Source organism: Orussus abietinus, unplaced genomic scaffold, assembly GCF_000612105.2.
Source record: "Orussus abietinus isolate OABI.00-Male unplaced genomic scaffold, Oabi_2.0 scaffold340, whole genome shotgun sequence".
In the NCBI taxonomy this organism is placed as follows: Eukaryota; Metazoa; Arthropoda; class Insecta; order Hymenoptera; family Orussidae; genus Orussus; species Orussus abietinus.
In genome coordinates this window covers 803-72,891 of record NW_019395966.1, presented here as the reverse complement: position 1 = coordinate 72,891, position 72,089 = coordinate 803, and the positions used below count along the sequence as shown (strand labels likewise).

The following is a 72,089-nucleotide window of genomic DNA, read 5'->3' as shown; positions in this document are numbered from 1 at the left end:
AGTACATATGCAACTAAAATTATTTTAAAGGGTATGAAATTGGTCCAGGCAATGCCGGGTTTAATAGCCAGTAACATATGCATGTCAGTAATTGAAACATCTCGCAGGCATAATATATTTGGACATTCTTTTCCTAGAATTGTCCGGATTTATACGAACAGGATTAAGACGTATTTGGATAACATAACAACAAAATAAATAGATGTGTACCTTTTCCGTGGACGTAGCTATGGTCGTCGCTTGCTCATCGAGAATGTGACACCGAACAGTTGTGGTGCCGACGTCGAGAGCAGCAATATACAACATCCTTCTGCGAAACGCCAAGGTGTCATATAGGCACGAGCTCAAATTACGCGCGGTTCTCAAGTTAGACCTGTGGAAGTGCATGAAATTGTTGTTAGGTGGTGGCGAACATGATGCAGCGATAGACTATGTATACCTAGGCCTCGCAATGGACTTTCCACTCCCAAATTCTCAATAGGCAGAATAAGTTAAACTGTCTGGGTTAGTAGCCGCCTGACATGGTATATTTGTTTCCCCCTTCCACTGCAAAGCGAGATCTAGATACATATGGTCTAACAAGAAACGTTCACGAAGTGTTCTTCTCCGATTTTGTTCAATTTTTGCAATTTTGTAGAAAAACATTCTAAGGGATATGTATTTTTTATACGCACGGTAAAACGATTTAAAGAGGTGAAACTATCCTCGACATTTGAGCATGCCAGGGGGTGGTTTCGCAGTTTCACCCAGAAGGCACTCTACCTATTTGTATGAAACAAATGGCAAAATGTTCGTAATAATGAAGGTAGAATAAGGCATTATAAGTTCTCTATGGCGGAACATTTTGAAGGGGCAAATCACGCCTTCAATGATCACTTCTCACCCCCCAGTGTAACAAATCGGAATAAAACTGTCGTCTTTTTGTGGCTACCTAAAAAGTAGAAAGGTGGTTCCGTTACGTTTTCTTCGAAAAAAAGAAACATCGTTGCGGATGGAAACAACCCCATTAATCAACGTCGCGAGTGTTTGTTTAACAACTGAATTTCTTAAGATTTCGGAATAGTAGAGACATCTACATACGAGCGGGAGGCTCAAAACAGGCCAGAAAAGGTTTTAAGACTATCCTAGAGGTAGACCACCCCTGAGATGCAACTGGAAATACATGCAATATAGAGCAAAAGTTCACAATTAGAGAAGACAAGTGAAACCTCATGAAAGTAAATAATCGAAGGTAACTGCACCTATTTACAGAATATTATCCAGAGGGTATCGGTAACGCGTATCGGGAACTTCTTCCACTGCGTAAATCTTTAAGATTGTAGTTGATCTCACAGACGGTGGGTGGTTTCGGGGGAAGGCAAATGACCAACCCGTCCCTTTGGACCATTAGGATGCATAAATTCTAGGAATAGCAAAGCTAACAAAGTTAACCTATACGGGGGTTACCGCCATACATCTTATGTTTCCACGACCGTAAGATGAAGTGAAAAACGTCGACAAACTTGATCAACGTCAGTAAAATAGGTTTTCCTAAATACCTACATTGACGACGTTCGTTTTTATATTGACAGCCGTGTCGAATTACATCGAATATTATACTAAATGGCATACTCCATCAGTCGTTTTCGCACAATAATTATAAAGAAATCGAAGTAAAACTCCAGAAATCCCCTAGATTCATTCATTTGATAAGCAATTCCGAATCGGCCCTTGGGTCTTGGATGGTGTTGATAAAAAAGGGGCTCTAATAGTTGCAGCGCCATCTGCATAGGCAGCGGGTACTGAGATATGCCGTCGGTAACGCCGCCACACTTATGTTACGTAGGCACCTTCCGTACCCTAACATAGGGAAAAACCCATTTCCCGATCGTCGGAGCTAGCCATGGAAATTCAAATACGGAAACGCGATTAAGAAACTCTTGCGAAAGGATCCAACGAGTTCATCGGCCAAACGGCTCCAAAAGTCATCGACCGACTCGGGGCGAACAACCTCATGACTCCGCAAGGCATCAGCACGACTCTGAAGCGCCACCCTCATCTGGGCCCTAGGAAACCCCCACCAATCGGAATATCCTGCTAATAAAACCAGCAGTCCGATCAAGATGTCATTAGTCTTTTGTCATAAGTCAGTGTCAGTTCTTACGCTACACGTTAGTCAAGTATCATCGAACCTTCGAGTGGAGCTCCTGATCCTCGGTACTCCGATCCTAGCGAGTCAGGGACCGAGACCGCCGGACTCCCTGCCAAGGACCACTATCCTGTGAGCTGCAGTAGCGCCATCCGGTACTCCAGCGATCCAACCACCGAGTCAGGACCAGACGGCGGCACTGCGACTTCCGTTGGACGGGAGGCTTCTAGGAGACCTCCAACCCTAGGGCACGTCACGGGACAAAGGTGTTCACGCACAGTCATCCGGCTGGGTCGATCAAAGGAGACTGTCACCGAATACGGCCGTTGAACAAGCCAGGTATAGGATCCTTCGCAAGCTGGACTCATCCTCATTTTCATTCTAGTCTATTTATTAACCCTTCATCTTCGATCAAACCCGAATTCTAATCATTATCGCGACTTCCATGCCTTGCTCCGGTTAACCGGATAGATTAAGAACCCCTTAACTTCCTCCAAACAGCTGAGCTCGAATCTCAACATCGCGAGACAGACCCACGTGTAGACCGCCATTAAAACAGTAAGGAATTCCCGCATCAGCACTCCGGCGTCCAGTAACCTACCGCTGCTAAAGCGTGCTATCGCGACACCCGAACCGCCGCAACGCGGAAGTATATTAACCTAGCGAAAATTAGGTCAAGGCACCCCGGGTGCCCTCCTAGCTGATTGTAGTTCACACCTCACGGACGAATAAATGCAAACTATCTTAAATACACTAGCCACATTGCCATTCGTTCGCACCCCTTTTTATTCCTCACTCCCCTAGATCCCACCAGAGGAATTGATCTAGCCGCTCGGATCAATCTCCTCACAAACTTAAAATAATCGTTACGCGCAAGATTTGGGTAATCTCAATCCGAATCACCCCGGCCTCGCATCCGCTCGGCCTCCCCGTAACATTATTGTAAAATATACGCGAATTGAACTTGGTCTAAGTGGAACGCCGAACGGACTTAGAAATATTAATTATTTCGAAAAGGGACTTAAAATCGCAAATAGTCGCGCGAGGAACGAACTTTAAACTGAACGTAGTGCGGTCGGTTCCCAGATCTTTTCAATCGGGAATGAAACCTACGAGGTATGAAAGAGAGGAACTTAAGAAAGTTAGTCAGAGGGACTATCGCACTTTAAATCGTGCGTGAGATAGGAAGGCAGGACGGTTCCGAGGGACTTAGAATTTTTCTGGGCCGTCCTGGTAAAGGGAAGACACATGAAGGAATACAGGAATTGTCAAAATTTCCGAAATGGTTTTAGAATAAACCTTAGACCTGAGGAATGGAACTTTTTGAGAGAAGTACTTCCTTAAGAAACGAGTAATGAAATCATTAACGAAAATTGCTCCGAAATCGGAAAGGAGGCAAACGTTAGTTTCCGAGGATGCGACAGAGGTAGAAAATCATTGAAAGAGGGGTCGACGGCTGAAAATCGTCGCGATTTTGCCGGACAAGGGAATAGCACTTGAAAATTCGAGGGACATACGACTTTCGCACCGCGGCATTCGCTCCGCGCTACGCGATGCGGAAACAGGCCGTTCGGCCCCGAGAGATGAGGAAAATGAAAGGCACGTGCGCACCGAGTGACACGGACGGCCCTCTGGCCGCCTCGTGGCTTCTTGGTCCGTGGCACCGCGAACTCGAGACTTTAACATTTTCTGTTAAATGGGAGGCTCCGGAAGGAGCTCGCAAGGAAGTGCTGATTCCGGATCACATGATCCGGGCCGCCGGAGGGAATCTATCTACTCACGGTTTTCTCTTTTTATTCTTTATTTAACCCTGAAATTTAAATACTCCCGGGGAGATCTCGCCGCACGGTCGGCCAAATCGGCCAAGTTTTCCGACAAAGGTCCCGTTCTCCCCGGACACCACACCCGCTCCTCGTCCTCCCCGAACGCGCGACCTCGGCGGTCGGCGCTAGGAGACCCTCGAACCGGCGGAACTCAGAAAAAAGAGGGAATGCGTTGGGAAAGAGTCCACCCCGCGTGGCCCTATTTTCCCAAAATTATGCGTGGGCGGTCGCCCCGCCCGACCGCGACCCGGCGCGGCCGTTAGTCGCCCCTCGCAACTAACTGGCCCTTGAAATGAGAACAAGAGGGAGAGGAATAATAAATAAAATCTATCGTGACGTCAACGGGGGGAGGAGGAGACTACCCGCGGTGGGAGCCCGGGCCCCGGTTACCTTAAAGCCCTTCGGCTTACCGGCCCCGGCTCGGCGTGGCGGTCCTCCGCTGGTCATTGGCGGTCTCGTCTGATCCGGACTTCCGGGGCGAAGGCTGCTGCGGCGGTGAGGGGCGAAGAGGCTCCGAGCGGCTTAAGGTGTTCGGTCCGATTTACGGGAACCAAGAAGAACGGGCTGCGTCCGGCGACCCGTTTTGTTCAGGTTCCCCCTCATTAGGGCCGCTGTCTTCCGCGACGTCCCATTGGCCTAATTTTCCAATGGTTGACCCAATTAGCGGCTGACGGGAATCCTCGGTCGGCGCGCTTCCGGGATGGGACGCCGCCGGGGGCCGGCGGGCTGCCGGCTCGCGAGGATCAGGGCCGGCACCTGTGAGGGCCTCTCCCCCTCGGGCCAATCGGTGGATTTTCCCGAAGCTATCCCTCGAGCTCTGGTGGCTGGTCCCGATTGACCTGGGGCTCGATCGGGGCCGTGGCCCCAGGTGTCCCCCTCTCGAGGAGGTCGCCCTGAATGGCCTCGGTGGTCCTCGAGGCGCCACTTGATCCCAAGCCTCGTGGACATTTTTGGCCTGTCCGCCGCACCAATACATGGCCGCGGATGGGCTTCTCGGGGACGCAGAGACGCCTCCTCGAGGGTGTCAGCGGTGGTCGGGGCCTCGTAGGTGGGCTCCTGCCCGCCGGTCCGGCGTCTGGCCGGGAAGTCGGCGCCCTCCCCGCGGGCGGGCATCCTCACGCCGCCAGGGCGACCTTATATCCTGCCCCCGCAGGTCCGGCATCCGGCGGCCTCCGCAGGCCCTTCGATGCGGTCATTTAGGTCGTCCTGGTGGGTGCCCCGCAGTCGCTTCCCTGGTTCGAGGTCCTGACGGCCCTGATGTCTTGTTTTGGGTCATTCCGCGGCGGTCGAGCGTCGCGCGTGCCGAGCCGGGCCGTCGCGCTTACAGATAGCGATATTGAGCGAGGCCTTGAAGCAGCTAATTATTCGCTCTAGGCCACGAAATGAAAATTTGACGGGTACATGGCCTAACATGGCTTAAGGCCAAAGAGATGACAAAACTAATGAAACGGTTTGATCTTAGGTTTCTTCAGGTACGCCACTGCAGAGAGGGATGAGTTAGTCGAATCCGACGTACCCGATTATATAATTGAAATGCCGCTTTGAGGCAAAGAGGAAGGAAAGGTACTTCGGGGACGACTAATTCCCCTTAACATTAACTAAACTAAACGATGTTATGTAAAGAAGGGGTTTTCGGCCCCTTCCACGCTTTCTCGAGTCCACGTGCCTTTGGTAAAATAAAATACATGAAGACAAAAGGTACAATGGACATCTAAGTATATTCGGGCCAACAGCCCTCATCATTCCCGCCCCCTCCAGTCACCGTCGCCCGGACCCATGGTTCCTTGCGGCCGGAGTAGGCGATGGAAAAAAAGAATGGTACCGTTTTGTGACGGCATTTCCCCCTCAGAAATGACACGTCACAATATATAGCTTGTATATGTATATCGTCTATGTATAAGGTATACATATCGAATATGTATAACGTCTATTTAATATCGTAAAAGATGTAGACATAGATACTCTGTAGATAATCGCAGATATCGGGGTTTGATACATGAATATTTATGGTTGACCTATATCCACACATCCTATTCATATACAAAAACTAGATATTCATATAACGTTTATTTAACGTCGAATAGATATATACATAATTGATGTTCCCTAGAAAGACGCAGTTATGGAGGTTTAACCCCCGAGTAGTCAAGAGAGGTCAGAAGGGAGAGAGTGAGAGAAAGATCCGTATATTCACTATCTACGATATATTTACTAGGTCATTACTACATTCAGAAAAAATCTGTAACGAGGACTGGAAAGAGTTGTACATGCCGAATTATACGGTTGTTTACTATACGTAAATAATACTAAATCATATAGGTATAGGAGACGTTATACGATATCTATTATACATTATATATTTACATATCTTACGTATAACATCATGCAAATCATATTCGCATTATATACGCGTATTGGCTATTTATAGATATCTTATAGATCCCTACAAATAGGCATATACCGAATCTAGATATCTGCGGTTATCTATTAAGTACATACTTTTTAGATGTTTAACAGACGTAATATAAACATATATCTTTTATATATGCACCGTATATGGGGATATAGATCAACCATAGATATTCGTGTATCAAACCCCGATGTCTGCGACTATCTAGAGAATATCTAATAAGAGCGTATACGTGATATAGATTTGTACACGTAAAATAGATATCTATCTTCAGTATAGCTAGTGCATATGAATGATATAGGTTTCCTACAGAGGTATGGATATTCCATATACTCTTCAGTGCGAGAAGATTCTGATTAGTTGCACGAGAATGTTGGGGGTAAGTCTCTTTTTGCTATAAACTTATCATTATTGTCATTAGCATCGTATTTTTTATCCACTACCTGCTTATTTTTAGTTTCAGTATTGTATTTTTCATCCTCTGAAACCATTGTCTATTGTTGTTCCTCTTGACGGTTGCCACTGGTAGTTTCGACAGAGTCCAGTAGATGGCGCATGGCGCTCGTGTGGCTTTCCCGCAAGTGGCACGTATAATAGTTCGTTTGAATATAAGACCCAATACCGTTCTTGATGTTTAAGTTTTAATACCATTCTGATTAACTGTTTCAGATGCCGATACTCCGGCTCTGCATCGGCGAAAGACTGTCCTCAACCCGGAGACGAGGGAAGGGGAGAAACGATAATCGAGCCAACACACACACCACCCACACCAAGCAATAAATAAAGATGTCCTCCCTTCAGAATAAAAATATATAAGAATACTGACAGTCCCACAGACACATAATGACATGCCCATAATTTGTCCAATATGTTACAACATTAACCTGAGTTTTGATATACGTAAAATAGATATTATATTTTATGTACATTAGATCTTATTACGCCGCATATAGATATTTCAATTACGTACAATATACGTATATTAGACGGTCATTTAGCCCTATTTTATACATCTTACAGATATCTTATGGATATCTGTAGATAGTCAATATACGTATATAATAGGTATATGTTCTGTGTGGGTAATAGTGGAAATAGCTGTAATAATAGAGAATGTAAAAAACTTTGGCAATAAATAATTTCTGAGAAAAGTGTATGTTTTTATTTCTGTACGAAAGAAATCTAGGAAATTCGATGCGTTCTTTATTACAAAAGATGGAAAATCAGTTCACATTTCGTTCTCAACAACGTATTGACTGTATAAATACATTTTAAAGTTGCTATAAATTCGAAGTTATCCTAGAATAGAAATACAACAAAACACTGTAGGGAGGTATATTTATGTACACATATAGATATATGTAACTTAGTAAGTAGAATGTAGATGACGTTATTATGGGTTATGTTTCTTTGAAACTCATAGATTATTATAAAAAAAAAATGTTAATTTATCCCATTATTATTCATATTTGTTCACATTACGAACCCGATATATCTGAAAATAATGATTTCAAATCATACTGAATTAACTTATAATTTATCATCAATAAGAAATGATTATAACTAAATTATACATTAAGAATTTTAAAGAAATTATTATAACTGGGAGATTTGCGGCTAATAACTAACCTAACCTTATTAACTGCAAAATTTACAGTAGTATTAGAACATTTTTTCTTAAATAACAGTTTTTTTAATTTTATTCAATTTAAATTTATGGCGGTAAATTTGCAAGTTCATACTTCCGGTATAGTAGATCCAAAGGTCGCTGCAAACATTAGTCTCGAAGAATAACATGCGGGTGTCAGTCCCCTGGGGGTCTATTACGTAAAGCAAATTGAGCGAAAATGTGACGAGCAGCTTACGGTATTACTAAACGTTTTTTGTGGTGAAAATGCGAGACCATTCATATGAACTGGTGCGACACAATTTTTTTAGAGAAATGGTGAAGCGTACAAGAAAAGATAGAAAAATAAGCACCGTGAACGCCATCTTCCAAGAAGATGAGAATTACGTGATGCTTCAGCCCCATTTTCGTTAGAAGAAAGAGAATTTACTAGTATGTATAAGTTAGTTTCTATTATTGCGAGGTTATATTACATTATTAAACATTGAAAACGGTTAAATAATTCATGCTTACATGATATGATAAGAAAATTATATTGTTGAACTCCTATACTAATTATAATACATTTAAATATGAATGTAATACGTATTTAAAAAATATAGCTACACTCGAATCCTTGTCTTTACTTTACTTTCAACGGCTATCCGTCTTCCCGCCTTTCCTGCCTATAACCCACTACCTCTCAACAATTTTCGATTTACAAGGTATATATCTTTATTTTTTAGCAATATTACTACACCGGAAGTGCTAGTGATCTCGTTGTTTCATACAGCGAATACGTAATTCGGCGAATAAACCCACATGAGACGAAAGTCCGAGAAGTGAGGGCTCCCATCAAAAATACGTAATAAACGCGCTGATGTTGTATATACACTGACGTTCGTCGACGGTTTCATCCTGTCCGTAATGCCCTCTCCGGCCGCGCGGCGTACTAGCGGCGGGAGCAGCGCGGGATTTCAATCGCTCGAGGGGCAGAATGGATTTCCAAAAGAAAATAATTATTTGTAAACAAAAATAATTAATGAAACTTATATACGTATTATTGTGGAGTGTCCCTGACCCACTTAACGTAGTTTTTGTCAAATGATTATTTAAAGAATATATTAAAACATGTTTTATTAAAAGTTAACAAGTTTCTTATCGATTCAATTGTTCCATCCACTGAACCGAAGTTAGAATATTATCTTACCTGAAAAACAAATTGTTTAATAATACGTATACAGTGAAATGCCGTAGGAAAATTTACTTCGCATCCACTTTCGGACATAGAAGCGGAATCGTGATTTCATGTCTCTCATATATTTACGTTCTACACCATTCTTCGTATTCCTCGAATAAATGGACACCTGTAAATCATTAAATGAGCATGTAAATGAGCACCCGTATACATAACTTTCCTCATCCGAGTTTATTATAAACGCAAATCTGAGTAACATTTATGAACTGAATTCATTCGAAATAGGTATCCAAAACGTGAAACACCATTTTCTATTTCGTATTTGAAATGAAAACAATAAACTGTTTTGAATTTCCAATTTTAAAAAGATTTTGAATCTTTTTCCATTTGAAATTAAATACTTCCAGAGAAATGAGAATATTAGAAAAGAATCGATCAGAATGATATTTGTTCTATCAATTGAATTAACTCTCGAAAGAGTTAAACAACACGCATAACTCGAAATAGCCACTTTCGCAAAAGCTGATAAAATTAAATTTTTGACTTGCATTTTAAATACAAATACGAGTCACAAAATTACGTGTCCGAAAAAAGCATGAACAACGAAGGGTTAACATTACGAGTAGATGGCACAGTTTATTCGAGACGACAGTTCTCGTGGAGGAATTGATCCTCCATTCTCTCTGTCAATTACATGATCGCGGTCGTTGCAAAATGACAATCCACCTTGCGAGCCGCGCAAGGAAGGGGCGATAAGGCCCGAGGGTGGACGATTGCAAGCGAGAACGCCATCGGGAGGCATAAGATCCGCGAGAGTGCAAGGAAGAACGCAGTCCGGGGTAAAGAGAGAGAGTCTTCCTCGCCGGCGTGTAAACATTGATGCTAATCCGATTATTGGGAGCCGATGTCGAGACCCTCACAACAGGAGGTGGAACGCCCGAGACCGGAGTTTTGAGAGTGATAATCGAAGCACGAGGTCGTTTCGACCTGTAGGAGCAAACGAAAACGCCACGCCCCTCGAGCCCCAGTCGGCGGCCAAGCCGAGCCGGCCACGCCAACGCGAAACCGATATCTGGTCAGGGTCTGAAACCCGAACGTATAAGTCTGTCCCATGTTATTCGAAGTATAGCGCATCAAGTAGGCTATCTCACTCTGACACACGGCCTCCAGGGCGGATATAGAAAGACACTAGTATGCAGTCCCCTTACCGCACCGACCCTCCGTCCTCGTGCTACCACCGAGGTTGAGTGTCGACAGACTCGAACGATTTTCGGATGACTCACCCCCCTCCTTCCCTTTTCCCTCCATGTGTTACGCTTGTCAGATAATTGATGTAACCAAATAGTTGCCATTCATATTTACTTTCGGCTGTTTTGGGACTGTTCGACCGTCGCGAAATATACTGCAACTTGCCGTATAATATCATTTTGCAAGAATGTGAATTCCTTCGGAAGTACAGAATTTTATTTCTTATCCCTCTGTTTACTGTGCTTATTTTAGTTTATGCTATTTGCAAAATTTCTCTTTATATCATTTTGCTTTAATGTCCATGCCTTCAAGTTGTTTTATTTTAAACCACGGAACTCCGTAAATTTATCATTTTTCAGCTTATACGTGGTTTATCAATTTGCCTGTCTTAATAAAGCAGGGACGACGAAAGGTTAAAGTTACGAGTAGATGACATAGTTTATTCGGGACGACAGTTTTCGCTTGGGAATCGATCCTCCTTTCCCTCTGTCAATTACTTGATTGCGGTCGTCGAAAAATGACAACCCACCTTGTGCGCTACGGAAGGAAGGAGCGATAAGGCTGGCGGGTGAACGAGTCCAACCGAGAACGCCGTTGGGAGGCATAAGACCCGCGAGAAAGGAAGGAAGAACGCCGCCCCGGAAGGGACGAGGCCGTAGCCCGGGGTAGAAAGAGTCTTCTACGGCGGCGTGAAAACATTCACAATAATCCGCTAATCGGGAAACCGACATCGAGACCCTCACAGAAGGGGGTGGAAGGCCCGAGACCGGAGTTTTGAGAGTGGTAGTGAAAGCTCGTGGCCTTTGCTACCCATAGGAGCAAAAGAGAACGTCGAACGAAAACGTGTGGTCCGAGATGACCCGATTGTAGGTCCCGGCGAGGGAAAGGACGAAAGCAGCGTTGATCGACCACACGAAAAACGTCTGGGAAAAGCTACGACAAAGTCCGGAGTTTTTAAAAATTCAATCGAAAATTTAATCGATTCGATTCTGTATCGATTAAATCAAGTGGTTGACAGGGACGGATTCTGGATGGACTATTATGGATGGACTATTATGGATTGACGATAAGGCCCTTTTCAGGGCCTCAAATAAATACTATGTAAAGCAACCTAGCATCATGCAAATAAAAATTAATAAAGAATCGACCTTCTTTTCCCAAACGCATATCCTTAAATAAAGAAAAATTCCTCCGTTTCCGACAAACCACATTACGAATGAAAAGAAAATGTTGTGTCTTCGAGTATTTTTAAAATCGAATATACAATGTGCTATTAGGAACACCATGTGCAACCCTCATCAAACATATGTTTTCTCGTATTTTTTACTAACTCATGCTGCAAAGAAAAAGGAGAGTAAATTCATCTAATTTTCTGAGAAATATGGCGAACTCAATAAACCAGTTGACTCAATTTAGATTTGGCGCTATAAATTCTGTTTCAGTCAAGTTTCGAGTTGATTCAACTACAAAATGCGATTTTGAACTAAATGTATGTTGCCAACTCGCTTATTGAGTTCGCCATATTTAACTTAGTAAATGAGTTGAATTTACTTTTTTTTTTCCCATGCAGAAGTAAAACAATATAAATCTAGAAATTCAGGAAACAAAACATAAATCCAAGTCTTTGTTAATGTCTTAAAATACATTTTATTCTCCTTAAAAATAAGCAGTCAATATGAAACTTTATAAATTTCTTTAGTATCTGTCAAAGTTATTTGGTCCCGTTTTGCTCGCTTGAGTGCAATCTGAAAGATTTCTTAGGTGTCATTTTTATACACTCGGTGACCAATCTTCTTAACGTAGTTTCTGACCATCTTTTCCCGCTTCGCCCCGACCAATACACTGAAAAGGAAATCAATTGCTCGAAAATAGATGGTTTAATTTTTCTCAACCTGACCTCAAATACATTACTGTGAAATGTAGTCAAAAGATTGAAATATGCACAAATTGAACGAATAACGCTGGAAAACCTTAATATAAAAATTAAGTTTATGAAGCAATGAGAAAACCACAGGATTTCTCGTTACTTCTCAAATTTGATTACATGAACACATTAAACTTACGTCAGTAAAATATTCAAACATAATTGGAGAGAAAATTTTACATTGCGGAACGAATTGACATTTTTGCAATATTATATTTGTCGCGCACAATATTATATTATAAATATACGCAAAAGAGTTGCAGTACATTTCACGACGATCGAACAGCCTAGTAACACCCCAATGTAAATTGAAATGGCAAATATTTTGTTATATCAATTGTCTGACAAACGTGACACGAGGAGGGAAAAGTGAAGGAGGGGGGTGAGTCATCCGAAAAGCGTTCGAGTCCGTCGACACTCAACCACGGCGGAAGCACGAGGACGGAGGGTCGGTGCGGTAAGGGGACTGCATACTAGTGTCTTTCTATATCCGCCCTGGAGGCCGTGTGTCAGAGTGAGATAGCCTACTTGATGCGCTATACTTCGAATAACATGGGACAGACTTATACGTTCGGGTTTCAGACCCTGACCAGATATCGGTTTCGCGTTGGCGTGGCCGGCTCGGCTTGGCCGCCGACTGGGGCTCGAGGGGCGTGGCGTTTTCGTTTGCTCCTACAGGTCGAAACGACCTCGTGCTTCGATTATCACTCTCAAAACTCCGGTCTCGGGCGTTCCACCTCCTGTTGTGAGGGTCTCGACATCGGCTCCCAATAATCGGATTAGCATCAATGTTTACACGCCGGCGAGGAAGACTCTCTCTCTTTACCCCGGACTGCGTTCTTCCTTGCACTCTCGCGGATCTTATGCCTCCCGATGGCGTTCTCGCTTGCAATCGTCCACCCTCGGGCCTTATCGCCCCTTCCTTGCGCGGCTCGCAAGGTGGATTGTCATTTTGCAACGACCGCGATCATGTAATTGACAGAGAGAATGGAGGATCAATTCCTCCACGAGAACTGTCGTCTCGAATAAACTGTGCCATCTACTCGTAATGTTAACCCTTCGTTGTTCATGCTTTTTTCGGACACGTAATTTTGTGACTCGTATTTGTATTTAAAATGCAAGTCAAAAATTTAATTTTATCAGCTTTTGCGAAAGTGGCTATTTCGAGTTATGCGTGTTGTTTAACTCTTTCGAGAGTTAATTCAATTGATAGAACAAATATCATTCTGATCGATTCTTTTCTAATATTCTCATTTCTCTGGAAGTATTTAATTTCAAATGGAAAAAGATTCAAAATCTTTTTAAAATTGGAAATTCAAAACAGTTTATTGTTTTCATTTCAAATACGAAATAGAAAATGGTGTTTCACGTTTTGGATACCTATTTCGAATGAATTCAGTTCATAAATGTTACTCAGATTTGCGTTTATAATAAACTCGGATGAGGAAAGTTATGTATACGGGTGCTCATTTACATGCTCATTTAATGATTTACAGGTGTCCATTTATTCGAGGAATACGAAGAATGGTGTAGAACGTAAATATATGAGAGACATGAAATCACGATTCCGCTTCTATGTCCGAAAGTGGATGCGAAGTAAATTTTCCTACGGCATTTCACTGTATACGTATTATTAAACAATTTGTTTTTCAGGTAAGATAATATTCTAACTTCGGTTCAGTGGATGGAACAATTGAATCGCTAAGAAACTTGTTAACTTTTAATAAAACATGTTTTAATATATTCTTTAACAAATTTTAGAAATAATCATTTAACAAAAATTACGTTAAGTGGGTCAGGGACACTCCACAATAATACTTCAATAATTTTCGTTAATTATCTTTGTTCATAAATATTTATTTTTTTAAGGAAATCCATTTTGCCCCTCGGACAATTCAAATTCCGCGCTGCTCCCGCCGATAGTATGCCGCGCGGCCGGAGAGGACAAGACGGACACGAGGAAAGCATCGACGAATACCAGTGTACGATATTCGTTGAAGCCAATCAAATGCTCCTGTATGACTGTTACTACATTGCACCATGCTCATTTGAAAAAGCGATAAATCTAATTATGTATAAAAATAAACGATTGTTAATATTTTCAGAATTGACAAATCTAGACGGTGCCAACGAATCTACCGACTGGTCGGAATTCCAAGATGGCGGAAAATGTTGCGAGAAAGTTTCATCGTCACAACTTTTTTTCTGCCACTTTTAACGCATGCACGTAAATAACAGGGAGCGGACTTAGTACGCAACTAGTATACTCTACTCTACTAGTATACTCTTTTTTTCTACCACTTTTAACGCATGACGTAAACAACAGGGAGCGGACTTAGTACGCAGCTAGTATACTCTAAATGCAACTTTTGACGAGTTTGAAGTCAGCCTACATTTTATTTCATTTTCGTCGATCTTTTTGAAATTATATAGTAATTTCCAGGGTATCATTTTTTAAATCTTTTTTTATGACTGTGGGTTCATTAACTTAATGAGTAGTCGGTTTATCATGCGAAAAAATGACGGTATTTTTGGTTTTATTGTTTCATTTGTAGTCACTTTTTTATGAGCGATGGAATTGTACTTAAAAAAGTGTTATAAAAATTAAAATAATACCTTAATAATTTAATATATTGAGAATAATTAATTATAAAACATATAATGTAGGGATTCAGCTTATTACTGAATTATAATTGAATAGAATAGAATTATAATAAAAAGATAATCTGTTTACAGATTGTTGCAATATGATAATTACATTCAAATAATTAATTTATTCGCTAAAATTATGGCAGGCAATTAATTAATTAATTAATAATTTAAAATGCAGAAGATAGTTCAATTAACTGTTTTTTCAAATTTTTTAGCCAATTGCTGCATAATGTCTGAATTTGTTGTGTTCATATATGTGCTTTTGTCATAAATGTAGGTCTCCATTGTTATACCTTTTTACATGTAAATAATGTATGCACATTGTTGCTCTTAATTTACAAAATAATATGTTGATATTGATCGACAAATTTTCCCGTTTTCTAATCTTTAAGAACACCTTTTGATAACCAAAAGCTTTTTCCGCAATTTATTGCGGAATATGTCGAATAATTTATTTCATTAGAATGTACATTGTTTCAAAATTACTATAATTTTCCCACAAATAAATGAAATTACATACTGTTTGGACATTGCACTAATTTATTTTAATAATAGAACTTCTTGAACATGTAGATTCTAATGTTTTTACTGACTGTTACATAATAATATTACATTGCAATTTAAGTTTATAATGAAATTAAAAACGAATGACAAACTCATCTGTCTACCATATGTTGAAACTTTGTTCGAAAAGTATTGGATATCCTTAGACGTAAATGACGATAATGAATTCGTACATCCTTTTTATTGGAGATTCAATGAAATAATTCCATCGTACAAATCAAAACAACAGACCTCTAGATGTTCAGCAGAAATTCATTTTTTCCGTATTTTAAACCAATGTACATTAGTATCAATATAACCACCACTTAATTTACCTATAATCATAAAGTAGATTACATTTATTTTCCTGACAATTACTTTCAAAATGTTTAAAAAATTTACGGAAATTGAGTCAAAAGCAGCCCAGTTACGTTAAACGTATTGAAGTAGGTCCGCGGTGACGTCACGGCCTTGCATTCCCACTGGAGAAAGAATACGCGGATCGAGTTATCCTCTTTGATATAGCATACTTGAGTTATACCGTCAAGACAATGATTATATAATGTCTATGTATAATGTTTCAGATTGGTTTTTGCAGAATATCGAGTGGTCACAACTGTATCGTAGATTTAAATGTTTGCGTTTAGCTTTAGGAAAATAATATAAAGTTCTAACTGGAGATTTATTCAGATTAGAAAGACAAATAAAGTTGAAGTATGTTTAAGATTGGGAACAGTTAAGAAAGAAGGAAAACCTGAATAGCAAATTATTAGTAGATCTTGAGGTGACCAAGGACTCCCACCTGGTGTCGCGATTTACTCTTTGATATTAATCACGACGAAGCATGATTTCGATTTACATAATTTACTTATTTTCGTTTTCTAACTTTGCAAGGTAAGGATCTACAGGAAATATCAATACATACACTACTGGTGCTCAGCGCATGTGTTTTGAAAGTATGTCGTCGGTACTAAGCAACGTCGAACTAGGGTTAGTAGATCTCACGCACGAAAATATCGGACCGCCCTCTAGAGATTATCGTACATCCACAGGAAATTATCATACACTTTAACGCATTCACTGATAGCTACGAGATATCTCGTAGAAAGCGTATGTATTAAGATGATTAAAATAGCTTCTAAATTTTTCTGGCAGTGAATGAGTTAAGCACATATGCTCATTAGTGGTAATTTTTGAAACTGAATCTAGGCATTAACGTTAAATGATAATATGTGGAATTTTTTAAGAATTCTCATTACTTTACATTCTTTAGTTGCTAACTAAATATTTTTAAATTATAAAATAGATAACAATAGTTATTGTTACATGACTTGAATTCAATTTAATAGTATATGTATTAATAATGCACATCTTATGATTTTCTTGAATTGTTAAAATATCACTAATTCCAATATCATCCACTAGCTTTGTTCTTTTTATATAAAGCATTTGTATTTGCAACGTATTCTCTGAAGCGATAAACTAAGTGCAACTATTATGCAGTACTAACGAAACGAAAATAAGGAAAGGAAATAGAAAACACCTATACTTTTATACAGTTAATATACATTTATCGTATATTGTACTGAATGCAGCATTATGGTATGCTGTACATTAAATATCATATGCCGCACGATAAATATTATACAAGAGGTATCGTTTATCTTACCTAAATAGAAATGATCGTACCTCTACGGTAAGTATTGTACATCTGATAACCCTGCACCAAACTTCACTAATGTAGAAATGTAAGCTTCAAGTCACTTTGGACTGCATTTTAATAAGGAACAAATGCGTTGAAGGAGGTGCACATAATTAACCCTTTGCACTCGAGAGGTGACTGTCAGCCACTGTTGGTAAATGGAATGGCAAAGTCCTCGAGTACAAAGGTTTAATTTGTAGAGAGATTCTTGGTCAATGAGGACTCATAAAACTAAAGGTGATTGCAGTTGCCAGATTATATGTACATATATATTGCGCATGTTCATATCATATACCTCTCGACTGGAAAGAAAATACCAAATTGAAATATTTGTAAAATTCGCATTTAATAAGATTATAATTAACCCTGCATAATTCCATATGTCTTTTAAGTTGCTTAGCTATGAATCTATTTTTTAAGTTATATTTGATTTTTTTTGGCAAAACTAAATGTAGCGCCTTATTATTGTAGTATATCTTCATAACTAATTAATTATAGTGATAACCAGTTTCTGTTTCCTACATCAAAATATTTATTATTCAGCATTTGTATCAAAATGATAGGTAATGCTTGTTTTTCAATGATTCTTGCTCTTGTACTATTTTCCATTCTAATAAATGAGAAGATGATCATACAATAACTATTAATGTTTGTACAGCTCTCTTTACCCTTTATTGCATTTATATGATGATTTTGTTGTTATTTTCACTTAATATAGTTTCATGATTTCCATGTTGCAGAAAGCGAAAATGATAACTTAATAAGTATTTTTGATAATTTCCCTTCCTTATTTATTTTATAATGTTGTACACATGCAGCAAGAAAACTGAAATATTGAATAACAAATTTGTAAGAAAAAAAATTAATATTAATGAGCAGAAATTGAATGATTCTATATTAGTGATTTCGGACGAGAAACCAATATTATTCGCTCGTGTATCATATAAATATTATTGATAAAAACATAGAATCTACTTATGAATCTTTATAAAACGAAAATTATACTTAAAAACAAATTTCGTAGGAAATTGTACCCTACAGAAAATAATCATCGATCAACCCTTAGTAAAGTAATTTTTCATAAAAACTTGATACACCTTCCTCTCCTATTATTGTTTCTAAAATACGTTCTAAATGTGATATTTATCTTTGTTTAATTCCAAACGTGGTTTTATTTATCTTATGATAGAATATTAAAAAATTATTAGTTTATATAAGGAAGTCAATGTTTACTAATTTAACTATATAATGATTTATTTTTAACGTGAGAAACTTCGGTTATAAAATGATAGCTAGCACTGTTTGTCATTAAACAACTATTTTTAGTAATCTGACACTAGGGAATCACCGTACATCACTCTAAATGTCTCTGTTGTTGTAAACTTGTTTTTTACTGTCCTAGTTAATCTGTTCAGCATCTTGAGAATTTTAAATCTGTAGTTACTTTAGATAGAAATGCTGCGAACGTTTTGCACTAATGTCTATATCGTATTATGTTTATAGGAACATTTGAAACCAGATAAAAATAATAGTGGCATATTTTTTGAAGTTCCGTATTGTTACGTGTTTCCCTCCAATATGAGCAAATAAATATTTAATTAATTAAATGTTCTGTTTTGCAAAGATCCTAAAATAAAACAGGCAATGAGATTTCCACCTCAGACAGAACTTGTTTTATCAACATCAAGGATAACTGACATTTTTAACAACCAGCTGTAGCAAAATGTCTTTTATTCCAAGTTTTTGCAACTTATTGCTCTATTATTTATTTTTCAAAAACATTTCTCAATACAAGTGTCTCAATTTCCATATTTTGCCTCTACTTCTGCAAATTCTTCTCCCCTTCGACCTTCCATGATGTGGCAGTATAAAAATAATGAAGTTAATGCTGTAAAACAAACATTAAATACTATGCATATAAAACGTATATGTATACAAGTGTATAATTATAAATACCTTCTTTGTCAACATGACTCATAAACATTACAAGAGTTCTAAATCTTTTAAGTTGACTTAAGTCCTTTAAATATGCAAACACTGGTTTACATCTCTTTATGAATTCTGTCTTCAAGATTTCTATGATCTCGCTGAATATTTCGGAATCCATAGAATCTTGGAATATTAAATGTATGTTGCCTGCAGGTATTTGCTAAAGATTTTTTAACAGAGAAAACAGTTTATATTTGAAAGATCATTAAAATAAGAATAACCTATAAATACCTGTAAGTATTTATATCGATATTCTGGATATTTATTCTCTTTCCAATCAACAATAAATTGAATTGCAGTTTTTGGTACTGGAGGAACCTTATAATCATCATCAGCAAGACCTGTCAATCTAGTACATGTTTCCCGGCTTGTAATATCATCTTTACGATCTTCTATTAATGTATCAAGTTTAATTTTCTGCACGCATGTTTTTTTCACATTACACCTTGACACACATTTACTTGACAATACATCAAAATCTATCTCTCTCACTGGTATCCTCCTTAAAAGCATCTAACAATAAAATAATGAAATGAATACTTATTAAAAAGAAGATTTATTTCAATTCAATTTTCTATTTCAATTAATTTTTAATTCATTTTAGTAGAAAAAAATATATAAATGACATAAAGAAAACAAAACTTACTTTTGAACGTTGATGAGGTGGTTTAACAGTTGGATTTACAACTGCAACATTTCTCCTGTGCACTAACAATAATTCAGGTACTGCATGTTGCACTGCAGCAATCGAGTCATTTTGTGATACAATCACTGGTAGTGATTTATTTACATTCTTCTTTTTGTATCGCATGGTTAATTCATCCCATACATTTTTACCTATGTTTTTCTCGATTGGTGCTTCTGAATCATCTGCTATAATAACTGGCTTCACAACAAAATAAACAATTTATAGCAACATTTTAAAATCATCTCACAAATTCATTGATTAATGTAATAACTACCTTTGCATTTTTAATCTTCTTAGCGATCGTAGAAAGCATTGATTTAGCTTCTTTATTATTTGGCTCTAGTGACAATATTTTTTCCACGTCATATTTAGCTTCTTCAAATTTTCCTAATTCTATCCTTGCAGTTGCACGCCTATGGTATGCTTTAACGTATGTTTCATCCAAATGTATAGCAGCAGTACAATCTTCTTCAGCAGAATGTAATCTATTTAATAACATCATTATATAACTTTTATTTATCGACATATAATTTTTTTAATTTTTAATAAAAATTTACGTGTTCATTTTCAGATGACATAGTGCTCGATTTGCATAAAATACTGCCTCATGTGGATAGAACTTTAAAGCCTTGGTGTAACATTGATGTGCCTCATTCCATTGCTGTTGTTTAACGAAAATGTTGCCTATCTGCTTATGCTTCATGGCATTTTCATAATTATTTTGCAATTCTTCTTGTGTAATTATTTCTGATTCATTAGATTCATCTTGTTCATCAACTTCTTTGCATGCTTTATCCTAATTTAAAAAAAAAAAATTATGGCATTCGAAATAGATAAAAAAAATATAATACTCATAGTTAATTGAACCAACATTCAAATTAAAATCATTAATCAAGGGTTACGTAATGTGTGATTAAAGTTAATTGTCTGACTTCAGATAGTTATTTGATAGTAGATATTAATCTTCAGTTAACCTATTTTTCATCGGTGCAACACGAAATTTTATTAATCTGAGATTCAGTAATCATAACTAAGAAATTGCCCAAGTGATACTGGTCCTCAGATCCCGTGTTCACGATGCTACATCTCAGTTCAAGATCTGTGACAAAATGCATCTCATCCCACTTTTCTATATTAGTTACAAACTTCACATATATCTAATACTGTAGCGTGCACGATATTACATGCAACTTAACTTTAGGCACTTAACATTCCAGGTCCAAAACCTTGCACCAAATTCTAGCATCATGAACACAAGCTCTTAGACATGGAACAGAACTTACAGCATTAAACTTTTCCCAAGCTGCATAATCAAATGATTTTATGCGTTTCACTTCAGTAGTGTTAATCTTCTTCGGCTTTTTATCTGTTTTAATTTTTTTACTTCTGATTGGTGGGACTTCCTATACGCAAAAAAAAAACAAGTCAATAAATTCAAATAAACTTAATTACAAGATACACATACAAAATCTCCAGTAGTGTTTCGAATATCAGATTCTGCACGTTTCATCTGTTCTTCCCAGTTCTTTATATCCAAAAACTCTCTCTGTATATCTTCTGACATATCTTTTGCTAGTTTTTGCAACTGTATACTTCTATCTACCTCCATTATCGTTCAAAAGAACAAGGTTCTGTTTACAGACAAGTCGTACGTGGTAAAAAGAAAATTGTTGCTATTATTACATTTAATAAGAAAATCTACTCTATATAACAAGTGAGTTGTCGAGGTTAACTTATGCCCAGCAATCTTTATATGTACTCAAATACTGAATGTATGAACTAACGTGAATACAAATACGAACTAAATATTGCTTTTACAGAATGCTCAAATAAAACTCAATTTCACCAGTAAATAACAACAATAATCAGTTTTACAGGATCCACCTATACGAAACTAGATATGATTGTTTATGCCACAGAAAAGATTAGAATAGTCACGAGCAAGAGGGTACACTGAACTCCGTCGATGGTTTCCTCCTGTCCGCTCTGCCCTCTCCGGCCGCGCAGCGTACTAGCGGTGGGAGTAGGGCGGAATATGAATTACCTGAGGGGCAGAATGAATTTCCTAAAAAAAATAANTATTAAAATAAAATCCAGCGATAAAGTTCAAGAACAAAGGTTAATGCCAAAATTTGAGAATTGAAGTTAAGGGTAAAATTTTATGTCACGGTTCAAGAGTAAATGTTAAGAATAGGGTTTAATATCAAATTGCGGGAGTGAACGCGAAAGTAAATTCTTAATATCAAATTTCCAAAGTGAGAATAAGTATCAAATCGCAAAAGCTAAAAGTCGAAATTAAACACAAGATTTCAAAGGATAAAAGTAGAGAATAGACATCGAATTGCAAAGGGGTATGACTTCGGTGCGAAACAATTATCAAATAAAAATAAAATGGGACTTAGAAAACTTCCTCTGGAATCCAGGTTCGCATAGACGGATTGAACGATCGGGGAATAAATGATTGAAATAAGTTGCAAGGAGACATGTCAAGTAACGATCTTAAAATTAGGAAGGAAAGACCAACTATAATAACATTCAACAAAATACACAATGTGGACAGATCAATACCAAATACGGGATCCGTGAAAAATTACATTCCGCTATCGAATTTTATATTAATTCGCAGAGACACAATACGATATTTCTGAATTACAATTACAGGCTTGCGCGAGACTCAACTAATTTGGTCAAAACGGGCTAACTCCGCAGAATTCCACAATGGAAAAATTAAAAATCTCAATTAATTCAACACGACATTTAGAGCAGCTTTCAAAATTTAATCGGACAGAATAAAATTTAATCATGAAATAATACTTAAGACGCAGGATCGAAATTTACGAAACAGAAGAAATTTCACCTTTAATTCCAGATGACTGAATAATAAATGCAAAGAGAAATTTTAAACAATGACTGTCAAAATAATATACGTAGTTGGAAAATCAGACAACGGGTGACACAATAAACTTCTACAAGTGACACAAAAATTATCTGCTCATGAGAACATCAAACGAATGACACTGTAATATAATTAGAGTATTGGACAATCAGGTGAGAGTTACCGAACTGAGTCGTATGTAAAATAGTAAATTTAACCACAGCACTGATTTGACAGATTTCAATTCACTCAATGACTTGAATGTATTATAAGAGTGGGAGGACTCGAAATTAGAAGGTTCATACACAATTAACCTGAATCCCACTGACTGAAATTGGAGTTTAATAATGTCGTGAATAAATTGATTTTTCCTCGATCAATTAGAACAAAATTCTTGAGATACAAAATTCACTAGTACATAATATGACATCCGGATATTCCACCCGATTCATACGTCGTTCGGGAAGTCTCACCTACGATAACATCAAGATACACAGTTTCGGTAACAACCAGTATAAATCAGTATTTCAACCAAGCACATTCACATTAAATAATATTTTATACGATAATATTTCAATCAATTTAAATTTCACAATTGACACAAGAAAAAAAAAGGGGGGGGGGGCGAGTAAAGTTATCGCACGGATTCGTATAAATTCGGTGATTTGATGGACTCGCTAACTTGACCGAACCTATTTTGGCAATCACTTAAACTCAATCTCCGGTCGAGAATCTTTGAAATAAAGAAGGGTTTATCCGCAAACTACCAGATTCAGATTAATCGGTTCTGATCGTCACTCACTTCCGAATAATACTATCCATATTAAATTGAATTTAGTATAATGTCGGCACTCTCCGAAAAACACTATTTCAACTCTGACTCGCGACGAATCGATCCCGAAAAAATTTTGCTCAGCCCGAGGAGCTGATATCAAAAAGGGGGGGAGGGGGTGCTCGGTCGCGAGAATAAGACAGATTGAAATACAAATATACAGAAATGCTAACCTTCTGTGTCGGTGCGTCGAGACTCCGAACTACTCGGTGGCTGGGCCTCTGGTGTGCTTTTTCCTTTGTCTAGCGCTCTTGAGCCAACTATCTTCCCTGGTCCCCCTTTTTCTTTTCGGAATCCTTTGGTCACTTGTAGAAAGTTTTTGTCGCACGTCAAAGGTGGTCGCTTATGCAAGACTTATTGCCGCTTGAAAATTTTAAAACAGAGTGCGCTCCCGGCCGAGCTCCAGATATTCCACGGCCTCATGGACAAGGAGTAGGGGCAAGAGGCCCTCCTAGGTGGGGCCCATCTTTTGCAGCGTCCTCAAATTCCTGGAGATCGGTAGCGCCTCCAGGAGAACGAACCTAATGCTGACGCGGGGTTTCGCGCCCGGAGATCTTCCGACGGCGCGTGGACTTGGCCCCGGCGAGCCCGTGCGCAGCTCTGGAATGCCAGTTCAGCACCTTACTTCCGTCCTAGTGCAGGGCTCGCTCCCTCGAAACCCGATTTAAAAATCTAAATTAAAAATCTAACTTTTTCCTAGACTACAGCGGGACGTAACACACTGAAAAGAAGTTAGAATATTATCTTAGCTTAAAAAAAATAGTTTATTAACATTTATACAGTGAAATACCGTAGGAAAATTTACAATGCAGCCACATTCGTACTATATACCTGCTCTTATGTATTTACGTTCTACACTTTTCTCCGTATTCCTCGAAAAAATGAACACCCGTAAATAATTAAATGAATATGTAAATGGACACCCGTTAATATAACAAGTCTTTTTTATGCGAGATTTTCATAAACGTAAATCTGGGTAACTTTTATTAATTGAATTTATTCGAAATGCGTATCTAAAGTGTAAAATACCCTTTTCTATTTCGTATTTGAAATAAGGAAAAGAAAAAATATTTCGGATACTCAATTTTAAATAGATTTTGAATCTATTTCCATTTAAAATTAATTACTTCCAGAGAAATGAGCATATGAGAAAAGATCTGATCAAAATAATACATCAATACAGTTCTATCGACTGAATCAACTCTCGAAAAAGTCAAACAGCACACATAACTTGAAATAGCCAATTTTGCAGAAATTGATTAAATTGTTTACTTGAATTTTAAATACAAATTCAAGTCCTAACTGAAATACACATAAGTTTTCACAAGTTCTCGATAAGATTTCAAAAATTCATTCTGCATTTTTACTAACCTACCAAAAAACTCAGTAGAGTTTCGCGCCAAATACATTATTGAACAAGAAACTCACATCGTTGTGTGCTGAGAGAAACGCACCCCGCGCGCTTGAGCTCGAGCGAGACGCTACAGAGTTCTATACGCCAAGCATCGAGATTTCAGGAGTGGGGGAAATGGGAATCTACTCTCTCCATTACTATACAAAAAGAAAGGAACGTCTGATCAGTTAAAAAAAATCAAATAAAAAATCAGGAATTTTCTAAAATTTACCCGACTCCGAACGCTATAACCTACGTGAAGATGTAGCATCTTAAAGTTTTCAGCACTCTCAGAATCGAGGTTGTGTTATTATCATCGTCTTTGCCGCAGCCACAGAATACTTTTTCGCACAGATATGACAGGTGGACTGTCATATAGTTTCTGGGCAGCCAACATTCGACACCGCCTCGCGCAGAAGGAACTATTCCCATCCCAGCTTTAAAATGATTGTTTTTTTTTTAAAGAAAAAAGGTTTCTCGATGTTTTTCAGATCGCTGAAGCCAAGTCAGATAATATAATTGCAAAATTCAAAATGGCGGACAAAAATTTCAGCCTGATTTCATTTTTACAAGAAAAAAGATTAAAGTAGAGATTTTGGAATCGCTGAATTCAAATATAACAACAGAAGGCGAATTTCAAAATTCAAAATGGCGGATCGAATATGGCGAAGAATATAGTTTCAAAATGATTGGATTATTATAAAAAACGGTTTAGTGTGGTTTTTATAACCGCTTAATCCAAATCTGGTAACAGAATTTTGAAATTCAAGATAGCGGATAAAAATATATAAACGGTTTAATTTTTATAAAAATAAGTTTTTCACGGTATTCGTGGCCATTGAATCCAAATTTGGTAACAGAATTTTGAAACTCAAAATGGAGGATACAAAATTTAAAAATTGAGATTTTTCTTTCTCAAGATCTTTAGGGTCATTGACTCCAAATCTCTAAACAAAATTTTAAAATCTAAAACGGTAGATCCAATGTGGCGGATAAAAATGTAAAAATTGTGAGATTAAAAAAAATGAGTTTCTCACGGTAGTCGTGGTTGATGAATTCAAATCTGATAACAAAATTCCATAATTCAAAGGGACGGACAGGAAATTATAAAATTGTTGCATTTTTTATGAAAAAGAAAACGGTTTATCCAAGATCTACGAGGTCGCGGAATCCTATTCAGCAAACAGAATATAATAATTGAAAATAGCCGACCTAATATGGCGGATAAAAATGTAGAAACGGTTGGATTTTTATAAAAATAGGTTTGTTACTGACGGAATGATTTCTACCCGTCGATTGTGGTTTTCCCCGGAAAACCACAACAAACGAAGGGTCTGGCCAACAGCCCGCACCTCAGGTAAGGTTGCCACTTGTCCGAGGGATTAACCGGGATTGCCGGAAAAAGGGAATATGTGGCGAGAAACGAAGATAACGAGTCGACTCATGCCGAGTGAGTCGCAGCGCTTCATTCGAGTAGTGCGGTACGGTCGCAACGAGTCGTTCGTGTGTGTGGAACAATCGTGCGGGGGGAGCATATGTGCGAAAAGGAGTAAAGTGCGTGCTACCGAAGAAGCATGAAGTCCAAGAAGCAACAGTGGGAGCTACTTGACTGGAGCAGTCGCCTCTGATCAGATGAAGAGCAGATCACGGTGACTGGCCTCAAGGAGGACTGCGGAGATCAATGAGAAGAAGCAAGAAACCCTACAGACTCCGGTGAGATAACCATTAAATGTGCCCGAATTCAGGGATTGTGAGGTGGCGTGCGGGTCCGGCCGGGTGATTTGGTCCTCCGCTCGGGGGGGGGGGGGGGGTCATCCGTTCTCGATACCGTCGGGGCTGCCGTGGGTTGCTGTCTGTCCCCTGCGGACTAGCCGGCGGACCGGGAGGCAGTAGGAGTGCGTATGTACTCAGCCTCCACGGTATGTCGCGTGACTTGCGTCGGGCTGAGCCCGTTGCTCTCATTTGTCCACGCACGAGATTGGGAGATGCGGAGCCGCGCCGTGGGGTCTCTCTCCCGGTCGGATAGCGACATGGTCCTTGTGCCATAACTGGCTCGGTGGCAAGAGCATTCTTATGGTGCCGTACGACAACTTAATGGCAAGAGCATTCCATGTGCCATAACTATAACTTGATGGCAAGGGCGCCAAAATAGTGAACGACTCGCATTAGCGCGACGCGTTGCTGCGTAACGCGGGACCGAAATGAAACTACTAATTATGACGTAATATTTTTGCATGACCCCACAATGGATTGTCGGAAGCGGAGCCCAGGTAGCGAACCCGAACCCCGAAGGGGAGGTGTTATTATGATGTGCCTGGCCGGTTAGGGGGCGCCTACCGCCGTAACCTAGCGGTAATCTGGTCTGGCAGTCAACAAGGTTCCTCACGGTTTTCGTGGTCGCTACATCCAAATTTGATACTAGAATTTCAAAATTATCATTGGCGGATAAATTATTATATTATGCTGTTACGTGACGGCCGAGTGGCTAGCGAAGCCGAGGGAATTTTGCAGATTCTTCCAAGCGGTATAGTGATTGTAGAAGAATTAACTCGTACGCACGCATAACCAGTTTATGATTTCAGAAATATGGAGACGATAACCCAGAGCGGCTAGGTCAACCTCCTTAGTGGGATCGATAGGTTTTGGTCCTCAAAGGGTGGTTGGAAAGTTGCAATGAAGACTCAGGAGGGGTTATATGGTTTCGTGAGAATTAAGTCGTCGTTTTATATTGATTCAAATAGTTCTATTTGCGATGCAAGGGGTACAGTTTCCAAAGAGGTAAGGTGCGCAAAAGATATGCTGCGCTAAGCGGATCGTCACGAAACGAGACAAGAACATTGGAGGCCGCGTTTGCGGAAGTATAACGATATATGTCCGCGTATCAATTGCGGAATGCTGACGCCAGATTCTTCGCTAGCAAGTTGCGCTTTGCTTTTCTCAGCAAGGGCAACTAATGAGTTGCGATATATATTGTGAGGAGTTAGAATTTGGAGGTCGTTACCGTTAGATGAATACCAAATTCTATTTGGGGTTAGTAATTTGGAATAGGGTTCGAAAGAGAGTGATAAAAAAGAGAAAGAGTGGGAGGGTGAAGCTCTTTAAACAGGACCTGTACCTTAACTTTGCAGGGACCTTTACTTTCGGTGACGTCTCTCCTATGTCCTGCCAGTTGCGATAAACTGCACGTGAACGCCTTCAAACCGGGGCGTGTCCTAGGCCTGGAGCTACCTAAGATTCTCCCGCTGATCCGAAACTCGCAGCGCCGTCGTTCTTCTCACTGTTGGCTCGTGGATGTCGGAGTACCGAAACACACAACTGTTACTAACAGTTTGGTCAGCTCTTCAGAGAACTCCAGCCATACAAAGTGTGGACTGACTGACTGCGAGATCGGTCTTAATAGAGAAGTAGTAGACAGATCGCCTCGGACTAGCGGCGTTATCTTTTTCGGTGCCGTTTTAACACGAGATTTTATCCTTGAGATGTTCGCGAGGACAGGGTCCCATTTCTTTGTTATTAGATTTTGTTGCTAGGGGTTTGATCGGACGTGATCACGAAGTCCCTATGTTCACGGATGAGCAGGCTCCGCGTTTTAGTCGAGAGTGTAATTCGGTGCGGAAAGCGTGCAAATAAGCCAAAATATTCCTCGATGATTGTTCCACTCGTTGTTATTTTTCCGGGTTAATCAGATGATACTATCGTTGCATTGGATTCGACATTTATCTTCCGATATGTGACTCATACTTAATGTAATGCGCGCCTCTCTATTCTGAGAAAATAGGGTAGCCTTGTACCAATGCCATTAAAAATGTTGAGGATGTCAATATAAAAGAATATATTTATGTACCCTGCGTATGAGAAATATACATATTCTTAGTAACTTTTAATCAAATTATACGTTTGTAGTAATTATATTTTGAAATGATAGGAATGTGTCAAATACATTTGCCGATTTTATTATTAATAAGAGACATTATTTTTTTTTGTTTTACAAAAAGTAGTGAAATCCCCTCAAGATACTTTCGGTGTACAGAAGCTCAAATCAACAATTTTTGCCAAATATATTAGAATACATAGATTCCATTAAAGTCTCAGCTTAAATCTTGTTGCCAAATGTGACAGTACATTTGGTTTCACGTATGTTGTATGTACAAGATTTTCTGCTTCCCCAAACCGAAGACAAATAATAAAAACTACATCGACACAAATAAAAGAAGTAGAAACTAAATTTTAAAAAAATTTTATTTGGCGTGCACTAAAATTATCATATGCTAGGAGTTGTGACGGGGTAGATTTTGGGTCACCCGTCACCTGGATTTGTGAGAGCCTTTCAGCCTTTGTTCGGGATGCTGGAGCGATCTCTGGCCCGGCGGTCCCCGATTTGCGGGGGAACCTAGCACCGACCCATTCAATAATTTAATATATATTAAGTCGTTTTACAGATTTAATTGAAGACTGCAGGAATCGCCGTAAAGGTGGCCCTCATCATGGGAATACTTCTCGACCGGACGGCTGGAGGTGCTCCGGGTAACCCGTCCCGTGTCCTCGGTTTATCCGGGTGCGGGTTGGGGGCCGGCCCTACCGGCCGTAATAAGAAGGCCGGCGAGCTAGTACGGGCCGATAGGTGGGATAACCGATCCGATATTTGCCGGGTCAACTCGGCCGATGGATCGGGTTCCCACCTGACCTAGCTTGGGAAGCTCGTCAAACCACGCTGGAGCATTACGTCTCAGCTGGCGCCTTGCACGGATGCTCGCACCACGCGGGTGCAGGGGAGAGACCTCCACGTTGGTTCCCCGCGGGCAACGAGCGGGGTCAAGCGGCCTCCCTTCGGGGAGTGCGTCGCGGAGGCCCCGACCCAGCTAGCGCCTCCCCAGGGTTTGTCGAGCGGTCCAGAGCATTCGGATTTTTCCAGGTCCGTCATGGGACAACCCCCCTGATAGTGGGGGCGGTAGTGACGTAAGATTACGTATACCCTTCGGGGTGCCGCTAGAAACCAATGGTTTAGGCGCGGTTGGCCTTCGGGCCGGTACCTCGAGACTTGCAGGAATCGCCGTATTGTTCTTAGCGAATCCCCGAGAGGCGCCGGTCGGGATACGCATTTCCACCCTTTCTGAAGGATAATTTTCTTTTTCTATAGGAAAATCAAACGTGAATTTTGTGATCTCGAATATTGCCTGGAATATTCGAAGAATATTCCAGCGAATATTCGGGAAAGGATTGTAGTTACGCTAACCCACTTAGCAACAGGAACGACAACAGCGTCGACCTCGTAGAGGTCGCGGCTTCGTAGTCGCTCGCCGCTACGAGAGCCGCGTCGAGAAGGAAGACGACGTCTGTGCAGAGGCGTACCTGCCCGAAGAGGACGGATCGAACGTCGGGCCCTATGAGGGGGGCCGCCCGACCCCGTCTTCGCCACCCTGGCAGCCCTGCCTGCGGGGGCGGACCCTTGGTTAGCCCTGGCGGCTAAAGGTGGGCCGCCCGCAGGAGTCACAGGACTCACCCGGACATACTCGGGCAGGAGCCGGGCTGGGGGACGGGGCCTGGCTATTTTCCCCGGTCCCGATCGGCACGGCGGCGGACGGATGCCGCGTCCTGGGAACGCCCGCTCGCGGCCAAGTCACGGCGACAGGGGGCGGGCACAAAGGGGCGGACCCTTAATTGCCCGGCGCCCAGGACGCCAGACTTCCGGGTCAGGAGCCCGACCGGTCGCCGCCGAGAGATCCGGGCTTGCGAAGGTCTGCCCGGGTGGACCGGGGAACCCCGGAAGAAAATTCCAGGCGGCCGCCCATGGAGAGGGCGACGCGCCGAGGGCCCCGACGGACCCACCATCAACGACGGGCCTGCCTCTAAGAGCGCGAGAGGCGCGCATCGTCGTCCCTGCCACCACCACCCCACCCCGCACGCACCATCCATCAAGCGCCGCCGACGCCCTGCTCTCGTCCCGTGGTTGGATTGCCACTGACTTGGTGAGCAAACCCACGATGGGGTTCAGTAAAGATTCGTTTCCGCTACAATTTTAACTAATGATGACTTGTATCCTCCTCGACACGCGACCCCTCGTCCGCCATGTTTCGGCCGCGTGCGCCGGAAACATCGTAATTAGAAAATCGGTGATTTCGTCGCGGTGAGTTCTCTTGCGATATATGTGTGTCCCGTGAGCGTGATCCCGCGGCTTTTGAATATGAATCGTTGCTCCCGGAGCCGGAATTGGCGGGCCGTGGACCGAGATTTTCAATAGGACTCGTCGCTCCCGGAGCCGGAATTGGCGGGCCGTGGACCGAGCGGAGTCCGAGTGGGCGTTGTGCCCTGGAGGGCTGGCGTTGCCGTCCGTCCCGTGGAACCATGAGGTTCCCGTCTTAAAGTAGCGTGCCGGCGGGATCCAGAAGTCCGATGTCTTGCGTACCGTATGTACTGTCTCCGAATTGTGATAGCGAGAGCGCGAATGAAGAACTACCGTGCCGTCTCACTAAAAATTTGGTTATCGTGTCCTTTCTTTTTACGGTCTGTTCTCCCAGTACCCTTCGCGTTGTAGGGACCACGAACCCCCCGCCTCTACCGTGCAGCGGAAAGTCGCGAGAACTTCCACGAGGCTGAGTAGCCGGTGATCGGGTTCGTTCTCCGTCCTGCGGCGTCGGCCGTGCCCTTACCGGGAATCCGCGGGCCGCGGCGCGCTTCTCGCGCCTGGTGCCCTCATAGAAATAAAAACGGCCCTGCGACTGTCGGGTGAACTCCCTCCGGCCGACCTCGCGGAGAGGCGATCCACCTGCGGACCCCGATCCTTCCTCCCGTTTGCCAGCGCGCCCCCAGTTTTAGGAAAACGCGTTGCAGTACATACGTATTATATTGTTATGTGGCGGCCGAGCGGATGCGAGGCCGGGGAGATTCGAGTAGGGACTACCTGAATTTTGCGCGTAACGAGTATTCTAATATTGTGAGAAGATTGATCCGAGCGGCTGGATCAATTCCTCTGGTGGGATCTAGGGAAGTGAGGACTGAAAAGGGGGTTTATTGGTCCATGAGGTTTAATTTACAATCAACTCGGAGGGGCACCCGAGGTGCCTTGACCTAATTTTCTCTGGGTCATTATACTTCCGCGTCGCGGCGGTTTGAGTGTCGTGATAGCGCGCTTTAACGGCGGTAGGTTACTGAACGCCGGAGTGGTGACGTGGGAATTCTTTGCTGTTTAATGGCGGTCTACACGTGACTCTAATCTATCTCGCAATGCTGAGATTTCGAACTCAGCTGTTCGAAGGAAGTTAATGAAATCTTAATCTATCCGGTTAATCAGAGCAAGGTATGGAAATCGCACTAACGGTTAGAATTCGGTTTGATCGCAGATGAGGGGTTCAGAAGTAAACTAGAATGGAATGAAGATGAGTCGAGTTTGCGATGGATCCTCTACCTGACTTGATCAGTGCCGAATTCGGTGACAATCTCCTTTGGTCGACCCAGCCGGATGACTGCGCGTGGACACCTTCGTCCCGTAGCGTGCCCTAGGGTTGGAGGTCTCCTAGAAGCCTCCCGTCCAACGGAAGTCGCAGTGCCGCCGTCTGTTCTCGACTCGGTGTGCTGGGATCGCTGGAGTACTGGATGGGACTACTGCAGCTCGCAGAATAAATGGTCTTTGACAGGGAGCCCAGCGGTCTCGGTCTCTGACTCGATAGGAACGGAGTACCGAAGACCAAGAGCTCTACTCGAGTTTGTCGACGGACGTCGACGTTGACTATCTTGAACAGACTAACTGGACTAATTAACTACATTGCCTGAAGGCTGGTTTTATTGGCAGGGTGTTCGAATTGATGGGAGGTCCTTGAGTCCAACTGAGGGTGGCACTCCTTTGTCGTACTGACGCGTTGTGTAGTCATCAGGTTTTTCGCCCCGGGTCGATCGATGACTTTTGGACTCGTCTTGGCCGATGAACTTGTCGTGTCAGGTGATTTAGTGCTGAATCCTTTTGCAAGTTTCCTAATCGCGTTTCCGTACTCGGATTTCCATGGCTAGCTCCCAGTGATAGGAAAATGGGTTTTTCCTTAGGTTAGGGTACGGAGGGTGCCTACGTAACAATATCTAATGACAAATTCTATGATAAGTACGGCCATGCTGGCTGTTTCTGCCAATAATCCACTGCGCATTTTCTACAATGCATGACGTCACGAAATACAACTAGCGCTGGTGGCGGAAATTCGCTGAAATTGGTTCTAACGGAAATGTCCTCGTTGACAACTAGCATGGTCGCACCCAGAAATGATAAGTTGGGTTATTTAACGGTAGTTCCCAGTAATATGCTGTGAAGCTTAGTGTATCATTTTCCCTGCGCGATCTTTTCTTTTAATTTTCATTAGTGGTTGTGTGTAATAGTGCCATAAACGTTGAACGAGTAACGACACAGGCCATGTTGAAGCGCCACAGATTCGCGGGCTGCCAGTACGTATATTTGTTATTTATATATTTTTTCTGATGAATAATTTAAAAATCTGGCTCCGTAGGGAAAGTTATGTATTCTAGAGGCTGTGATTTCATCCATCGAAGTTATTCAAACAAGAATTTAGTAGAATATCCAATATAATTTGACACAGCTGTCAATACAAATTGATCGTCGCTAACGTAGGTTATAAGAAAAATCTTTTTTAGCGACGTCTATTAAATTTTTCTCTTCACCTTAAATGCATATCGAATTATGAGAGTCTAATCACGTGCAGTCTCTTGTCAGTTGTTCAATTCTGAATCGAAATCATATAAGAAGTCGAAAATGACACAAGAACTCATGGAAGTTTCTTAAATTCACACAATTCTCGAATACACAAATGAAACATCCGTCTACCTATTCAGTGTGTCTATATTGAGTGCAGCTTCTTCATGCCCATATCTTCACTTAAATGTTCACGTTGTAATTTAAAAGTTTTATTGCCACTTAACAGAAAAAGGTCTTTATGAGGGTCAAACTTCTTGCTCTTCACTCTTCATCAATAACGAAAATTGAGTTTTTTTTTTACGAATTGAATACAAAAGGAAAGTAAAAAATGGCGCTGATATTTAACGTGCACTATCTTAAAAAACGAGATAACTCGACGAAAGTCGAATTTTAATAAACATAGTGTCACTTACAGGTCATTTACCATAATTATTAAACAGGTTTTTATTAAAACAATTTGTATTACAAATTATTAAATTCTTAAACACATAATGTACTGTCTCGCAAAATGTGAACATCTTACTGCGAAATATTACGCCCTTGTTACGAGACTACCCTATTTTCTCAAAATAATGAGGCGCGCATTACATTAAGTATGAGTCAGTTACTGGAAGATAAATATCGAATACAAAGCAACTATAGTAGCATCTGATTAACCCAGAAAAATAACGAGTGGAGTAATTATCGAGGAATGTTTTGGCGTATTCGCAAGCCTTGCACACCGAACTGCACTCTGGACCAAAACACGGGGCCTACTCATCTGTCAACATAGTGACTTCCTGATCACGTTCGGTCAAGTCCCTAACAACAAAATCCAAAAACAAGGAAATTGGACCCTGTCCTCACGGGCATCTCAAGGATAAGATCTCGTATTAAAACGGCACCGAAAAAGAGCATGTCGCCAATCTGACTCGGTCTGTTAGCCACCCTTCTACTAAAACCGACCTCCCAGTCAGTTAGTCCACACTCTGTATGGCTGGGGTTCTCTGCAGAGCTGACCTGTTACTGTAAGTAACAATTGTGCTTTTCGGTTCTCCGACATCCACGAGCCAAGAGTGAGAAGAACGACGGCGCTGCGAATTCCGGATCAGCGGGAGAATCTTAGGAAGCTCCAGTCCTAGGACATGCCCTGGTTTGAAGGCGTTCACGTGCAGTTTATCGCAACTGGCAGGACATAGAAGAGACGTCACCGAAAGTAAAGGTCTCTGCAAAGTTAAGGTACAGGTTCTCTTTAAAGAGCTCCACCCTCCCACTCTTTCTCTTTCATCACTCTCTTTCGAACCCTATTCCAAATTACTAACCCACAATAGAAATTGGTATTCACCTAACGGTAACGACCTCCAAATTCTAACTCCTTACAATATATATCGCAACTCATTAGTTGCCCTTGCTGAGAAAAGCAAAGCGCAACTTGCTAGCGAAGAATCTGGCGTCAGCATTTCGCAATTGATACGCGGACATATATCGTTACACTTCCGCAAGCGCGGCCTCCTTCTTGTTTCGTTTCGTGACGATCCGCTTAGCGCAGCATATCTTTTGCGCACCTTACCTCCATGGAAACTGTACCCCTTGCATCACAAATAGAACTATTTGATTCAATATAAAACGACGACTTAATTCTCACGATACCATATAACCCCTCCTGAGTCTTCATTGCAACTTTCCAACCACCCTTTGAGGACCAAAACCTATCAATCCCACTAAGGAGGTTGACCTAGCCGCTCTGGGTTATCGTCTCCATATTTCTCAAATCATAAACTGGTTATGCGTGCGTACGAGTTATTTCCTCTACGAACACTATACCGCTCAGAGGAATCTGCAAAATTTCCCCGGCCTCGATAGCCACTCAGTCGCCACGTAACACTCTTCACGGCACGGCAGAGGTGGAGGGTTCGGCACGAAAAATGGTACGAGGAGGAGTCACTTTTGAAATCCGCGGGACGAGAGCAATTATTGAAAAAAAATGTACCAAACACATATGGTAAACAATCCCTTCGAGATATTTATTATCAAATCTAATGAAAACGGAGTGTACGAGAGCGCGCCCCAACACTTAATTACACCATGCTCGGAGTGAGGGTCCAGGTACGGAACAGTAACGTTAATTAATTAAAAGCGGGATAAAAGAATAAAGGTTGTACGCAATCAAAACTCGGGCTCCACGGTAGAAGTCCGAAAAAGGCACAACGCCCTAGTGAGAGGACGTCGTTGCCCCCCCAAGGTCCTCGGTAAGGGCCCAGTGCCTACGGTAAATGCGCAAACGGACTTATGAATTATAAGGGACTTAACATGTCCGGGATCGGAACGATATTCGCACGCGGCCGGTACAAAACCAATGGCTGGGGATCTCTGAAAAAAGCGGCGTAACATATGATAACAATTTATAATTCCGGAAGTCCTCGGAGCTACGCAAGGGATTAATCAGAAATTCCACGGAGGGCGACATAAATCGTTCGGAAATCAGTCGGCAAACGATCGAGAGTCGTCGGCGAATTGACGGGAATCGACGGAAATCGGCTGGAAAAATCGACTCATGGCACGAGGAGTTGGAAAACTTTAGCGGTCACGACAAGGCTCTCTGGGCTGGTTAGGGCTCTCCTGTAATGACTTCGTCGTTGAGGCCCCTACACTAAAGACTCCCTCCGGGTTGGTACGGGGCCCTTCTGAAAATTCAGGCGGTAAGACGCCTCTTCGGGTGCGGTCGAAGAAATCCTGGACGGAACGACACGGAACGCGCAGGACGGGACGCCGGAAGGTAGCTGCGGCGTCGACGACGGTCCCTCTGGCAATGTCCGTCCGGCCGTAAGATCTTCGCCAATGCCATGGTCCTCTTGGTGGGCCTGAAGGAACTTGATCTTGGCGTTCTGTCTTAATATCTCGCTATTCAAATAGTGTCACTAGGCCGCCTAATTAGAGCAGCCGACGGCCGATGGCAGCAGAGCCCCCATTTCGGGACTGGGGTGCGTCACTTAATCCTAGAGACGATTAGAATTACGCGTCGCTCCTCTGCAGAGGTCTACCGCAACAATTTTTGAAATTTTAGAACAACAAAACATCACAATTTTAGTAATTGTCAGAGGGACTCCTCGCTCCGTCCGCAAACCCTCTTGTGACTGGAAAATATCTTGCCACGTCACAACAGATAGAAAGGCATGAATAAAATTATGGTTTGTAAGTTCTTGACTAGGTAAATTCTTTGCTTCAACCAACCATTCCTTCATTGCTGTCACAATACGTATATTTTGCATGAAAATACAAAAGTGTATAATAATCGTTAGTAATGTTTCCATTATAGCGCAAATGTCATACAACTGTAGCTTGTTAATTCTCGAATAATTAAATTATTATAATAAAAATCGCTGACATAGATCGAAATTAGAATATTAATGCTATTGAATTTAAGAATTGATAAGTAAAAATTAACATTTTTGTAATTATGATTCATCATCGCTAATACCACCTCCCGTACGTCCTTTAGGTCCTCCAGCCCTTTTTGCCATTATTATTTGATCCACTTTCAAAATTGTGCATGCTGCTTCAACAGCGTATTTTAAAGCCCACAACTTTGATAAATATAAATCCAATATTTCGGCATTAACTGTATCGATAAGAGTCGCTTCGCCAATCTGTAAATAATTATTTTATATTTATATTAATATTGCAGTAATAAATTAACTGTACTCGAGAACTAGAATAAGTCAGAAAATGACGTGCCATGGTTGCTTCTACTATTTCTAGAAACACGTGTTCATTGAGTAGATCGAGTAATTGAAAGACGGCTGAATATAGTTAGTAGTGTTTTATTTTATTAATATTTGATACCGATTCTGACTGAGTCGAATTTTTTTAAGACCAATTTCTCCGGTAGAACTAAACAAAACTAAAATAGAAATTAAAAACCTGGAAATAGTATTGATGAATAAATACAAAATATAGTTCGTTTATAATAGCATTTATGTTTATGCCGTATAAATGCGATAGCTAATGGAGCGTAGTCTTCGGTTATCTTTGATGGAGGAAAGGCAAGCGCATTACTACTCCAAGTCACAGGCAAGAGAACGACAGCTGTAAGGAATGTGGCTACGGGTGCCGACACACTGTTCTTGTGAATGCATGAGAGATGGTTCTAACAGACGACAATATTGTTAACTGGGATACAGTGGAGGTACTAACAATTATCAACGTTGGAACTTGAATTTAGTAAAAATACTGCGAGTCCCTCCCATGATTCTGTTACATTCACTGTGGTGAAAATGTAAGATATTTTACGTAAGAATACTCAGCAAGGAATTTCGTGTCGAATGAAGAGATAGGGGAAAGAGGGAGAAATAATAGAGGGAGAGCGAAAGAAACTCAGCGACGAGAGTGCGTGTATATTGTAACGGGTCCAAGTGTGAACGTGCGCAATATAGTCGCAAGTAAATCGGAACACTTAGGGCATGCGCGGCGACTTCGCGAGAAGAGTAGGGTGGCCTCAGGAAGGGAAACCGCAGCCCGCGAGCGCGGAGCGCAGGTCAGGCGCTCTCTCGATTCTTGACAGTGGTAAGACATAGCTCGAGTCCCCTCATGGCTTTCAACCGAGATTCAAATAAGAAGATTCGGCCTCTTCGGGAGTTCTCGAAAGCCGCGGGAATGACTTCGTTGGGAGATTGTTCGTTCCTCGATGACCGAGCATTACCGCTCTCGATTCGAGCCGGACGGTCACCTAAACGAAGAAGTGCTTTGGAGATCCACCTGAGCTCGTTGACCAAGCATTGCCACTCACAATTCGAGTGCAGGCACAGAGGCCCCTACAAGAACGAATGATCTTTGATATAATTATTTGCAGGTCCCATGTTCCAGTGAGCCTGGCATAGCCACAACACCCCACATCCTAGTTCGCTTAAATCCTCCACAAAAATCCTATCTTCGTACCCTCCAGATCGCACGCTGCGACTAAGATCGGATTTCCTTGCTTACAAAAACCTTAACCTAGCCAATATCCACGACTGGATAACATAGGCTAACTAACACTAACACCTGGAGGGAATAACTCTAGAAGACACACAGATCCGCGGTTGATTCGAGTCCGTGAGTCCAAAATAATTAAGAGAGCATTAGTTCCAATAGGGCTGATCAGCCACTCAGAATTAGGTTCAAAATTCTCATTGAAGTTGTAAATTAACAACTCTGTATCTCGAGCTTACCAACGGTCAAATTTCAAATCAAACGTGTGTGCAAAAATTCGAGACTTGGGGAAGAGAAAACGCGGAGAGGCGCGAGGACGGTTACTAAGTCCGATCTGAATCCTACTCCAAAGCAAATTATCCAAATAACCTTTACTTCCCATGTTTCCATGTTCCTTTGTTGATTCTATGATGAACATATAGAACGCACTCTTGATGGAATAAACCGTTCTTACTGAGAATTATTTCCTCTCCTTTCTTCTCCCGAACCGAGTACGTGAGTCAGGGAAAAATCCCTTTAATCCGACTAGGATTAAACCTAATTGAATTAAAGAGGCCGGAAATTCAAGAACTTTCCCAGAAATTTAAATCGCCAAATTTCACTTTAGACAGGACGGCGCCAGAGCGCTGGATAGTCTCGTTACACTGGCCAACTTCGCTACTATAGGCATGCAATGGATGGCCGAATACGGCGGCTCGACGGCCGTGACTATTGTAGTATCTATATCTCTTCACATTTTCTTTAATGCAAAGATTCAACGGGAGGTTATGAATCAGAAAATGATAACGATTGCATTCATATCAATTTTAAACGTCCTGAATCAGTTACCGGAAAGCTATTGATTAATATTAATAAACACTCAACATAGGACGAGACGACTTTCAGTTCCGTCGTCATCTTCGCACCACCTTCGTGAATTTTTCCTGTCAGATGACGCCAGTAGTGGCATTGGTACACTAAAATATATAGTAAACTGGAACGCTCACCACGCTTAGGAATACACGGCGAACCTTGTCTCGGAAAGAAGTAGATTTGGTTGTCTCTGCATCCTTATCACACAAAGTTCAGTAAGCATGGGTGCGACAAAGATACGCGATGGGCCGCTCTCCATAATTGTTTCATCCTTAGAGACAATATACTTGCTCTTGTTTAAGCGATGCGTGCGCATCATTTGTACAGTCCGAAAGGAAAGTTCAGTGGAATGCAACGAAGTGATAGGGCAAAACTTATCGGTGGGAAGTTTAACGGAATACCATATTTCTGTATAGCAAAAGCATGCACTACATTTCGAATTATTTATCTTTAATTATTGTACTCCGTAATTATCTAAGGACAGTTCTCTACGAAGAAAAAAATGTGCAATCGGACTGTACATCTAAAAGTGGGGACGGCTTCAAGGACAGCTCGAGCCGAACCCGCTAATGAACGTTCCAGTTTACTATATATTTTAGAGCACCGCAATGACTTCCCTTTTCACTTCTTTCACGGCGGACGGCGACACCTCCTCGTTTAAAACAGTTTTCAAACGATTTCATCAGCGGATTTAACTTGTGTCATCGTCATATAGATCATATGCAAATAATAGGGTTAAACGTCGAGATTGACCGATTGGTGCATTGAAGATAGTTTCTGGGACGTTGCGGCCAAAAATAAATATTTTTTAAAATAGTTTTGCCGCGAAAATAAGGTAGGAACAACAATTCGTATTGTATTAATTACGTTAATGATATGACGATATCGTAATATTATAATGATCTAATGAGATAGAGGTTAAGATCCAAGCTCCCACTTTTCAGGTAAAACATTCCACGACAGAGAAAATTATGAATCTTGTTTAACTATTTGACAAAATGTTATTTTCGGCTAATTATGTTGTTATAATAAAATTTTGACTTGAATATTCAAGCCGTAAGTAGTTAAAAGACTAGTTAGAAACAGGTATTAGCGCAATGCCAATCAAGTATCGACTATTTAATATTGATAATAGTGACAAAATAGTTATCCTAAATTCAATTTATTTACACATTCACGAATGCCTTTACATTTCAGTCCACAGATTCAAGACCGCACGTAAAAGAGCAACTGGTGGCAAAGTTTCAAAGGAAAATATTCTTAATGTTTACGGAATTGGTGAAATGAAATATATAAAAGAGATTAAACAGGTTCGAGGCTTTTGTCTATTAATTATTTTTATCATTGAAAGTCATGTAAGATTTTCTGTTGATATTGTTTAGAAGACTTGTAACCTTCGATCGAAACGATCGATTTAGCTCATACAGTAACTTTTGTATCCGGCATAGAATATAGTGTATTAGTATTAGTTTGCTCTTCTTACAGTTACCAAAATTAAAACAATATGCAGGAACATCATGCGTTCGACACACATTCAGGAACAGAAAACATTAGAGAGTGTTTGAATGTTCAATAAGTGTCTGCAGTGTTTAAAGAGTGAATCAATGTAATATTAAAAACTTGAAACTATTTATGTTTGTTAATATTAACAAGATTTAATTAAATTACTGTTCATATATTATCAAAATAGAAGCAGTGCTATAAACACTTAACCAAAATTAGACGTTATCTCAGGTAAAATTGTATAAACATCCCAATCAATAATAGAACACTCAGAATTCATTCTAATGTCGTATAAGCGTGAATAAGGTGCCAAGTACGTCGCGTTCCCGTATGTTATTTTAATGTTGGTAGCTGAAAGAAGAGTAAAGTTGGATACGATACAATATTCCATATCTGATACAAAAATTTTTGTATAAGTTGGGTTGCTTGATTTCAAGTCATAAGCCTTCTAATCGATCATAACCACCGGAATACCGCGCGGCAACGGCCAAGTAGAGAGGATGAACCGAATCATAATCCCCGTCCTGACAAAGTTATCTATGCCCCAACCCGCGGAACGGCACAAACACGTGGACACAGTGCAGCAGCACATCAACTCATCTTGTAGTCGAAGTATCGACACAACGCCCTTCGAACTTCTTGTCGGCAGGGCCACGCAGCTGAAGGACGACCTGCCGGTACGACAGGCAATTGAAAGAGAAGTTGCTGAGATTTTCTCAAAGAACCGATCGGACCTTCGAGACGAGGCCATGGCCAACATTCGGAAGGTCCAAGAGCAGAACAGGAAGGGAAGCAACCGAAAGCGGAAGATGGCAGACACATACAGAGTCGAAGACTTAGTAGCCATTCAGAAAACCCACTCGGAGCCGGACTGAAGCTTCACCCTAAGTTCTTGGGGCTATAAAGGGTGGCGACTGTCCTAAGAAACGACCGCTACCACGTCGAGCGAGTTGGCGAGCATGAGGGACCGGGCCGTACCAGCGCATCGGCGGACTACATGAAGCCGTGGCCAACTAAATCCAGGCCCGGATTCGACACCGCGTCGGAGCGGAGGACAACGGCGCCGAGGACGACGGTGACATCAAAGACGATACCACTTGCAAGATGGCCGAGTGTGGAGCCCGCCTGCGCGAGGACACCTTGCGCGCGCAAAGGAGGCGGGAGAGGGAAGAGAGCACGGCAGTCGGCCGCCAGCCATAGAGCGTGTAACATCGCGCATGTCACATCGAAATAAAGGACTAATTTTGTGGAAATATGAGATCCGATCTGTGACGAAACCCCTAGACCCCGGTATCCCTTTCCTACACAAATATTCTTTTTTTGTGAGCATAACATCGGAACTAACCACGAGACGAGCACTATATTAACGTCGGACGTCTGCTAGCCTTATTAATGGGATATAAAAAATGATATATTTAATAGGACAACAAAAACTTGTGAAATACCCTACAAAAACACTTCCGTGTAAAAAAACCTCGCCAAGTACATGATCGTTGCGAATCCCCACTTTGAAGAAAAAAAAAAATATATGTTATTTAGATCCACATTGTGCTTCTACCTGGGGAGGGGGGGAGAAAGAAAAAAAAAGAAATCAAAGCACAAAGCCAAGTGCATACATCGGGAAGTATCTGCTTCTTATATAGTCTAACATTAGTTTATCATTCTTATTTCATTTACGAACTTTAATGTCTTCACTAGTTTTGTTATTACTGCAAATTACATTTAAGTTTAATAATCATAATTTTTTATCATGTACAATGTCAAGTGATTTCTTATCGAGTACTATTTGGCGGATCCGTGCAAAAAATGTCACATTACTGACATTGAGCAGACCGAGACGTTTATGAAATTGATTTCATGTTATTAGTCCACAAATTCCAAGCACTCTTTTAGCCTATATAGTTCCACGTGTGCTGCACAATTAATTTATCCACGTGCTATCCATTTACAACGATTTCAGTCAAGAGGACCCTATCGAGTGTCAAATTTTAAACATATAAAAATAATTTTCTTTTTCGTAAAACACGGACTCGCCAAGTAGTACACGACAAGAAATCACTTAACATTGTACAAAATAAAAAATGACGATTATTGAACTTAAATGTAATTTGCAGTAATAACATAAAACTAGTGAAGGCATTAGAGTTCGTAAATGAAAAAAGAATGATAAACTAATGCCAGACTATATAAGAAGCAGATACTTCCCGACGTATGCACTTGGCTTTGTGTTTTGATTTCAGTATTTTTTTTTTTGAGGGGGTAATACACATACACAAATTACTTCACCGCGTACTTCCTGTTGCACAAACAGGCATAGACCTGATTGCGACAGTTTTCGTTCTCTCACCGTTCTGTTTGACCCAGTCAGAGCCATATTCAAACATAAAGAGTGAGTGGGCCATATATTGTACGTCTGTTTCAATCTAGGGTTTTCACATTTTTACTGGAAGGATACAGAATTGGGTAAATAAACTCGCGTGACAAAAAAGTGCGAGAAGGGAATACTCCCACGAAAGATACAGAATTGACCCCCAGATGGCAGATTAGAACGTCACTCACGGCTATAAAGTACTTATTCAAATGTTATATAATACAAACAAAAATAGAAATGTAAATAATTAAGTGGAATAACAATGGCTAATTTCTAAAACGGGCAAGTGCTGTTACATAATTTGTCGACTGTTTTATAATTCTATTCAGATGAAGAAAAATAAATGACCATTCTTGTTCGAATATTAATCTACAAAATTTCATATATTCTGGAAAAATGAAATTGTAAGTATATAACACGACTCAAAATTTACTTTTATAAAGTAGATATAACCCTTGGTTTTGAATATAGCAAATTTCTTTGTGTCACCTATTTAAGTGGTTCCGTTTTGTATTATATGAAAGAAATTTAAAAAGTAAGGTGACAATTAGCTAATTTACAACACAATAACTATTTTTATAGGTGAATTATTGTAGGTATTAAAAAATAGATGCCCAACATTTTTGTCCGAATTACAATTTTAGTTACATGCAATGTTGAGTTAGACAAAGAATTTAGAAGTTCCTTAAAAGCCTAGGTCCTATGTTCACGTTTAATGCTCTTTGAATTGATTATGAAAAGGGAGTGGGAACAAAAGATAGGTTGGGTACTGCAACATAAAAAACGCATGTGTAACCCTCTACATATCATCATTAAGTTGGAAAGATGATTAGTGCCGCCATCCGTTGGCTAACATACAAATTATCGAACATCAACGGCCGATATCCTTCTGAGCTTCTGTGAAGACTCCTGAATTGATTTAAAATAACATTTTAATAATTCCCATATTAGGAAAGAATAGTAAAAATATATACTTACGTCAATGTTGAAACCGTAGGACTTTTTACCTTCTTTATGTGCCGCATAAAGTTTCGACAATAATTCAGAAGCACGATTGCCACTGTTCTCTGCTAATGTTTTAGGAAAGCTTTCGAGAGCAGTAGAAAATTTGCGAACGGCATACTGTTCCAAACCGGGCAAAGTGTCAGCATATGCAGCAATTTGTGCTGCCAGTTCAACTTCCGTAGCGCCAGCACCAGCAAGAAATCGTCCATCTCTCGTCATTCCTTTAAATGTGTTCACGCCATCATCGATGGCTCGCTCAATGTCATCTAAGAAATTCTCTGTTGAGCCACGTACAACGATGGTACTTATGCGACTTTCCTTTCCATTTATCCTAAATACTACAACTGCAGTATCTCCCAGTTCATCGACGTAAACAGTATCCGCAAATCCCAAATCTTCTTTGCTTGGTGACATCTGCATAAATTTGATTTAATTATTTTAATTATTTTTTAATGGAACCATATAATTCATTTTATCACTTTTAATCGTTGTGTGAAAACAGTTTTGGGTTTGACAACATTCTAACTGGAAACATCAAAAAGAAATCTAGGAAAAGACTATTATATAAAAGTACAATAAGTTCTTTTTCGAACCCTCAAATAGAAGTTTCTTTATTATATCGTTTTCACAGCATAAACAAAAAGTAGAACAATTCAGTTATTCAGTCTCCATTTTTTCTGACTCCCAAAATTCGAAATATTAAAGGTACTAGTTATTGGTCTACGTGGTACATATATTGCTTACCAACTTTGACAATGCAGTCGCTCCTACGGCTTTGCATAGTCTTCTTACATCAAATTTACTGGGCAAACGTACTGCCATTAACTTATACTTGTTCATATAGTGAAGTGCCATATCACCAAATTTTCCGCCTGATACGATTACAGTGGCACCGCTATCGGCAATTGACTTAATTTGAGATTCGAGCAATGATTCTTCTCCTCGAGAAAAGTTCATTAACTCATCTGCCGTTTTTATCAGAACCGTTCCCTTGGTTTCCGTTTGCATAATATCAATGGGACAAGTAAAAACTGCAATTTTTGCATCCGACATCTTTGTCACGTCACCTTCGACTTGACGCTTAAACACCATGCCCTGCACAACTTGAGACGAATTTAATCCTGCTCCCAAAATTTTACACACTCGCACATTGTCTACATTAAAAGTTGCTTTTTCTGGAAGAATAGATACGCATGCCTGTGCAATTAAGTCAGAAAGGAGTTCTTCGTTGCCGTATTGCTTGCTCATTACAGCAGTCTTTATTCCCATTTTCACTTGCTCAATATTTCGATAATCTTTGACGTCGTAAACAATTAACGTTGTTAGTATTTGTAATGCTTTTTCTAGTGCTAATTCGTAGCCCTCCACAATTTCTGAGGTGGTAATTCCCTGTAATAAAAAGTTTTACCATTAATATATAGATAAATTGGGATAATGGAAAAATGATACAAACATTCCTAATAAAAGTTTAACAACTTTTTACTGTACAATATTACATTTTTTATTTTCAGAAAGCTACATCTAGAATGTTAATTCATCCTATTATTCAAGATATACTAAAGGAAAATCGTTGAACATTACATCTTTTAACACATTAACACTTAAACGACCGCTCACGAGATTTTTCGTGTTTCAATGTCGAGACGTAAAAGATCGGCAACGAGATTTCTCGTTTTTATCTCTTTTCGCCGGTCTTAGAGTAAGCCTACGGGAAATAATATGCTGTCATTTAAATGTTAAGTGTCGTTTACCATTTTCTTTACACTATGGCATAAACAGTACCAATACGGCATAAACAGTAACAGTACCATATGTGGTACTACGATCTGAAGAGAACATTCATGGTCAATTACCAGTCACCAGTACGTCGCTTAAAGGGTTATGAAGGTATCATACATATACCAGGTGATTCATTTAACTTGAGACACCGAATATCTCGAGAAATACACACCATACGAAAAAATTGTTCAGAACGAAAATTATTCGTATGAGAGGGACAAACAAAGAAGATCCATCAGTTTGACTGTAGATGGCGCTATTCTCAGTGAAAGTGAGGTTAGATTCATTTTCTTAATTGGCAACCCCCATTTTTTTATTGCAGATTCCTATTCTACGTACAAAAATAAGAAATTTTGGTTCGAAATATTTCTTTCTTCGAAACGTGCATTTTTCAAAGGTTATAAGGGTTTAATGTTCAAATGCACGAAACGACTGCGACGCTCCCACCGGCGGCGTCTCTCCATGGTACGCGTTCAAAGTACCTTCCGGATCTGGAATCTGGAAGAAACGTGACTGATGCCGTCACACTTTATTCTGAGCGTTTTTCAGGTAGAGCACAGTCGCGAGCTTCTTTTTATCGCGTTGTTAAGCAGTCCACTATCCAAGGTAGTGAACTCTTACGAATCACACTAACTCTCAAGAATTGCTTTTCGACTAGCAGCGTCGCTTACCTCCAAAAACAATTGACGATCGCTAGTCGCGGAAATCCCTCGGCAACGCCAGGGTGTTTTGTCGTTTTGTTTGATAACAAACATTGAGTCGTTCCTAAGGTACTATGATCGCGTACCATGAAGAGACGCCGCCGGTAGGAGTGTCACAGTCGTCCGGGCATTTGAACTTTAAACCCTTATAACCTTTGAAAAATGCACGTTTCGAACAAAATATTTCGAATAAGTTTCTTATTTCTGTACGTAGAATAGGAATCTGCAATAAAAAAAGGGGATTGACATTTAAGAAAATAAACCTAACCTCACTTTCACCGACAAGAGCGCCATCTACAGTCAAACTGATAGCTCCTCTTTGTGTTCCCCACTCTGATACGAATAATTTTCGTTCTGAACAATTTCTCCGCACGATGCGTATTTCTCGAGGTATCTCCAAAACACTGGTTGCTGACCTATTTCTATTGAATATTGCTTGAGTTATGAGCTTTAGAACTTACGATACCGGGAGTATTAGCACTATCGAGAATGTACAGCGTAAAGGTTGCATGATAGAACTTAACATCCCTGTGAGTACGTGCGCGCGTGAATGGTTATGTGCTTTAATTGATTAGATGTTCAAATTGTCTCCTATCTGCTGCTTGATAATAACCTAGTCGTAAGTTAAATGTATTGAAAACATTTTGTCTCATCTCTGATGAGATAAGATTCAGTTGGTGCCACATGTCTGTGGTATGCCAGAGGTTTGTCAAATTTCGTTGCGTACATATTGATTTTAACATACAACCATAAAACACAGTCCATTGGAGAAAGATCTGGTGATCTAGAATGCTACTCTATTTCTCTACGTCTTCTAATCCATCGGTTTGAAAAAGTATCACTTAAATCGGTGAAAATTATGCATTTGTAGAAAATCCGTATTCTATTCTAAGAAAGGTAGCACAGACAGTTGAAATTAGTATATTTTTCGATCATATAATTGTAGCGAATGGAAAGTGGCAACCTTCCAAATTAAATTTACTCATGATCTAGCGGAATGTAACATCGATAGAAGAATTGAGTTTCGTGACGGAATGATGCATCGATCTGACGTGCACAATACCTTCTACAATAACATAATTTTTTTTCTGGTGAAGCTTCTTTCTAATCAAATGGAGCGGTAAATCGTCATAATTCCCTTTATTGGAATCATGATAATCCTCATTGGATTTGCGATCTTCACACATGGGATGCCGAAAAAGTTAACGTTTAGGCAGGTTTTTGCTAACGTGATATTATCGAACCGGTTTTCATCGATGGGAATTTAAACTTAAATAAGTATTTGAACTCATTGCAAAATCATGTAATTATTGCTATTTGCGAATTGTTTAATGGAAATAAACGAAATATTTGGTTTTAACAAGATGGTGTCATCACCACCACACTATGCAATAACAGTACAACAATTTTTAGGAGAAACTTTTCCTAACCGATGGATTGGAAGACATGGAGCAATAGAGTAGCCCTCTATACTATATCTTTCTGTTAGACTATTTTTTAGGGGTTATGTTAAAAACAACGTGTACACAACCCAACCTGCTAACTTAGCAGCCTTAGAGAACATATACAGCATCAAAAAAATCTTATCTCACCAGAGATGAGACAAGATGTTTTCAATGAATTTTACCTATGGTTAGGCTATTGTCAAACAGCAGATAGTTTAAACATTTAATCAAGTGAAGTTCATAATCATCCACGCGCGAGCGAGCGCACACACGCACACGCGCGCGCGCGCACGCACTCACTCACTTTAAAACATATTAGTAGTGTTTCCTGTAAGCATTTCCCGTCTTAGTTTCGTTATTTCAAGAGGGCTGAAATAACATTAGGGTGTCTCCAATTAAAATATCATGTTGTATTTAATATTTCTGGTCGCTCCTCTTTCGGATTAAGCGTATCTACGCTAGTATTATTCGCCGCGCTACATCAAGATTCTAGCAGACACACAAACACGGGCTGACATGGTGTGCAAGGCACCCGACCACCGCGGGAGGAGAATGGCAGGACCCAGGGCCGGTGATCACACGGCTGAGCGGGCGCCACCCAGGACACCACCCCGCCACCTAAGGCACAACCAAGGGTCGCCTGCCTGCCGGATCCCATCAGTTCCGCAGGGGCACCTGCGAGGTTCCGACCCTTCCTGGCCGTTCGCGCGGCTGAGCTGTGTCCCCGGGGAACCCCGCTCGCGGCCAAGTAACGTGCATTGGGCCCAGAGAAAATAGGTCCGAGACATTGCACGATAATCGGCGCCTCGGGGATAATGGAGTCCACCCAGGCAGTTCGCGCGACGGCGAGGCCCCAGTGGTCATGGCGCCGAGAAGACCTCCAGGAAGCCAAGGACCAGACCTGAAGCATGCATCGGGGCAACTTTTCAAATTTGGCGCAGATCCCGCCAACCGACGCGGCAGGTCCCCTCTAAGCATCGGCCCTGGACCTAGCAAACGGCGCGAGCTGGGCGTAAGCCGACTCCTCGCCAGCGGCCGATTCCCGGAATTGTCTCGCCGCGGAGTATTCTCCACCAAAATTTGAGTTCCTAATTGGGCCACCTCTATGCGTAACTGGGCCCATAGGGCACCTAGGAACCTTCTAGCTCTGGAAAATCTACAAAAGCCGAAGACACGAGGGCTCCGACCTTTTTCGTTCTTGAGTTCCACGAAAGTCCAGATCGACCCAACACAGTTTCGCCGCCAGTCCGAAACGCCAAGCCAGAGTTCAGCCAACGGAGCAGCCCTCGACAGAACCGAGCAGGTGGGCCCGACCACAACGTAAGGGGGGTCCCGGGTATTGCACTCCTCGCGCCAGAGTTCCTTTTCTTCGTATCTTTTTCGTCGCGTTTTGTTTCGGGATTTTCCAAGTCGGGCAGGGCGACGTAGAAATTGAAGGGTTCCTTTCTGTTCTGGGTGTATTATTGCTGGAACTAGCGCGGGAAAGAGTTGCGATCCGAAAGTGCCTCCCTATTTAAGGTAGAGTTCGCGCGAATTTCGGGAGCGACCACGTGGCGGTCGAGAGATTTTTCGGGAGATGTGTCGGGAGAAATTAAGTAACTTTTCAGTAGAGTGTCTTTTCGAGAAAGGTAAAGTAACTTTTGGGATAAACTGCTCTTCGGGAAATCCCTTGAATGTCGCGGGAAATGTTCCCCTTCGTGATACATCGCGGATTAGACTCGGTTTACCGGAAAGAGAGAAAAGGAGAGTCGTAGAGTCGAGAATTTTAATACTCATCGGTATTTTCGAGTCTCGAACTGCGTACATCGCATCAGATCGCAAATCACTGAATGCCTGTTTGGATTGCCGAATATCTTTCGGATTCGTTTGAATTTCGGGACATCAGGCGAATCAAATCTAAATCCTTCATTCGGAAGTACGCGATCAGCTCGAGGCACCGAGCGAAGAAGCGGCGAGGCGACCGGCGAACCGTCCGCGTTACTCGGTGCGTGATAGCTGTCGCGGCGCCGATAAAGTAAGTGTACACTGACATTCATCGATGGTTTCCTCTCGAACCTACTGCCCTCTTAAGTCGCGCGGCGTACTAGCGACGGTAGCAGCGCAGAATTTGAATCGCCCAAAAGGCAGAGTGAATTTCTCAAAGAAAATAAATGTTTGTAAACAAAAACAATTAATGAAAATTATTTAAATATTACTGTGAAGTGTCCCTGACCCACTTAAAGTAGATTTCTTTAAATGATTACATACAGAATTTCTTAAACAATATATTAAAACATATTTCATTAAAAGTTAACGAGTTTCATAGCGATTCAGTTGTTCCATCCACTGAAACGAAGTTACAGTATTATCTTAGCATAAAAAAGTGCATTAATATTTAGGCAGTTAAATGCCGCAGAAAAATCAACATTGCATCCACTTTCGGATATAGAAGCGGGATCATGATTCCATCTCGATTATATATTTACGTTCTACGTCTTTCTCCATATTCCTCGAATAAATGGACACCTGTAAATATAAGTGAGTCTTTGTTATGGGAGTTTTTTGTAAACCCAAACATGAGTAACTTTCATGAATTGAATTCATTCAAAATAGGTTTCTAAAATGTAAAATACCATTTTCTACTTTGTGTTTGAAATAGGAACAATTACTATTTTGGATTTCCTATTTTAAATAGATTTTGAATAAATTATCGTTTAAAATTAAGTACTTCCAGAGAAATGAGAATATTAGAAAGGAATCGATCACAATGATACTTATTCTATCTATTGAATCAACTCTCGAAACAGTTAAATAACACGCATAACTGGAAATAGCCACTTTCGCAAAAACTGATGAACTTAAATAGTTTACTTGCATTTTAAATTCAAATACAACTCATAAAATTACGTGTCCGAATAAAGCATGGACAACGAAGGGTTAACGGTACGAGTAGATGGCAAAGTTTATTTGAGACGATAGTTCTCGTGAAGGAATTGATTCTCCTCTCCCTTTGTCATTTAGGTGATCGTGGTCGTCGCAAAATGACCATCCACTTTGCTAACCGCGGAAGGAAGGAGCGATAAGGCCCGAGGGTAAACGACTCCAAGCGAAAATGTCGTTCGGAGGCATAAGACCCGCGAGAGAGTAAGAGAGAACGCTGCTCCTAAAGGGACGAGATCGTAGTCCGGGGTCGAAAGAAAGTCTTCCTCGCCGCTATGAAAACATTGATGCTAATCCGATTATCGGGACGCCGATGTCGAGACTTTCATAAAAGGGGGTGAAATGCGCGAGACCGGAGTTTTGAGAGTGGTAGTGGAAACCTATGCAAGGAGTAAGAAAGAACGCCACGTCTAGGACCCTTGGCCCCGAGATGACGACCGAGAAGGCCCCGTCGAAGTGAACCCTATTCCTGGTCAGGGCCCGAAACCCGGCCGCATAAGTCGGTCCTTCAATTTCTAAGGATGGCGCATCAGATAGGCTATCTCACTCGGACACATGGCCTCCAGGGCGGACATAGAGACACAAGTATGCAATCGCCTTACCGCACCGACCCTCCGTCCTCGTGTTACCGCCGAGGTTGAGTGTCGATGGACTCGATCGCTATTCGGATGGGTTACCGTTCTTGAGTGATGTTCTGAAAAACGCATGCCTCTGAGTAATTTGGAACTTATTATACTTACGTATCTTGACCCATTGATCGTTAATATGATAGTGATAATTGGCGCAGTGTCATTTTCAAGATAAAAATGATAGTTAATCATTTTTGCACATTTTGACATTATTTCTCTTTAGCACAAACTTGAGAAAAAAATTTCGTAGATGAAAGTTGTTATCCTCGAAAAAAATTCAACTTTTATGTTATACTCATTTTTTCTCCATAGCCGTCACTTTTAGAGAAAAATGGAATACATTCCTCAAATACAAAAGTATAATTAACTGTGGGAGATCTTCACGCGGTAAACGCGCTAGAACGGGGAGGGAGGGATGCTTAAGAGTCAGGTCAGGTTACTTTAAATATCTTGGGGGTCCAATCCACGCATGTAATGATCGGGGTCGTATAGATTAGTTGTATGAACTAATTTCCTGTTTCAGTAATGTATTTCATTTTTCTCGATAAACGGTTTTAGAACAAAAATGTATAGAATATAAAAGGTCGATTTTTTTTCAACAGCTACCCTTTTCATTTCCATCGGCTACTCTCATTAAACAATATTAATCAAAATAATATAAGAAACGCGAAAAATGATTGAAAACTGATTTCACTTTGAGGACGACATTTCGTAAATTTTCACCATCATATTCGTAATCAGCGCGTCAAAAAAAAAAGGTATACGAAAATCCAAATTATTCGAAAGTTATGCGTTTATCAGAACAATATCCCCGTTCTTCTTTCCTTTCGCCTACGCGTGTCACATTTGAGAGAAAATTAATGCTACGAAATACACCAATTTAATCCCATATTTGATATTGCAATGTTACGTGGCGGCCGAGTGGCTAGCGAGGCCGGGAGAATTTTTCAGATTCCTCCAAGCGGTATATGGTTTGTAGGGGAATTAACTCAGAACAGATAGAAGTTAAGATCTAAGCTGTCACTTTTTTGGTAAAACTTTTCACTACAGAGAAAATTATGAATCTTGTTTAACTATTTGACAAAATGTTATTTACGGTTAATTATGCTTTTATAATAAAATTTTGACTTGAATATTCAAGCCGTAAGTAGTTAAATGACTATTTCTAATTAGAAACAGGTAGTCGATAGATATTAGCGCAATGTCAATCAAGTATCGACTATTCAATATTGATAATAGTGACAAAATAGTTATCCTAAGATCAATTTATTTACACATTCACGAATGCCTTTACATTTTAGTCCAAAGATTCAAGACTGCATGTAGAAGAGCAACTGGTGGCAAGGTTTCAAAGGAAAATATTCTTAATGTTTACGGAATTGGCGAAATGAAATATATAAAAGAGATTAAACAGGTTCGAGGCTTTTGTCTATTAATTACTTTTATCATTAAAAGTCATGTAAGATTTTCTGTTGACATTGTTCAGAAGGCTTGTAACCCTTAAACGATCGATTTAGCTCATACAGTAACTTTTGTATCCGCCATAGAATATAGTGTATTAGTATTAGCTTGCTCTTCTTACAATTACCAAAATTAAAACAATGTGCAGGAACATCATGCGTGCGACAACACATTCAGGAACAGAAAACATTAGAGAGTGTTTTAATGTTCAATAAGTGTCTGCAGTGTTTACAAAGTGAATCAATGTAATATTAAAAACCTGAAACTATTTATGTTTGTTAATATTAACAAGATTTAATTAAATTACTGTTCAAGTATTATCAAAATAGAAGCAAAGTGCTATAAACACTTAACAAAAATTAGACGTTATCTCAGGTAAAATTGTATAAACATTCCAATCAATAATAGAAAACTCAGAATTCATTCTAATGCCGTATAAGCGTGAATAAGGTGCCAAGTACGTCGCGTTCCCGTATGATGTTTTAATTTTGGTAGCTGAAAGAAGAGCAAAGTTGGATTCGATATAATGTTCCATACCTGATATAAAAATTTCTGTACAAGTTGGGTTGTTCGATTTCAAGTTATAATCCATTTAACCGATGTCAACACAATATATATTGTTACATATGTATTTGTTCATGAGAAAAATTAAAGCTCAGCACATTAAAACCCCGAACTTGTTAAATCATTTTTCTATTTTATTCTACCAGATTAGTGAACATTAAAAAGGATTAAACACCTTTCCATCGGAAACTTTACTACTAGGTGCTACTTCATGCGTGATGTCGAATCTTTGGCCTGAAATCTGAAGGCATCGGTAAATATATTAATAAATTGAAAACCATAAGTTTACAAGGTAACTCAGTCAACAATGTATAGTCGATACATGATTCACATTGAGTCAACATTGATCGACTATCCATTTCTGATTAGAACTAGACTTTTAAGTACATATAGCATGTGTATTCAGTACAACATTTTATAACAATTCCACAAATAACAGTTTGTTGAATATTTAGAAAAGGAGTTGTCTTAATTCAAGTGAAATCTCACCTGAAAAGGGACAGATTAAATTTTATCTTCTATCCTATTATGACATTTATTTAACAAAGTATTAAATAGATATTGTTCTTACCGTTTACGGCACACAAATATTCTTTTTATTGTGAGCGTAACACTGGAACTAATCACGAGAGGACCACTATATCAATGTTGGACGTCTGCTAGCCTTATCAATGTCATATCAAAAATGATATATTTAATAGGAAAACAAAAACTTGTGAAATATCCTACAAAAATCACTTCCATGTAAAAAAAACCTTGCCAAGTACATGATCATTGCGAATCTCCACTTTCGGGGAAAAAAAAAAAGTAATTAGATCTACATTATGCTTCTACCTTAAAAAAAAAAACTGAAATCGAAGCACAAAGCCAAGTGCATACATCGGGAAGTATCTGTTTCTTATAATCTGGCATTAGTTTATCATTCTTTTTTCATTTACGAACTTCGTCGCCTTCACTAGTTTTGTTATTACTGCAAATTTCATTTAAGTTTAATAATCATTATCTTTTTTATTATGTACAATGTTAAGTGATTTCTTATTGAATACTACTTGACGGGTCCAGTGGAAATTTGCAGTAATAACATAAAACTAGTGAAGGCATCAAAGTTTGTAAATGGAAAGGGAATCATAAACTACTGCCAGATTATATAAGAAGCAGATACTTCCCGACATATGCACTTGCCTTTGTTCTTTGATTTCAGTATTTTTTGAAGGCAGAAGCATAATGTGGATCTACCTTTTTTTTTCTCCCTCCCCAAAACGGAGTTTCGCAGCGACCATGTTCTCGGCAAGGTTTGTTTCACAAGAGTGTTTTTGTAGAGTATCAATTTGACCTAGCTGACTTAACTTTCCTGGACTCTTGATGATTCAATGTCATTGCAAAATATGCATGTAAAAAGCAGAAAGTATAATAGAGAGTATCAATCACAATAAAGGTCATCATTCAAATTAGTTCTTTTCGTTTATAAATAAATGATTTCTTCTCGTGCCCAATCATTTTGGAATTCAATTTTAAGACATTATTTGTTTTTATATTATATTACAAAAACAACAGAAATACTTTGTGCTGTCGATTTGAAAAGATAAGAATTCAAGATAATAAACATACCAAACGTAAAAGTTCTTCTGCAGCTTCTAGAAGTGCGCCTGAGAAGATAACAACAAAGTTTGTTCCATCTCCCACTTCTGCTTCTTGCATTTCAGAAGCTAGAACCATCAACTTTGCAGCAGGGTGTTCAACTTCCAATTCTTTAATAATGGTAGCTGCATCATTCGTGACAAACAACTTTTCAATGTGATTGATCACCATTTTATTCATACCATTTGGTCCATAAGCAGTACGTACTGTTTGTGCAAACTGTTTACAAGCTGATATATTATTGTATACAGCTTCTTCTAATCCAGTTAAATGCTAGAGTAAAATACAAAAATTATCGATTAAGAACATGAAATATCATTACTGGTTGAAATGAAGTTCAATAAAACCAACCATGAACAATTTCATTTCTATAATATCATGAAAATCAAGATAAGTATTCGGTTACAAAATTTTCGAAAAGTTATTATTCAAACGAAACTTCATGTAAGTTAATCGTACAATTATTTTCTCAAATAAAAAAATCAAAGTATTTCTTAGGTTTTTTAAATAACTATGATACTCTTAACAAGCAGTTTTATAATCGCTGTAATGAAATATTATCATATTAATAATAATATATGGTTACTATGACTGCCAATATATTTGGGACATGATACATACAAATTTGGATTATTTAACCCTAAGTTCATGCCATAGTTTTGGATTAACATAGCTCATGTTAATGGGTTGTTTGTGCCCAGGTTTATTAATACTAGAACTACCGGCGGATTTTTTTTGTATAGAATGGGCCATTNATCCACTGAACTGAAGTTAGAATACGTTTTATTACCTTGCAGCGGTAGGACATTTTCCCTGTTTACTCTGTCGATGAACACGGCGAGAACAGCGCCGATCGATAGTTTTGGATTAACATAGCTCATGTTAATGGGTTGTTTGTGCCCAGGTTTATTAATACTAGAACTACCGGCGGATTTTTTTTGTATAGAATGGGCCATTTGAAACCAGTTATTTTGACTGGTCTTCGTAGTTCTGGTGTTAAATAATGTTGAAATTGTACAAATGAGATCAATTTGTACTGAAATATTTATTTAATCTTATAGATTAAGGAACATCAGCTTAGAAGATGAAAAACAATATTTAAATAATTGTTTAAACAAATTAAAGTTAAAAGAATAAGAAAAGAAGAAAGAAGAAGAACATAGTAAACTTAAAAGAATCTTTGGAGATATTACAGGTAACAGATTTCAGCTGATCATGAAAGACCCAGCGACATGAACTCAGGATTAATTTCAATTCAATGGCCCAGAGGCAGTGAAAATAAAAACAAATACAATTATAATCATTATGCACTTTTTGAATTCTAGGATGAAACCACTTAAAGTGCTGCTTGACAGCCGACATTCAAGTTCATATCAACAGGACTCAGAGGTACTGATATCAATGTGCCTAGAAACATCGATGATACAAACTAAAGTGTTTGCGAAACGATTGCTGTCAAACAACATGAAATGGCTACATCCCAGAAGCCAAAAAGTACATAAAGAACAACGACCACGGAAGCCTAAAATCTTTAAAATTATAATTATCCTGATGACCCATATATTAGCTAAATAAAGGCATTACGTTATTGAAATTATGCTATTTGAATATTTGTCCCTAAGTTTCCCATTGATTATCATAATTCCATTACTGTAGTCTAGCTTTAAAAGATACAACTGCTTAAAATAATAGCTGGTAATGTTATTTTTAAAATATATAAATATAGCAATCAACAATAATATAAGGGTATTGCAAAGATTTATGTCAAAGTACTAAGCATAGGCACCGACAAAACTGCATACCATTACAATATATTAATAAATTGAAAACCATAAGTTTACAAGGTAACTCAGTCAACAATGTATAGTCGATACATGATTCACATTGAGTCAACATTGATCGACTNTTCTTTTAGATACTACTTTAGCTTTAAAAAAAATGTCATATTTATTAACCAGGAAAAAAAAAATTACTGAAAATATGTGCATTCAGTTTTCAATTTTAGATGATCATAAAATCAAACTGAATACATTCTAATAGGTTCAACACTAGAAACGGCTTTTTCTATGATACAAAGGTATGTTGGATTGATTTTGTCCTATAGATAAATATATTGAAGTATCATTGAATCTTTTTGATTCCGTTCATCCATAAAAGGCAAGACAACCAAAGGTTGATTTGCCTTTTATGGATAAACGAAGGTACATTCTCATAGTTTATTTTGAAATTAATAATCCATTAACTAGATCCATGGCAGAATATATCGGTGACAAATATATTACGAACCCGAGCTCCTTCTTTTAACATCTGAGATACGCCAGGAGGCTTAGGCACGTGTAAAGCCATTTTTTGTCGTTTGAAAAATCGGATTGATCAGTCACTTCGTTCCTTCACTCACGTGGCTAACCTCGGTCGGCAGCGTGAACGTATTCAAACGTATTTGCCAGAAAGCTATTCCCAAATAGAATAAGGGGATCTATTAGACAGACATGAGTTGAAAGATTCTTCACGGGCAGGATCGCGCAATTGTTATCCTGCGCTACACTCGGTGCACAATATGGGCGGCTCGTGTGTGGCGTCGGAAGCTAGGACAACGGTACATATATACGCAGTTCAAAAAACCGCCGCAAACGACGCTCCGAAGACCGGGCAACACGCAATCACACCTAGAGTTCTAAATCCAGTAAGTTACGTCAGAAACGAAGAGAAATTCCCGGTAACTTATCGGTAATTTCTCCAAAGCCTTTTTTATGGAGAAATTATGAGAATTTGAATTTTTCAACAGAGCGAACGAGAGGTTTCGATTAGCTATAGAGAAACATCGTAGAGGGGAATTTCCGTTGTACGTTCTCCGTAGCCTATCAAAACCTCCCATTCGCTTCGTCGCAGAATGAAATATCAGTTCGTTTGAAACAAATGGCATGAAATTTTCCGTGAAGTTGTACATACGTGAATATTTTTAGCTGGAGGTAAATACCACCCTATAATCAATATTTTCTAATAGTAATTATTACTCTATAGCTTGAACTTTGAAGTTGATTGAAAAAAAAAAGATATTTAAACGAAGAAACCTAAAGTATAAATAACAAAATTAACGTTCTCTTAAATTCTCAATGTTCCCGGTAACTTACGGTATGTTTCACAGTTACCTTCTCCAGTTTAATGTTACCGAGAATTTTCGAACTCTAATCACACCTTGGTTCGCCGTGACGATATATAAAGAGTAAACTGGACTCCGTCGATGGTTTCCTCCTGTCCGCTCTGCCCTCTCCGGCTGCGCAGCGTACTAGCGGCGGGAGCAGCGCGGAATTTGAATCGCATGAGGGGTAGAATGGATTTCCTAAAGAAAATAAATATTTATAAAAAAAACAATTAATTAAAATTATTTAAGTATTATTGCCGAGTGTCCCTGATCCACCTTACGTAGTTTTTGTTAAATGATAATTTACAGAATTTTTTAAATAATATAATGAAACATGTTTTATTTAAATGTTAACAAGTTTCTTAGCCATTCAATTGTTCTATCCACTGAACTGAAGTTAGAATACGTTTTATTACCTTGCAGCGGTAGGACATTTTCCCTGTTTACTCTGTCGATGAACACGGCGAGAACAGCGCCGATCGGAGAAAAAGGAATAAATTTAATAAATATTAACAACTGCAATACCGTCAAACGGGGTCAATCAGTGCGATTTTGTGATTCTTATGTTAGTAACATTTATTTATTTCTTTTAACAAGTTGGTTTCAATTTTAGATAACTGATAAATATCCTTGAATGCCATTAAGAAGCAATTTATAGGGTGAACCATAGTTTTGATATAATATTTTCTGTAGATGCCCCAATACACTCCAAGTTGGGGGTCAATAAGTACAAAAAATTAGAAATATTAGGTCGACACTCAAGAAACAAGTTTTTTTTTCCAACAGAAAATACAATCTGCTATTAGGAACACCATGTGCAACCCTTATCAAACATATGTTTTCTCATATTTTTTACTAACACGCTGAAAAAAAAAGAGAGTAATGTTACGTCAAAATTGTAACAATTTATTGATCCGCACTCAGATCAGCTTACCTGCTGCGCGGATCAACAAACCCCCTTTTTGACCACGAATTTAATCGTAGAGCCAGGGACTGGGGCGCACAGAGGGTCAGGGCGGAAAGAATCAAAGCTAGGGGTTCAACAATAACAATTTTATTAATAGGGAACAGTTTAAAATTAACCTATAATTACAAGTAAATATTCGCTGAATGGTATAGGGTCGACTTCGACAAACTCAATTAAGATTATGGGAGACCTTGGAAATCGCAAGTACAAATACACAGTAAAATTCGAATGCCCGAATTTGAAATCGCAGACTTACCTTAGTAAAATCGAAGGGAGGTATCTCCCCAGTCTCTTTACGTGGGGGAGCAATAGCAAAGTTCCGATACAATAGAGAACCAGGATTCGAGAATAAGTTGAACAGTCAAAAAATATCAAAACCCGAAAATACTATTAAGAAGGTACTAATTCATGTCATATCCCAAGAATAAAAGTCTAAAGACAAGCTCGCTATCAAATTTCCAAGATAAATATTTAGGAATAAGATTGTAAATTTTTAATGTTCACAGAAAAATATAAAACTTAGGATCAGAATTCAACACCTAGATTCAAGAATGGAGCTAAGAACAAAATTTAACAATAAATAAAAATTTCTAAACAACCAATGTCAAGATCCAAGAATAGCAGTTCTAAATTAAAACTCAACATCAAAATTCAAGAATAAACTTCAAATTTCAAGAATGAAATTAAAACCAAAATTTGAATATTAAAATCCAACGATAAAGTTCAAGAACAGAGGTTAATGCCAAAATTTGAGAATTGAAGTTAAGGGTAAAATTTTATGTCAAGATTCAAGAGTAAGGGTTAAGAATAGGGTTTAATATCAAAGTGCGGGAATGAACTCGAAAATAAAGTCTTAATATCGAACTTCCAAAGCGAAAATAAATCCTTAATATCAAATTTCAAAAATCGGAAATAAATTCTGGGTATCAAGCTCAAAATCAAGGATAAACATCAGCTTTCAAGGGGACAAGGCGGGGGTAAACATCAAGTGCAAAAGCTAAAAGTCGAAATTAAACATCAAATTTCAAAGGATAAAGTATCGAATTTCACAGGATACAGATAGAAAATAAATATCAAATTCCAAAAGATAAAAGTAGAGAATAGCTATCGAATTTCAAAAGGTAAAGGTGGAGAATAAGTATCGAATTTCAAAAGGTCAAGAATAAATTCTTAATGTCAAATTTAAAAAATGCGACTGCAATACAAGCAATTACCGGTAACTCGGAATAGGACTTAGTAATATCCTTCGAGAATTTTGGTTCAAATTGAAAGACTGAGCGATCAGGGAATAAATAATTGAAACAAGTTGCAAGGGTGACAATTCAAATAACGGTCTCAAAATTAGGGAGGAAGGACCTACTATAAGCGCAATCAACAAAATACACAATGTAGACAGATCAATACCAAATATGGGATTCGTGAACAATTATATTTCGCTATAAAATTATATTAATTCGCGAAGACACAATACGATATTTCCGAATTACAATTACAAGCTTGCGCGAGACCCGACTAATTCGGTCAAAATGATCTAATTCCGCACAATTGCACATTAGAAAAATTTAAAATCTCAATTAGTTCAACACAGCATTTAGAGTAGCTCTCAAAATTTAATCGGACAGCATAAAGTTTAAACATGAAATAATACTTAAGACGCAGAATTGAAATTTACGAAACAGAGGAAATTTCACCTTTAATTCCAAATGACTGAATAATAAATTCAAATAGAAAATGTAAACAACGGCTGTCAAAATAATCAACGAATGACACAATAAATTTCTACGAGTGGCAGAAAAATTATCTGTTCATGAGAACATTAAACGAACGACACTGTAATATAATTAGGGTATTGGACAATCAGGTGAGAGGTACTGAACTGAGTCGTATGTAAAATGGTGAATTTAAGCACAGCACCGATTTGACAGATTTCAATTCACTCAATGGCTTGAATGTATTATAAGAGTGGGAGGACTCGAAATTAGAAGGTTCATACACAATTAACCCGAATCCCACTGACTGAAATTGAAGTTTAATAACGTTGTGAATAAATTGATTTTATCTCGGTCAATCAGAACAAGATTCCTGAGATACAAAATTCACTAGTACTTAATATGACGTCCGGATATTCCACCCGATTCATACGTTGTTCGGGTAATCTCACCAACGATAAAATCAAGGTACACAGTTTCGGTAACAAGCAGTATAAATAAGTATTCTAACCAAGCTCATTCACATTAAATAATATTTTACGCAATAATATTTCGATCGATTTAAATTTCACAAGTAACATAAGATTAAAAAAAGGGGGGGGGGCGAGTAAAGTTTATTACACGGATTCGTATAAATTCGGTGATTTGATCGACTCGCGGACTTGACCGAACCTACTTTGACAATCGATTATAAATTGGTATCGGAGTGGCATTCCTCGAAATGAAGAAGGGTTCCCCGCGAACCGCCCGATTCAGATTAATTGGAGATTGAGTCTAAATGGCACTAACGGCAATTAAGGTCCCCTTGATCAATCAAGCAAAAGTTACTCATTCGGGAAAATAGAACTTGATCTAAACACGGATATCACCGATAACCGAAAGGATGTCAGGATTATTCACGCACTTCACCCGTCGTCCGACAATTTCGGGAACAATAGTTCAAAATTTCCGATCGCTAATCACTTTACGAACCTCGATCAAGGGGGACGGCACTTTCCCATAAACGCGATTTCACTCCCGATTCGAGACAGTTTGATCCCGGGGGCAAGGAAATATCGCGACCCGAGAATCTAATATCAAGAGGGAGAAAGACAAACAAAAAGGGTACTTAGCAAGGATCAAGATGGAAATAGACTGAATTCTAACCTTGAGTGTCGGTGTGTCTAAATCTGGGCGGGTTGATGTCAGGACCGCTGGTTTCCCCTTTTTCCTTAGATTGGGCTTTCACTTGGCCCAGTCGAATTTGGTCCCTTTTCCAAACGCTGCTGAGTCGGCAGGAGGGTTGTTGGAGTCTCTTTTTCGGAGGTGTGTACTGTCAAAATTTCTAAGACGGAGTGCGCTCCCGGCCGAGCTCCAGATTTTCTGCGGCCTCTTGGGCTAGGAGTAGGGGCAAGAGGCCCTCCTAGGTGGGGCCCATTTTCTGCTGCATCTTCAAATTCCTGGAGCTCGGTAGCGCCTCCAGGACAACGAACCAGGTGCTGACGCGAGGTTTCGCGCCCGGAGATCTTCCGACGGCGCGTGGCCCCCGCGAACCCGTGCGCACCTCTGGAATGCCAGCTCTGCACCTTACTTCCGTTTTAGTGCAGGGCTCGCTTCCTCTAAACCCGATATAAAATCTAAATTTTAAAATCAAACCTTTTATTAGCCTACGGCGGGACGTAACAGTAAATTCATTTAATTTTCTGAGTTAAATGTGGCGAACTCAATAAATCAGTTGACTCAACTTAGATTTGGAGCTATCAATTCTGCTTTAGTCAAGTTTGGAGTTGATTCAACTACAAAATGTGATTTTGCACTAAATGTAAGTTGAACCAACTCGCTTATTGAGTTCGCCATATTTAACTCAAAAAATGAGATGAATTTACTCATTTTTTTTTCCACGCAGGAGTAAAACAACATAGGTATAGAAATTCATGAAAGAAAACGTAAATGCTAGTCTTTGTGAATGTCTTAAAATACATTTTATTCTCCTTAAAAATAAGAAACCAATATAAAACTATACATTTCTTTAGTATCTGTCAAAGTTATTTACTCCCGTTTTTCTCACTCGAGTGCAGTCTGAAGGGTTTCTTAGGTGTCATTTTTATACACTCGATGGCCAATCTTCTTAATCTTAATCTTCGGGGTACGCTCGCCTCGTCGGTAACTCGGCGAGCGCGCTCGGAGTTTAAATGACCTGTATGTTATGTTAGTGAGGTTCGCGGAGGAACGACTAGATAATAGGGTGGATGCGAAGTGCGATAGCGAAAACAATGTTTATTAAATGATAATGGGTCGTAACAATGACTGGTGACCACTTAAGCTAATTTCCGATCGCGTTAGGTAGGAACGCGTGTAGGTTTCCCTCGGACGAGGTCGGTAACGGTTATCTGAATGGTGGAGACGTTGTGTCTCGCTACAGAGATATAAATCTCTTCCTCATCGCGGACGCGAACGGTCGCGCGGGAGATAGACAACGTGATAAGACCGGGACAATGAGAGCCGCGCGGTGGTTCAGTTGAATCTCCAGAATACCGCGGACGCGTAAAGTTGCACGGGAGACCGAAAGACGAGAGAATGCCGGGACGCTGATGGCCGCTCAGCTGGTCAAACGAATCTGCTGTTTGGGACCAAAGTTTAAAAACAAGAGGGTCCCGGAGAGAGTTTTTAGAGGCGAAGTTTGGAAGGAAGTCAACGAATTGCATTTTTGTATGCAGCCGATTGGTCAAGATGAAAGTTGAGGAAAGGGAAGTTTTCTGCAGTTCCACAGGCGCGAGTAGGGACTGCACATGCGGTTGTCGTTCGAGAATTTCGGAGAAGCACTAGAAGAGGCGTAAAAGAACGGAAGACATAAATTGTCCTAATTGCGGACGTGATTGAGAGGTACATGGGTTTTCTTGGGAACTTTCGAACGACGTTTTCCAGATGGGTTGAAGGAGACAGTTGCGGATGAAGAAAGGCGCGTTAAGAATGGAGCTCAAAGGACTTGAGTCGCGACGACGACCCTACCTCCAGGGGGTCGACGCCGTTGTCGACCCTTGAAGTGGTGGTTGGCGCGCCTGGACGGTGCGACAGGACGCAGAGGCTAGCTTCGAACCACACGTGTCATGATAATTACTAATTGAGATGAAAGAATTCGTTTTCGGCTGAGCTCTTGTTAATTCGGCGCAAACATGACCGAAGGAATCATTTGATCTACGGGGAGGAGTACCTTTCCGTAACTTCTCCTCGGGGTGATACAAATCGTCCGCGAAAATCTGCGGGGGCGCCACATGAGCCATAGTGTTCGGGTTTTCGGTATCCCGGGCAATATCTTTTGGGACTGGGTTCTCGCGGGTCCGAAGTAGGACTCCTGGAAGGGTTCATGTTGGGCCTTCTTCCGGGGTTATAACGGGAGTACGAATATTGGTCCGGTCTGTTGGTGGGTTGTGTGATCGCCGGGAGTAAAAGCTTTAATTGATTGGTTAATTCTGCAAGTGTGTGCGCGAGGTCAGTGTCGTGGCCTACTTTCGGGGCCAATGCATGTAACGGCAGGCTCGTGGTCCTGATGAATGCTTCTCGGGTGTCTGGTCGCGGGCTATAGGATCTGTGATAGCGCGTGATTTCTTCAGGGTCTCGATCTCGGGACCTATCCTGGGGTCGAAGGATCTGTGGGTATGAGACGAACCTCTGGTTGTTTCTGTCAATTTGGTCATACCTAGAATTTCTATGGAGGCTTCGATAATTTAGGGAACAGTCTACGTAATCGTCACGTCGGTCACTGTATCATCCTGGAGATTCTGATTGACCTCTGCTGCTTCTTTCTATTTTCTCGAATTTAAGGAGGAGGTCAAGTACCTTCTCAAAGGTATTAGGATGGTGAGGGGTTATGTTGGGGGTGATGTCTCTCGATAAGGCGGTTAGTAGCAGTAGGTCACTGGACGCCTAATATGCTAACATTACGTTTCTTGGATTTAGAATTTACGAGGTTCGCGTAATTCTAACGCAAAGCACGATATTGAAATAATTGGACGGAGAAATAAAAGGACTTATTCTATCCGGTTATCCGGAGATAGGCATGGAATTCGCGTATTTCTAGTTAGGATGAAACATGAGATTAGGGTGAAAAATGAAAGTGACCCGAGCTTGCGAAGGAGCCTGTACCTGGCTTAAATCAGCGGCCAAATTCGGTGACGTCCTCCTTCAATCGATCAACCGAATGACTGTGCATGAACACGTTCCGCCCGTGACGTGCCCTAGGGTAGGAAGTCTCCTCGAAGCCTCCCGTCCAATGGATGTAGTAGTGCCGCCGTCCCTTCCTGACCTGATGCTCTTGGATCGCCGGAGTACCGAGCAGCACAACTGAAGCTCTGGGTGCAAGTGATCCTTCGAGTTCAATGGTATCGTTCTTAAACTCGCTAAGAACTGAGAGCCGAGAACCAAAGACTCCAAACTCGAGGTCGATGATGATGATGATGGGTCGCGAGTCTCGGCGCAAGACTGAGCTCTGAACCGTTCTGTGCGTTTTGACTTTTCCTAACTACTACCAAAAGTGGTTGCTGGTTTATATCGGTGAATTTGGGACGGCGCTCCAATTGGTGTGGGTTCCATGATCTAGACGAGGGCGGTGATTGTAGGGGTGTAGGATGTGTTGCAGAGTCATGAGGGTGCATTTAGACCCGGTTGATCGCGACCTGGTCTACTTGGGTCGGTGGCGCGAATTGACTGTTCTAAGTTCATGAAGTTATCCCGTAGGGATGAGGGATTCTGATTCCGTGGCGCCGGACTCAACGGTTCTTTCTCATAGTTACCGGACTCCGTTGCCGTGGACGTCGGGATCGCTTCCCATGACGTATTTCGACGCCATGCAGTTCTCAAACTCTCATGTATGCATTTCTAAATGACTCTAGACTGACGGCATTACACCCCCTTCCTTATAAAAAAAAGTTTGTTCGTTAACAATGAAAAAAGTTTTCCTTATTCTATGGGACGCAATTGAACTCTCCTTGCTTTTGGATTAATCTTCGTTTTTTCATATCTAGTTGATTCAGGATCATTCGTTGGGGATACTATGTTAGTATTTCAGGTCGCTCCGTTGCAAAATATCGAACAGGCGGAATAGTCGAATTCATTTCAACTCAATTACTTGAGTTCCTCCGGTGTTGAAGCAATTATTGAAGGTAATACCCTTAAGGCAATGAGATAGCAATTTCTATAATCGGAATTTAACAACCGTCCAGATAATAAAAAGTATGGCAAATGTAACCACTAACAGTTGAAAGATAGTCCATAGACTTTCGCTCCTAGAGGTTTGTCTTACGTGCGTGGAGATTTCAATTGCATCCCTTACAATTTGGTTGAGGGGTTTACTAATTTCCTGAAAATTTATCGGCGAATTCAATACCTTGCTAAGGGTAGGTATTCTAGTGTACTTTGATATGGTATCATTTATCTCTTAGATTTTTACATTTGTTAATACCATTTCCAAATGAAATTTTTCATTAGTTGAAATTTCTTCCGACAAAAACAACACCACAGACAAAGTTTGACCTTTCTTGTCTTATTTTAACTAAATTGATACCTGAAATTCTTTTAGTAATTACCGTATTAGAATTCGGACATGAAACGTGTAAACTTTCGGGATGATACGCAATTGATAACCGTTCTTGGCCAGAAAAGAATTGCACCCAAATCGGATTTGTTCTACCTACTACATTTACTGAATATTCTTTATCATTCGGTAGAGAGTGAATTGCTTGGTTTAAACAAGGATCCTGTGCCGTTTCGCTATATGATGGGCTATGTCTTTCGTAAAGTCTAACACTATAAAACATTCTTACAATTAAATATTACTCGCTCACTCAAGTGACTATAAGGTCTTGTATCCTTATCGATTAATATATAACGCTCTGTGACGCTCATTACATATAAATATTTATCCGACATCTTCGGAACAGGTATCATTTGATAAAGCATGCTGAATCCTCTTCAACAATTACAATTTTTAACTCGAAGCATAACCGAGTTATACTGAGTACGAAAACATTAACTTGATAGAACTTTAGAAATTTGTGTGCTTGATCCTCTGTGGTAGAGAAGAGCATTCTATTAGATCCGAATCTGGTTTCAATTAAACATAGAATTTGCTGTAAAGTTTTGGAATCTAGTAAAGTTGGGTCAATCTTACCATTTAATCCGTTTATAACAATATTTCTTAAGTGACTAATCGCTTTAGGGTATTCGTTAATTACCTGGCTCAATTGAACTGTAAAGCTACAAGAATGATCATTGGACTCTAATTGACTCAACACCTTATTACGTTCCTTTTTTGTGATGTTCAAGTATACAATAATTTTTTCTTCAAATTTGAATATTCCTTAACTAGACCTTTAACCCATTTGCATCCAAGCGTGGAATATTCCGCGAGCCGCAACTGTCTAGTATCACCAAGCGCGGAATAATCCGCCGAATGTCTTTTATTGCACATAAGACCGTCCACGCGCGGTGATACGAGCCAGTCGTCAATTGAACGTCGCTGATGCTTTAGCGCGGCCGCTTAGGTAGAGTCATGATACAAATAGGTTAATAATTGTCGTTTCCTTTTCAATCAGATTCGTAATTTTTTTATTATCCTGATGAAGCTTGTCGATTTCGGTATTATAATAATTTACGTCCGTTTGGCTGAGCGTTCCAAATAATATATTTGCTAAATCGCCGACAGGATTTAACCAACCTCGTTTAAATCTACTTTCAGGCAAATAACCTANACGGATGCTCGCACCACGCGGGTGCAGGGGAGGGACGTCCTCGAGGTTCCCCGCGGGCAACGGGTGGGGTCAAGCGGCCTCCCTTCGGGGAGTGCGTCGCGGAGGCCCTGTCCCGGCAAGCGCCTCCCCGGGGTTTGTCGATCGGTCCGGAGCATTCGGGTTTTTCCCGGCCCGTCCTGGGCCTTCGGGCCCCTTTGACGGTGGGGTTGCCGGGAGGGTGGATATGTATACCCCTGAAAGGGGGTGCCGATAGGGGGCCTATGGCCCCAGGTGCGGTCGGCCTTCGGGCCGGTGCTCCGGAGAACTGTTTAAATGGCGGTCTACACGTGATTCTATTTCGCGATGCTGAGATTCGAGCTCAGCTGTTTAATGGAAGTCGATGGATTCCTAATCTATCCGGTTAACCGGAGCAGGGCATGGAAATCGCGATAATGGTTAGAATTCGGTTTTGGTCGAAGATGAAGGGTTAATAAATAAACTAGAATGAAAATGAGAATGAGTCGAGCTTGCGAGGGATCCTCTACCTGGCTCGTTCAGCGGCCGTATTCGGTGACAGTCTCTTTTGATCGGCCCAGCCGGATGACTGTGCGTGAACACCTTCGTCCCGTGACGTGCCCTAGGGTTGGAGATCTCCTAGAAGCCTCCCGTCCAACGGAAATCGTACTACCGCCGTCTGGTCCTGACTCAGTGGTTGGATCGCTGGAGTACCGGATGGCGCTACTGGAGCTCGCAGGAGAGTGGTCCTTGGCAGGGAGTCCTATGGTCTCGGTCTCTGACTCGCTAGGAATGGAGTATCGGGGACCAGGAGCTCCACTCGAAGTTTTGATGATACTTGATTGAAGACTGACGTGTAGCGTAAGAACTGACTCTAACTAAATACACGTCGTCTCGATTTGACTGCTGGTTTTATTAGCAGGATGTTCAAATTGGTGGGGGTTTCCTAGGGCCCAGGTGAGGGTGGCGTTTCTGAGTCGTGCTGATGCGTTGCGTAGTCATCAGGTTGTTCTCCCCGGGTCGGTCGATGACTTTTGGAGCCGTTTAGCCGATGAACTCGTTGGATCCTTTCGCAAGAGTTTCTTAATCGCGTTTCCGCATTCGGATTTCCATGGTTAGCTCCGTTGATTGGAAAATAGGGTTTTCCTATGTTAGGGTACGGAGGGTGTCTACGTAACACTTTCAATTGTTTTGTCCGATTGCGTTTTTTGTTTCTTGAGAAGATTGCCAACCGTGGTTTCAATTTGGTGGAATTCCTGTAGATCCAAATACAACAGAGTTTTCCACTCGCGATGATAAAGACGAGTCGTCCCCATCGGGTCAAAATGTATGTTCTTTGGCGGGTGTAATAAGAACAATTTCTTCATCATTTGATTCTTGAGCAATCCCAAGGTTGATGAGTATGCCTATTAGGCAGAGGATCCTGAAATAGAACGCATATTAGCATACTTCAAACGATTTAAATGGATTAGTTGATCCTTATTCCTAATGGTTACTAAAGCGTTAGTTTCGTTAGGTATCGCTTTTAATAAATAAGGTCCTAACCAAGGGATATTAAGTCCTGCTAGTCTATCCTTTCCTTCATTTTTAACCCTAACCCAATCTCTGGTTCTAAAGCTAAGGATCTTACTGTCATGTCAAATTGTATTTTTGTACTATGTTTGCTCATTTCAAGTGAGCTAGCAGCTCGTTGCCATAATCTGCGCATGACACTACCGTCGTATTGTAAGTATAACGATCGGCTGGTAGATACCGGCTCCATTGAGTTCTGTCACCATTTATTGCTATTTGAGTTTTTAAGAAATCTTTAATTACAGCATGTGCTCTTTCTATCGATCCATTGGATTTTGGTCTAAACGCTATTGTATGGATTAATTCTATCTTCATCAGATCAGTTAGCTGTCCTATTAATTGACTCATAAAATTGGCACCTTAGTCAGTAAGATTACTTTAGGAGGGCCATATCGCAAATACCAATTGTTTAAAATGTTCCAAGTGTTACGTCAAGACGTCCCAACCTGTTATGCGAGTCGGTCAGGTAGACTCGACTCTATTTTTTTTTCCCTCCCTTTTAGACCACGAACTGAATCGTATAGCCAAGGACTGGAGGTGCACGCAGGAACGTAAGGAGTTGGGAATGAAACACGAGGGGCCAATAAGATTCTTCTTCACTTGTGGCGATAATACTTTTATTTCTAAAACGACCCGAGGTTGAACATAAATCATGTAAACTCAAAAATTGAGTGATAATAATTAAACCTAGACTAAAATGAGTGCACCATTTTCAACTAAAGGAAATTCGCTTCGAAACGCTTAAGCTAATATGAAATTTAATTTAAGAATATAAATTCAGACAATTGCAATTTGGAGAAAATTATCAGATCGTGAGTCGTTCAAGTTACTAACAATATTCATGGTCGGATGGCATCGAAAAGTTAGGAAGAAATGTGCGTTCTCGTCACACGAAATCAGAAAATGCGAATTGATTGAGTCGAAGGTAATTCTGTCAATTACTGAATTTAAGATTGTTATACCGAACACATAATTTAACGAGTAGCGTTCGCACAGCTATAAATAAAATAAATCGGTTATTCGACGAAATGGGTATTGATTAAAATTAACTACTTAAAAGCAATTAAGAGAAATACGAATCGGTTAAATCAAGTTAAGTGCAGTTTCAATAACAAAGGTGAGCTCGGCAGATCGAATTGATTAACTTAAAGATAAGCTACAAGGAATGACTGAGACTAACTGACATTTAATGGCGATACCGATCGACGGTCAATATTTGAAGTTACTTGGTCGAGATAAATTGTTCAAAGCGAGTGGCCGAGGGAATGAAGCTGTGTAATAAAGAAGATTGAAGCTAGTTAAATTAATTATAGTTCGGATTCAGAGGAGGAGTCTAATGAAATCAAATGTCACTTTAAATTAACTGAATGGATATGGCCCTTGATCATTAAATTTAGAAACCGACATAACGAATAACTAGGAAAATCAATCATGACTTAAACAGGGGGCCATATAACAAAATCAAATCCAACTTAATATTGAATGCCTCTTGAACCTGAATTGATTAAATCAAAATGTATTTGCTGGTACCCGCGTTAAATGAATGTAATACAAATTTATCAAATATTCAATGAGGCACATGGGGGAAACTTCAAGTGGAGATTTGAATCGGGGGCCGAAACCATAATGTGATCTCTAACCTTTCGACGATGATCTGCTTTTTTTTTCAATGCCTTTCGTGGTAGGTTTTTTCGCTGAAGACCTTCGCGCGGGGATTTTCTGGTATTGTCCCTTAGAATTCTTGAATCTTCTGACACGGTCTCCGAACACTTTAAATCTTCTAGTATGGTCTTAGAAACTTTTCTCGCTCTCATCCGTCTGGTTCGAAACTCAACTGCGAAGTGTCTGATTGTTTTTCGAATTAAGTTTTTCGCTCTCGTTAGTTGAGGAAGGGAGCAATATGTCTCCCAGGGAGGGACGTTGATTTTGCTGATTTTCATGGTCAATTTATTGCGACCATCTACACGTAGTGCTGACCCGTGGTCCTGAATCGACATATTGCTCCGCGGCTCGAACTTGGCGCGTGATTTTCCGCGGTATATTAAGTTACCCGGACGCTTACTCGCGTCCAGGTGTTCGCTTCTCCCGTTTCCTTTCAATTTCCATTAAGTTAAATTTTTTAGGATGTAACACCTCCTCGTTTAGAACAAATGTTAGTCCTTTAGATTAACGTTTGTCCTACTGGGCGGATTCTTATCTTAATCACTGAACGTCGCGTGTGGTATTATCCTACGTTATTAATACTGGCGGTAGTACAGCGCATTAGTCATTTGTTCGGTTAGTCTCTAATCACTGGAACCATGGAATGTCCAGTTCTATTGGCCCTTCTCCTGGTCGCACTAGCTCCTCCTGGTTTGGATACTGGGAAATCGGGACTCTGTTTAGGCCCCACAGATCGATCCATGCGGTGTTTTGCTGAATATTGTATTCAAGGAGTTGGAGGGTCCATGTCCCTTCCGACAC

The 72,089-nt window shown here is 40.3% G+C and overlaps 3 protein-coding genes across 4 annotated transcripts; all 3 read right to left on the bottom strand.

The window, feature by feature from the left end:
* Positions 1-84: 84 nt before the first annotated feature.
* On the bottom strand, positions 85-8,158 carry LOC111674287. Its single transcript, XM_023433837.1, has 5 exons — positions 8,104-8,158; positions 7,991-8,003; positions 7,848-7,856; positions 6,805-6,987; positions 85-373 (listed from the first exon to the last, which is right to left on the bottom strand). Exons 1-5 carry the CDS (start codon positions 8,156-8,158, stop codon positions 85-87), a joined length of 549 nt encoding a protein of 182 aa, XP_023289605.1.
* LOC105695927 (RNA polymerase II-associated protein 3) lies at positions 7,561-21,854 on the bottom strand. 2 transcript variants are annotated; one of them, XM_023433838.1, is made up of 9 exons: positions 21,377-21,854; positions 21,195-21,314; positions 20,469-20,707; positions 20,186-20,396; positions 19,870-20,109; positions 19,455-19,736; positions 19,191-19,383; positions 17,202-19,122; positions 7,561-7,660 (listed from the first exon to the last, which is right to left on the bottom strand). In XM_023433838.1, the coding sequence occupies exons 1-8, from the start codon at positions 21,518-21,520 to the stop codon at positions 19,034-19,036; spliced, it is 1,518 nt and encodes a 505-aa protein (XP_023289606.1). In that variant the 5' UTR covers positions 21,521-21,854; the 3' UTR covers positions 7,561-7,660; positions 17,202-19,033. The 2 variants fall into 2 exon arrangements, with proteins under 2 accessions (XP_023289606.1, XP_012273418.1); XM_012417995.2 differs by having other exon boundaries at positions 17,222-19,122.
* Positions 21,855-36,919: 15,065 nt separating this feature from the next.
* On the bottom strand, positions 36,920-58,049 carry LOC105695928 (T-complex protein 1 subunit theta). Its single transcript, XM_023433836.1, has 5 exons — positions 57,804-58,049; positions 55,488-55,790; positions 45,126-45,770; positions 44,355-44,795; positions 36,920-37,329 (listed from the first exon to the last, which is right to left on the bottom strand). The coding sequence occupies exons 1-5, from the start codon at positions 57,861-57,863 to the stop codon at positions 37,138-37,140; spliced, it is 1,641 nt and encodes a 546-aa protein (XP_023289604.1). The 5' UTR covers positions 57,864-58,049; the 3' UTR covers positions 36,920-37,137.
* Between the last annotated feature and the right edge of the window lie 14,040 nt (positions 58,050-72,089).

What these genes read in the sequence shown, in the direction of transcription:
- LOC111674287 (XM_023433837.1), bottom strand. Translation starts at nt 8,158, where the DNA reads ATGTTATTCTTCGAGACTAATGTTTGCAGCGACCTTTGGATCTACTAT. An exon ending in CTGAAACTAAAAATAAGCAG is followed by an intron (nt 374 to 6,804) that starts GTAGTGGATAAA and finishes GCACTTCCACAG; the next exon opens with GTCTAACTTGAGAACCGCGC.
- LOC105695928 (XM_023433836.1), bottom strand. Translation starts at nt 57,863, where the DNA reads ATGGCTTTACACGTGCCTAAGCCTCCTGGCGTATCTCAGATGTTAAAA. An exon ending in CAGAAGAACTTTTACGTTTG is followed by an intron (nt 45,771 to 55,487) that starts GTATGTTTATTA and finishes TTTTTATTACAG; the next exon opens with GGAATTACCACCTCAGAAAT. An exon ending in CGACTGCATTGTCAAAGTTG is followed by an intron (nt 44,796 to 45,125) that starts GTAAGCAATATA and finishes AAATTTATGCAG; the next exon opens with ATGTCACCAAGCAAAGAAGA.
- LOC105695927 (XM_023433838.1), bottom strand. Translation starts at nt 21,520, where the DNA reads ATGGAGGTAGATAGAAGTATACAGTTGCAAAAACTAGCAAAAGATATG. An exon ending in AGAAGATTAAAAATGCAAAG is followed by an intron (nt 20,110 to 20,185) that starts GTAGTTATTACA and finishes TTTGTTGTGAAG; the next exon opens with CCAGTTATTATAGCAGATGA. An exon ending in GAGTCATGTTGACAAAGAAG is followed by an intron (nt 19,123 to 19,190) that starts GTATTTATAATT and finishes TTTGTTTTACAG; the next exon opens with CATTAACTTCATTATTTTTA.